The sequence below is a fragment of the Astyanax mexicanus genome, chromosome 1, assembly GCF_023375975.1.
Source record: "Astyanax mexicanus isolate ESR-SI-001 chromosome 1, AstMex3_surface, whole genome shotgun sequence".
NCBI lineage: Eukaryota > Metazoa > Chordata > Actinopteri > Characiformes > Acestrorhamphidae > Astyanax > Astyanax mexicanus.
In genome coordinates this window covers 119,957,819-120,019,657 of record NC_064408.1, presented here as the reverse complement: position 1 = coordinate 120,019,657, position 61,839 = coordinate 119,957,819, and the positions used below count along the sequence as shown (strand labels likewise).

At 35.5% G+C, this 61,839-nt stretch overlaps 3 protein-coding genes, 1 long non-coding RNA gene and 1 pseudogene across 4 annotated transcripts in view; 2 read left to right on the top strand and 3 right to left on the bottom strand.

The window, feature by feature from the left end:
• Positions 1-11,035: 11,035 nt before the first annotated feature.
• LOC125784141 (myelin-associated glycoprotein-like) lies at positions 11,036-27,886 on the top strand. Its single transcript, XM_049467580.1, has 10 exons — positions 11,036-11,114; positions 14,400-14,452; positions 17,232-17,573; positions 17,652-17,948; positions 19,820-20,074; positions 20,210-20,485; positions 21,376-21,457; positions 23,620-23,652; positions 25,046-25,163; positions 26,578-27,886. The coding sequence occupies exons 2-10, from the start codon at positions 14,416-14,418 to the stop codon at positions 26,608-26,610; spliced, it is 1,473 nt and encodes a 490-aa protein (XP_049323537.1). The 5' UTR covers positions 11,036-11,114; positions 14,400-14,415; the 3' UTR covers positions 26,611-27,886.
• A 4,236-nt stretch (positions 27,887-32,122) lies between these two features.
• LOC103042829 (C-C chemokine receptor type 4-like) lies at positions 32,123-38,281 on the bottom strand. Its single transcript, XM_049467641.1, has 4 exons — positions 38,189-38,281; positions 36,026-36,101; positions 35,711-35,781; positions 32,123-33,647 (listed from the first exon to the last, which is right to left on the bottom strand). The coding sequence occupies exons 3-4, from the start codon at positions 35,749-35,751 to the stop codon at positions 32,684-32,686; spliced, it is 1,005 nt and encodes a 334-aa protein (XP_049323598.1). The 5' UTR covers positions 35,752-35,781; positions 36,026-36,101; positions 38,189-38,281; the 3' UTR covers positions 32,123-32,683.
• A 2,377-nt stretch (positions 38,282-40,658) lies between these two features.
• LOC111194807 (NACHT, LRR and PYD domains-containing protein 12-like) lies at positions 40,659-45,644 on the top strand. The gene is made up of 5 exons (XM_049467623.1): positions 40,659-41,272; positions 41,990-42,163; positions 44,344-44,517; positions 44,786-44,832; positions 45,393-45,644. The coding sequence occupies exons 1-5, from the start codon at positions 40,803-40,805 to the stop codon at positions 45,560-45,562; spliced, it is 1,035 nt and encodes a 344-aa protein (XP_049323580.1). The 5' UTR covers positions 40,659-40,802; the 3' UTR covers positions 45,563-45,644.
• A 3,253-nt stretch (positions 45,645-48,897) lies between these two features.
• On the bottom strand, positions 48,898-51,102 carry LOC103042527 (C-C chemokine receptor type 8-like; annotated as a pseudogene).
• A 6,378-nt stretch (positions 51,103-57,480) lies between these two features.
• Positions 57,481-61,839, bottom strand: part of LOC125784411 (uncharacterized) — a 9,508-nt gene continuing 5,149 nt past the window's right edge. Inside the window, exon 2 of the long non-coding RNA XR_007427204.1 lies at positions 57,481-61,839. This exon is cut by the window's right edge and continues 2,190 nt beyond it. This is a non-coding gene — a long non-coding RNA (uncharacterized LOC125784411).

The following is a 61,839-nucleotide window of genomic DNA, read 5'->3' as shown; positions in this document are numbered from 1 at the left end:
AGATGACAACAGTCAGATGTTCATTGCTATTTCAGCAGTAAACATGGACATGCAGCAGTGCACAAACCCATAGCCCTAAGCAAACTTTTGCCAACGCATCTGTAACATTTGTATTGTCTCTATTCACTGTATAAATGTGTAAATATACAATGCTTTCAATAATCCTGCATGTCTTATTGAACATGTCTATTTAAAATAAAACATTTAAAAATGTCATTAACTTGGATTGCCACCTCTAGCTCTTCAAAATGCTCAAACCTGGTTCATCTCAGGGATATTTGGTGGATTTCTGGTATTTCTGTAAATAAGCAGGTCAGTTTTCTCTGCAGAAAAGTGTTGAACATGTCCAGGTTGCTGCACCGTTAAAATAGCAATCTGCCAAAGTCAGAGCACACCTGGCTCTTAAAGAGAATGTCCATACTGATTGTTACGCCCAAAGACGCATTATTAATTAAGAGAATTAGTACATGCCTTTTCTGAGTTTTAAGCCGTGCAAGGCATACTTTTCTCAACGTTAGGATAGCAAAGCCACACTGACACGCCCTATATCAAGTTCCACGGACTTACCAAAAGCTCACTAAAATATGGTCCAATGTTTAAAAACTTCAGCAGCACTTCTGTGTCTGAAGCACTTGTACAAGGTGCTCCTTTATGCTCAGTTCAGAAAAATATATATATAAATAATGTATAAAAAGTTATGTATAGCTTTCTGCAGATCTTTTGTGTAAATTAGAAGGACAGTAGAAAGACCTCTGTTATTCTCCTTCTGAACGGTGGTATTCAGTGTCATGTTTTAATGGATTTATATTAATATATGCTTTAAAATGTAATTTATTCACCTTTTTATTTGTATTGCTTTATTCTTTTTTATAGTTTTAAAATGTACATAAAATAAATTCTACATAAATAAAGATTTTATGAATAGTATTGTTTTATTTTTACGTGATTTTCAGCAGAGTACAATATCTGTTGTACTCTTACCATGTTTAAATTAGCATATGCTAATGGAAAGTTAGCATATGCCTATCAAGTGTAGACTATTAAAACACATTGTTAGGATATTATATGAGTAACATTAGTACATTTTAGTTAGTTCTAAATGATCATATCTGCCCAGTTCTTTCAGCACTACACTGGCTAATAATTATACAGTGGCTTGCTGAATACATTGAATACATTAATAGAGTCCAGCAGCTGTGTGTAATTTAGTCTCGTTATAAATATAAACAGCTGTTCTGTGAAGGCCTCAGTGGTTTGTTAGAGAACACTAGTGAACAAACAGCATCATGAAGACCAAGGAACTCACGAGACACGTCAGACATTGATAAAGTTGTGGAGAAGTTTAGAAGTTAAAAGCAGGGTTAGGTTATAAAAAAAAAACATATCCCCATCCTAAACACACCATCCCCACTGTGAAACATGGTGGTGGGAGCATCATGATGTGGGGATGATTTTATTCAGCAGGGATAGAGAAGCTGGTCAGAGATGATGAAAAGATGGATGGAGATAAATACAGGGCAATCCTGGAAAAAGAAAAGCTGTTGGAGGCTTGAAAAGACTTGAGACTGGGAAGGAGATTCACCTTCCAACAAGACAATGACTCTAAACATAAAGCCAGAGCTACAGTGGAACGGTTTAAAACAAAACATTTTCATGTGTTAAAATGAGAATGAGCCCAGTCAAAGTCCTAAAGACCTAAACTCAATCGAGAACTTGTGGTAAGATCTGAAAACTGCTGTTCATAGAAGCTCTCTATCTAATATAACTGAGCTTGAGCTGTTTTGCAAAGAAGAGTCAGCAAAAATCTCAGTCACTAGATGTGCAAAGCTGGTGGAGACCAACCGTAAAAGACTTGCAGCTGTAACTGCATTGAAAGGTGGTTCCACAAAGTATTGTTTTGTATCATGCATAATTTTCTTTCCACTTCACAACTGTATAGCACATTGTGTTGGTCTTTCACATTAAATTCCAACAAAATATATTCACGTTTGTGGTTGTAATGTGACAAAATATGGAAAAGTTCAAGGGGTATAAATACTTTTGCAAGCCACTGTGTATTCTGTATCGATTATGACATTATTCTATTATTCTATTGAAATACACTACCAGACAAAAGTTTGGATTTTTTTGCTTTTAACTGTTATATTAATGTAATACCTAAATATATTTATTTAATTTAATTTACTTTCTAATACGTAACATGATACATTGTACTTTAAGTACACTATACACTATATTGTACTTTTTAAAAAGTATGATCAAAGTTTACTTTTAAACATCTGAAGAAAGCGTAATATTAATGTACTTTTAATATATTTTAAGTACTAAAAAGTATATTGTTAGTATATTTACAGAATGCTTGGACATTTCTCCATATGTTTTAATACAATTAAGCATATATTTGTTTTACTAAGGTAGATGCAGTCAGAGAATCACACCATGCAGAAAAAAATTAATAACCCCAGTATTTTATAAAACATATATACATACATAAAAATATATATATTTTAAAAACATTTTAACAATGATTATACTTTTTAAAAGTACAATATAGTGTATAGTGTACTTAAAGTACAATGTATCATGTTACGTATTAGAAAGAAAATTAAATTTTGAAAGTTTTGAAAATATATTTAGGTATTACATTAATATAAGAGTTAAAAGCAAAAAAATTAAAACATTAAATGAGAAGGTGAATCCAAACTTTTGACTGGTAGTGTATGTCAATAGAATAATGTCATAATCGATACAGAATATACAGTGGCTTGCAAAAGTATTTATACCCCTTGACCTTTTCCATATTTTGTTGATTTAGTTAATGGGGTTGTATTATTATTAATAATATTAATATTAATTAATAAATATAGTCTCTGACTCTGACTGCATCTACCCTAGTAAAACAAATGCTTAATAGTATTAAAACATATGGAAAAATGTCCAATTATGCTGTAAATATACTAACAGTATACATTTTTGTACTTATTTAAAATATATTAAAATTACATTAATATTATGCTTTCAACAGATGTTTAAAAGTAAACATTGATCATACTTTTGATCATAAAAAGTACAATATAGTATACTTGGATATTTCTCCATATGTTTTAATACAAATAAGCATATATATTTTTTTACCAGGATAGATGCAGTCAAAAATAATAATAATAATACAACCCCATTAACTAAATCAACAAAATATAGAAAAGGTCAAGGTATAAATACTTTTGCAAGCCACTGTATATTCTATATTGATTATGACATTATTCTATTGACATACACTACCAGTCAAAAGTTTGGATGCACCTTCTCATTTCATTTTTAATTAAAAATGTTAAACAAACTAAAATACTCTTATCTGGGGAGCTGTTAACATGCATTTTTCTGAGGCTGGTAACTCTCTCTCTCTCTCTTTCTTTCTCTCTTTCTTTCTACTTATTACTTAGACAGAAAAACACCACAGCTTTAAATAAGAGAGATGACCAAGAACCACATAAAAATACAACCTACTAAATGGTTAAACCTGAAGCTATAAATGTGTTATATGTAGATATATGTTTACTCACAATTAGAAGCAGTGGTCAACTGGTGGTTGAATGCTTCGTATAAGAAGGTTTCAGTTCTCTGAAACGCAGAGCAGCAGCTTCTTTAAATATATAGATGAGCTCTAGGCTTTTTATGTTAAAGCATCGTCCGCAGTTTGTGCTCTAAGTGAAGATTCAAAACATGGTCTTCAACAGATAACCCTAGTGAAATAAAACTATATTAAAATATACTAAGCATTATTATGCTTTAGTGCACTAAAGTGTACATGTAGCCACTTTACTATTAATCAGTATATTAAAAAAATGCTCAAATTGAACAACTTTTTTTGTACTTATTACACTTTAACTTATATTTATATTTATTTATATTCATTTATATTTAATTTATAAAAATAGTACTAAAAAGTATTACTTAAATTTTGTTAAAGTGTACCTAATTGTACTAAAATGAAACTATTTTAAATATACTTACAGTAACATTTAAACATTTAAACTACTTCATGTATGTAACCCCATATTTTAAATATGCTTACAGTAAAATTATAAAATTATAATACATTTAATGAGTATTACAAATGTATCACTATTTATTATACACCAGGTATATTAGTTAAATATACAGTATGTGATCTATTTACATTACAGAGTACAAATATGCTTCTTATTCCTCTCTTTTATAAGTAGCACACTTCTAGTATACTTCTCTGGGTGTAAAAAGTTATATTTATAATTTTTGAATATACTGTACTACAATTTTTAGGGTGTTACAAATTTACTTTAAGTTTTTTATTTGACATTTAAATGTGTAATTTAATGCTGTATCCTATAATGTACTTACTTTTACTTTATATTTTCCTAATTATAATTACAGAGCATTGAAATACATATAACAGTAACTGTTATATTAATATAATACCTAAATATATATTTTAAACATTTTACCAGTGTAGTAATTTAATTAATTTAATACTTTCTAAAAAAAAGTTACAAGATACACTGCACTTTAAGTGAACTACAGTAACTGTTGTTTTAACAAACTTTCCTAAAAACGTACAAAAGTATATTTGAAAATAAGTATTTTAGAAATATACTGAATTACATCAAACTAAAAGTGTACTTCATAGTATTCTATTGTTTTTGTTAATACACTATATTGTACTTTTTAAGAAGTATGATCAAATTTCACTTTCAAACATTTAATGAAAGCATAATGTTAATGTACTTTTATATATTTTAGGTAAGTACAGCATACTTGGACATTTCTCAATATGTTTTAAGTACAATTAGGCATATATTTCTTTCACCAGGGAAATGCAGTCAGAGACACACAACCATGCAGAAAAATACAAAATAATACAACCTCATTTATAAAAAATATGTTGTGACAGCATGCCAGTTCTGTCAACACTTCACTGGCTAATAAATATACAGTGTCTTGCAAAAGTATTAATACCCCTTGAGCTTTTTCACATTTTGTCACCTTACAACCTCAAACTTAAATGTATTTTTTAAGGAGATTTTAAGTGATGAACCAAAACAAAGTAGCACATTATAGGTTCCATTTCTGAATAAGCCTCAGCTTGACGCTCTACCACACTCCCCTTGGTTAAGTCCACCAAGAAAAAAATACGACAAGAAATCCACAGAACCATTGGGTTTAAAGTTGAACAGTTTACTTCTTCCAAATTAGGTTTACATTCTTCCAAAGTCCTTCCAAAGTTAACCAAAAAGGGGAACTTAACAAAGAAAGAAAGAGAGAGGTCAAAAAACTGTTTGACTTTAAGGCTCCATCTTCTCCTTCTTGTTCACCAACTGCCCTCTCCCCCTTCCTCTCCTGATTCTCTCTGGAACTCTTAGCCCCTCCCACAGCCCCTTTCTCATGGTAGAGTCCAATTACCCACAGCTAGCAAGGCAACTACTCTGTTCTAAATCTAACTTTCCACAATACATAAATAATCTATATAAATACCTTAAATTCTATATATTAACATATGAACTGTAAATCCTTCAAATAAAAATGAATTGTACTGGTTAGTGTTTGTAGATCCTGTGGTTTTATAGGATATGTGGATTATGACTATAATTTACTTCAGTCAGTAGTTAATACCTTTAAAACACAGGAATTCAACTGTCGGCCCCATGCTACCTAGGCTAACAGACTGCTGGTGTTAATGGAGATGGCTAACGGCTAACTGGCCATGCTAACTCTATATCCAAGCTAAATTAGTCACCGTTTTCTTAATTAATTATGTTGAAAACAGCCTTGGTCGGATTCTGAGTAATGTTGAAATATAATTATATCACTATTGTGAAATAAGGTTGCACTCTAGAGCTCTGTATAAGTAAAGTACAGGTACAGAATGAGTTGTGTGGGAAGTACAGGGTGCAAAACACTGTAAATACGGTTAATATGAAAATTTCTAATAGGTGCAGCGTAAAGTGCAAGGTGTAGTGAGTTTAAATAGATGGCAGTGGGATGTATTCTGGCACTGTAACGCTACTGGCTGTTCCACAGCCTGGTCGCCCGGGGGAAGAAGCTGTTGTGGAACCAGCTGGTTCAGGTCTTCAAGCTTCTGAGCTTCCTTCCACTTGGCTGCTGTGAGAGAAATTAGCAAGTGCAGTTATCTCATATCAAGACAATAAATCTGTTTCTTTTCTCAAGAGTTGGGTAGGCTGTTGTGTTAGAAATGGTTGAATTATTCTGATGTTATAAAGCGCAAAGTGGCAGTACTGAGCAACTGAGGCCACATGGTGGGTGATGGAGAGCACCATGTTAACACCCAGGTTCCTATAGCAACCTTTGTCGGTGAGAGAGAGAGAGAGAGAGAGAGTCGATGTTTATGGCGAAGTTGTGTTGGATAGATGGTTTTTGCTGGTTTTCCCAGAAGTTCAGTTTTTGAGAGATTTAGCTGAAGGTGATGCTCCTTCATCAATGAGGATATGTCTGAGAGACACTGCGATATCCGTGCAGAGATTGAGTGATCTTCAGGTGAGAATGACAGCTATAGCTCGGTGTCATCAGAAAAGCAATGGTAGGAAAAGCCATGTGAGCAGATAACCCAACCTAGAGAGGTGGTGTATATTGGTGAGAAGAGAAGTGGTCCCAGTACCAAGCCCTGGGGAACCCCAGTGGATAAGGAGCTCTCCTTGCCATGACACCTTGAATGAGTGCCCAGTGAGGGATGATTATCATTTACATTTACATTTAAGTTATGTAGCAGACGCCCTTATCCGAGTTTCGTTGTTTACTTCAAAATATCCACGTCTAGTTTGTAGAGACACGGACCAAGAGATACACAAAGTTTGATAATATTTAGAACCATAGGAGATTTTGTTTTGTAAATATTATTTTACGAATTCTTTAAAAAGATGAGTTTTCAGTTAGAAGACCGTAAGTGAATCTGCTGTTCTGACACCCAGTGGAAGTTTCCACCACCTTGTTCCTCCAGCACAGAGAAGAGTCGAGATGTTTGTGGTTTTCTGTTGGTTTTAAGCAGTGGCGTGCAGTAAATATAGACGGTACCCCTTCTGCAATCCCCCACTCACTCAACTTTTACGCTCACCTTCACACCCAGCCCTCAATAACAACATATTATAGTTCATATTAGATGAACTTCATACACATAAACAGCCAACAAATACAACTACAATCTACAAAAATATACAATAGACACAACAATCAATGCTTAATTTTCCTACAAGTACAGCCGTTCAACAAATATCACTCATTTGTATGATGACAGTCCACCAGGGCAGCCAAAACATTAAGTACACACAAAAACTCACAAGTAAGGCATCTTTTTATTATGAAATAGTTTCACATTAAAGAACAGCCTTTAAAAAAGGTATTTAATATGATATGACACAATATCTCTCTTATTTGCAGTCACAATCCCGTGATAGTTAGTTAACTACTGAACTATTTCAGCATGTGCGCTGTTTTACAACTAATCAGCGCGTAACACCTTCAGCACAGAGCTGAGAAGGGGTTAGACAGCCATGGCCCCGCCCCCGGAGTGATAATCATGAATCTGATTGGTTAGATTGTTCTATGACTTTACTAACAGACTCATTACTACACCCTTCTCAAAATCAGGAGAAGGGGGAGCAGACACAAGGGGGCAGAAGCCATTTTAAAAAGCAGTTTTGATTGGTCAGTAGCGCTGTCAGTCAGATAAGAGTCCTGTAGCAACTGAAAAACACAGACTAATGCTTTGATTTAGTTGCTAGTTTTTATTTTAGTTAATTTATAAAATAATTCCATACACTTACAATAGTATAATAATATATATTTCCTGATTAAAAATCACTTAATCATTTACATGCACTTATTGTCACCACTTCTCTGAAGGGTTAGAAGGGCCTCACTGCACACCACTGGTAAAAGACAGTTTTTCTGAGTCACAAAATGCCCATGTGCTCTCGTGTGAACTCTACTAGGAGCTGTAGGAGTGTATGCTCAAATGTGCTAGCTCACAGCTGAATGTATGGGGGGGAGACTCGGTGTGAATACTGTCTACAACAGGGGTGTCCAAACTTTTTTTGTTGGGGGCCAGAAGGAGAAATATATTTGAAGTCACGGGCCACACTCTGTAATAAAACAAATAATGAAATATACCACTTTAAATAATACATTTTCCTGATTATTTCATTTATACACCATTTTACTTGACTTACTATCTTTATCTTTGACAGTGTTGTGTAAACTAAGGTATTTCAAATTGATGTTTAATTTCATGATGTCTCTTAATATTAAACTCCTTAATTACGGCAACTTTTAGACTCTTTGTCCCGTTTTTCTGCGCTAGAAATGCGCACTCTCTCCGCTTTTAGACTCTTTGGCCCGTTTTTCTACACTAGAAATGCACAAACTCTCCTCTTTTAGACTCTTTGGCCCGTTTTTCTGCGCTAGAAAAGCGCACTCTCTCCGCTTTTAGACTCTTTGGCCCGTTTTTCTGCGCTAGAAATGCACACTCTCTCCTCTTTTAGACTCTTTGGCCCATTTTTCTGCACTAGTTTTAGTGTTTTATATGTGTTCTCTGTGGGGTTTTTTGTATCATATATGAGTAATATACATACTATGCTGTTGGTACATATTTTACACTGCAAATTTATATTTTTCTAAATTAGACAAAAACTAGTGTGCATTTTATTTCAGAGAATTTCCCAATATTGTTTAAATGTATAATTTGTGGCCTATAAATTTAATACTATTTCTGAGTCTGCGGTTATACGAGCTGAGAGGAGGAGCTGTAGGAGTGTTTGCTCGAATGTGCTAGCTCACAGCTGAATGCATGGAGGGGAGACTCGGTGTGAATACTGTCTACAATATACTTTGTTTATTTTTCCATCCAGTAAACAACATCTGCCAACAACTGTGTTTCGTTCTCCTTCCTTCACTCATCGAACCCAAATAAAAGAACACAACGCAGAGTAATTGTTAACAGTAGTGTGTATGTCAGACAAACAGCACAGACTGACATGACACACCCGTTACATACACAGAATAAAACGTACAGGGTAATAGAGGCCAGTTTTTGAAAAGCCCATTCAAATCCCGTATTGACTTGAAACGCTTAGACATGGAACCCCAAAGGGACTCCAAATATGGGCATAAACAACATGGCGCCGACTACAAAATGACGACATGACTTCAGTGGTCTGCAGCCATCAAGTATGAAGGAGCTGGTCCTTTTTTGCTTTGTAGGCCAGAGTCAGGGTTTTGATTTTGATGCAGGCGGCAACAGGAAGCCAGTGGATGAAACGCAGCAAAGGAGTCACATGACCGAACTTCAGAAGATTAAAGACAAGTTGTGCTGCCGCTGCTGCTGATTCTGAACTAGTTTCAGGGGCTCGTTGCCTGTTAGTGGATGACCAGCCAGTAGAGAGTTGCAGACGTCAAGTCTTGAGATGACAAGAGAGAAACTGCACAAGCACCTGAGTGGATTTCAGCAACAGGTCCATAAACCAGGCTCTGTCATAGTATGGGAGTGTGTATTAGCATTAGCATTAATGCAGAAAAGCACGTTATTGAGATTTGAGCTTAGATTCTCTGCCCGAACCCGACCCGAGGCCGAGATTTCCCACCAGAAAATAGTCTGTGACATAGGCATCTGTTTTTAATGCTATTTTTATTTTACAAAAAGCTCTGGCATAATAATCAAAATATAGCTAAGTAACCAAGTATTATCGTTAAAAAAATGAATGAAATAACTAAAACTGAAAGTGAAAAAAACATTTTTGTTAACTGAAACTAATAAAAACGGTAAATAAAAGAAAAAAAGGTAACTAACTGTAACTGAATTGTGTGTTTATAAAATTAACTGAAACAAAATGAAATTACTAATAGAATACGCTTAGTTTTCGTCATTGTTAATTTATTTATAAACGCTGTTTCCTCCACTCCAGCAGTTTTACAGCGGGTGGCGTTGTGCCGATTCTGCTCGTGAAGCAGCTGTGAGAACCTTTACCTGTGAGTAGCTCATACACCTGAACACCCACAGCGGGAGGATGAACTCTCTCATAGTTGATAATTTTGGTGTAAAGATTATTAAGTGTTTGAGTGTTTGAAAACAAAATAAAATTAAACTATAAAGAAAAATTCAATACTATTATAAACTTGTAAGTAACAAATCAAACTGTCAAAAAAAAAGTTGCACCTGTTAGAATGTTATAATCATGCAGCTCTGGGGCTCACGCACACGTGAGCTACTTCACTTGTCCGCGTTTGACTTGCAGCGCCGTGTGCAGCTGTTCTTACACATGTTTATTAAATAATAGGTCTATGCTTCTTCAGTGTTGCAATGTTAATTAACATAATTCTGAACAGATTTCGCTCATTCAAACAGTTTATGGGTCAGATCGGGTCAGGCTTGGGCAGAACGTGCTCTAATTGAGATCTTAGAGTGACATATACGGAAGACTAAAAGTGCCAAAATAAAATAAAAATAAATAAATAAATAAATAAAAACGTAAGTAAATCACTCAATTAATGTAATATGGTGGTTAAAACGGTAAAGATTAATTATAATTTATACAAAAATAAATACATATCTATAAAAATAAATATCTTAATTATTTGTTATTTATGGGTTTCTTTACTAACATAGTTTAATTTTTTTATTTTTAATTTCTTTATTTCTTTATTTATTATAATTATTCTTTACCGTTTCAATCAACATATTACTTTTATTGAGTGATTTACTTACGTTTTTATATTTAGTTATCTTTTTTTAAAATTTGGCAATTTTGATCCTTCATAGACAGACATGGTCTTGAAGGCTCATCAAGACTATGCAAAAGCCCCACATAACCACATATTACAAAGGCATGGCTGTGGAAGAAGAGAGAACGGATACATATGCACCACTGCAACACACACACACACACACACACGCAGCAGTTGTAAACTGTTGATGAATTGAGATGATAGAAAAACAGAAGTGAGTGAAGGGCCAAATTTAACTTCAGTGAAAGAGGAAGCCGTGCCCCCTCAGCCCAACTAATCTCAGAGAAACGAACGTAAACTAACAGAGTTCAGCAGCGCCGGCTTTAACATCCAGCACAGCGAAGGTAAGAGCTACATCTATAACAAATATATATATATTTAAACAAATAAAAGATATATAGTAATAATATGTACGCATTATATGTACAAACAGTTATGCATTGATGTACTTGAATTGAACTAAACAAAAATTGTGTTTAAATGTGCAGAAATTTATTTATTTTGTTCACTTACATACATTTTTGGATAAAACCTTTCCAACCATTTTATAATGAATTGACCAACAGAAATGCTATACAATACCATGAAATAAAATCTGTTTACTTTAACATTTTTATTCCTTTTTTTCCGTTTATTAATTATATTATATTTATTAATAAATTAAATGAATTTAGGCAGATAAAAAATGAATTATTTTGGGATTATACTGTGTGAAATTAATTAAAATCCTATGTACAGTTGCAAGAAAAAGTATCTGAAGCCTTTAAGATTGGTTGGATTTCTGCGTAAATTGGTCATTAAATGTAAACGGTCATTATTTTTATTATTTTTCTATTCCAGTATATTATGAATTAAAAAAATAAATAGAATATTGGCAGATAATATTATTTTAATGCTATTAAAGCTTTTTTTTTAGAAGATTTGCTGATTTATTTTCTCTTTTTTAAACAAAGGCACCCAAACATTTTAATAAATCATTGTATTTCCATTTTTTTATTTGCTCTATTTACAGAATCATAATTTTATAATGAACGAACCAATAGAAATGCTATACTTTTTTTTTACATTTACAATAAAGTTTTTTTTTATCTATACATTTAATTTATGAATAAGTGATAACAAGGATAATATAAATTTACAAAAAATACGTATGTATGGGTTCGCGTTATAATTAAAAAATGATAATTATTATTCAATTCCAGCATATGTTGAATTCTGAAAATACAAATAAAAATGTGCAGAAAATATTATTTTAATGCTATTATTTTTTTTTGTAGAGGATTTGCTCATATATTTATGGTGCCCCAATATTTTAATAATGTATTCTCATTTTTATTGGCTCTTAATATTTAGAATATCAGAATTTTACAATGAATGGACCAATAGAAATAATATAAAATATATTTTTGTAATCTATACATTCAATTTATGAATAAATAATAATGATGACAATACAACTTAGCAAATGATATATATATATATATATATATATATATATATATATATATATATATATATATATATATATATATATATATATATATGCATATGGCATATACAAATGTAATGCATTATCAGCATTTTTTTTTTTTCGATTTCAATACATGTTGACTTCCAAGCAATAATATAATTAATCTAAAATGTGCAGAAAATATTTCCATTTTTTATTGGCTCTTTATATTCACAATATCAGAATTCCATAATGAATGGGCCAATAGAAATACTGTTAAATCCCTTGGAATTAAATTGTACTTTTTTTCATTTCCAATAAAGTAATTTATTATTATTTTTAATCTATATATTCAATTTATGAATAAATAATAATGATGACAATATAAATTAACAGATAATAATAAATATGTATGGGTTTGCGTATGCATACAGAGTATACAACAGTAATGCATTTATAGTATCATTTTTATTCATTTCAATACATGTTGCATTCAAAACAGAAGAAAAAAAAAGAAATGGTGTCTAAAATGTGCAAATGTGGTGTCCAAAAGTAATGCATTACCAGCATCTTTTTTTCTATTTCAATATATGTTGAATTTCAAACAATAGTAAAAAAAATGTGTCTACAATGTGCAGAAAATATTTTTTTATCTATACATTCAATCTATGAATAAATGGTAATAATGACAATATAATTTAACAGATAATAATATGTATGTACGAGTTTGCATGTGCGTACGGCATATATGAAAGTAATACATTATTATTATTATTATTATTATTATTATTATTATTATTATTATTATTATTATTATTATTATACTTTAAATTCAGAAATTCAGAATTGTGTTTAAAAAAAGTGCAGAAAATGTTTTTTATTCTATTTAAGTTAATATTTACTTTTGAAATTTTATGTTGTTTACGAATCTATCAGAATTTTATGATGAATAGACTAATAGAAAGGCTCCAAAATTACTTTTTATTATTATTATTTGTTTTTATTCTTTTTAGTTATTTTTCATTTATTCATCAATATAATTTACAAATAAATTATAATGATGATTATATAATTAAATGTATAGTAATATGTAGGTATTTCTTTATTTACTTGTGTTTTTATAATTAGCATGTTCCTAAATTTGGCATATGCAAAAGTAATGCATCATCAGCATAATTATGTGAATTATAGTATAGTTTTATAGTATAGTAATTTTTTCTTCCCTTTTTAACAGTTTTTGTTGTTTAGAAATGATATAATATTATCAGAGTTTCATAATGAATAGACCAATAGAAATGCTCTACGTGACTTAGGATAAACTCTTTTAACATTGTAGGTTGATGTATGTTTTGTGACATATTTGTTTGAAAAATCATTTTGGTCTCATTAAGATAAGATGTGTTTGAACGAAGAATGGGACAAAATATTATCTGAAACACTTCATCGCTTGGTATCATCGGTGCCTAAACACCTTTTTAGGGAATTGCAACATTATAAAGTGATAAATGCTTTATCATTGCAACATTTTTTGGAATATTAATAACTTAATAATAAATTAATTAATAATAAATGTATTAATATGTATTAATAAATTATTATGTTTATTAATACATTAAATGCATGTGGGCAGATAAAACATGAACTATCTTGGGTTTATACTGTCTGAAATCAAATAAAATCCTATGTACAGTTGCATTAAAAAGTATGTGAACCCTTTGGGATTATACTTGTATTTCTGCATAAATTGGTCATTAAATGTGTTCTGATCTTCATCTACGTCACAACAGTAGACAAACACAGTCTGCTTAAACTCATACCACACAAAATGTATATGTTTGCATGGTTTTATTGAACACAACATGTTAACATTCACAGTGAGGGACGGTAAAAGTATGTGAAGTATGGACGGTACAAGTATAATCCCAAAGGGTTCACATACTTTTCTTGCAACTGTATCTTTAAAAAACTGTTTCATTTCTACCATGTCCAGACCTTTCGGTGGGGGTATACAAATGACGTGACCAATTAAAGACTTACCTAATTTTAATGTCTTTCTTTAACGGTTGATTAAAAACATTATGGCTTTATGGTGAGCCAAGGTGTTGGCGTTGGTGTTTTTCATGCTCATCTACTATATAAAGGTCTAAAACCTACTTCCTCTTTTATTTCCTCTTTCTAGGCCTTGGACTCCAGAAATGAACAGAAACAAAGTTCTGGGGATCTTTCTAACTGGTAAAGTTGGCTGTTAATCATCACGTTACATCACTAAATTTTGAGAAGTGAGAGAGTACTTAATGTTCGCAACTTTAGCAATTGATAAAATGAAGTGCAGACTTTCTAAATATGGCTCTTGGTGACTCATAGTGTGCATGGTTCCATATTCGGTCTCATTTCATTTTAAAAGGGATGTAAAATCCCTTTAAATAACCTAGTAACTTTCAGTAAATGCTCTTGTGTTTATAGTATTTTTAGAGTAGCCATTATGTCCTGGACGGGGGTGCTCTTGCTTTGTGTGTTCTGTACGTTTGGTCAACTGCGAAAAATTGGTCATTAAATGTGTTCTGATCTAAATCTAAGTCACAACAATAGACAAACACAGTCTGCTTAAACTAATACCACACAAAAAACATACATGTTTGCATGGTTTTATTGAACACAACATGTTAACATTCACAGTGAGGGTGGAAAAAGTATGTGAACAATAGAAAAATAAAGAAGGAAGTAAAAATTATGATCAATGATATTGACATTGAAAGAGCATATGAAAATAAATTTCTGGGTGTGATAATTGATCATAAATTATGTTGGAAACAGCACATAAACCACATAAAAACAAAACTGGCCCAAACCATTGCAATATTATCTAAAACTAAACATATTTTAAATCAGAAGTCACTATATTTACATTACTGTTCTTTTATGTTGTCTTATATGACCTATTGTGTGGAAATATGGGGAAACTCGTATAAAACCAATACAAATCCAATTACCATACTACAGAAGAAAGCTATAAGACTTATTAACCAAGCAAAATACAACGAACCAACCAACAAATTATTCATTAAATTACATGCTTTACAAATTATTTTAGTTGACCTTAATATTGCACAGATAATGTACAAAGCACAAAATAAATTACTTCTAAATTGTATTCAGGGGAAATTTAAAACTAAAGAGAACAACTATGAACTAAGGGGAATAGATATATTTAAAAGGAATAGAGCAAGGACAAATATAAAAAACAGATGTGTATCGGTCAGTGGAGTAAGCTGTGGAATAACTATAACGAAGAATTAAGAATGTGTAGTTCACTTTATAAATTTAAAATAATGTTTAAACACAGGGCTATAAACAAATATACAACTGCTAAATGGGCAGTCTATATATTGTAAACTTTCAAATGATTTATGATTTTTTTTATCTTAATTTTCTCTTTTGTGTTTGGTGTTTTTTTTTTGTTTGTTTGTTTTTTTGTTTTATATTGTTTTGTGTCAATTAAATTTGTAATAAACACATTTAGACATATGTGTGTATGTATGTATGAATGGATGTATATACATATATGTATGTATATATATATGTATATATGGATATATATATATTAGTTACTTAAAAAAGGGTAGGCAAAATAAGCTAATAGCTTATTTAACAGCCTATACCTTTTCGGTTGTTTAAAGAGATTGTTTAAATGCAAGATAGAGGATGTGATTTTTTTCTTTCTTTTTCTCTTTTCTTTAAGTTCTGTTCTTTATGTGTGTTTATGTTTTGGCAGAAAACGAAAAAAAAAAAAAAAAAAAAAAAAACCTAGGCTAATGACTTTTCTAACAGCTAAATGGACCATGTGCCAGATATTTCTGTAAGTCTTCAGCTGACACTCTAGGATTCTTCCTCACCTCATTGATCATTCTGTGCTGTGCTCTTGCAGTCATCTTTACAGGACCATGCCTAGGGAGAGTAGCAACAGTGCTAAACTTTCTTAATTTGTGTGATGAGATTGGATGTGTTGGTTAAAGCTGCCCTGCCCTGTAAAAAAACACACACCAGTTTTGAGTTTGCTGTTCTTAAGAAGCATTGCTTGATGTGAATCATGCCTCGCACAAAAGAGCTCTCTGAAAACCTACGTTCAAGAATTGTTGACTTGCATTAAGCTGGAAAGGGTTACAAAAGGTCTACAAATGGAGAAAGTTCAGCACGTTGCTACTCTCCCTAGGCGTGGTAAAGTCCTGTAAAGATGACTGTAAGAGCACAGCGCAGAATGATGACGATCAATGAGGTGAGGAAGAATCCTAGAGTGTCAGATAAATACTTACAGAAATCTCTGGCACATGCTAACATTTTTGTTGACAAATCTACAATAAGAGAAACTATAAACAAAAATTGAGGTCATGGAAGGACACCACAGAGGAAGCCACTGCTGTCCAAATAAAATATTGCTGCATGTTTGAAGTTTGCAAAAAAAAAAGAGAACCTGGATGTTTCACAGCAGTCCTGGCTAAATATACTGTGGACAGATGAAACCAAACTTGAGTTGTTTGGAAGGAACACACAACGCTTTGTGTGGAGAAAAGAAAAAAGACACAGCACACCATCATCAAAACCTCATCCCAACTGTGAAACATGGTGGAGGGGGCATCATGTTTTCCATGAATCCCATTGAACACTTGTGGAGAGATCTTAAAATTGCTTCAAATATGGGAGACCAGGAGTATTTTGCAAAAGAAGAGAGGTCCAAAATTCCATTTGAGAGGTGTAAGAAGTTTGATGATGGGTTTGTTGATTTTTTTCATAGTTAGCAACCAGATATTAATTTGACGATGCCACTGATTGTGTCCAGTTTTGCGAGAAATTATATTAATTTTGGTCTTTTCCTCAGTTTTTTGTGTTGCTCCAATTCAGACAGCGGAAATAAACATGTTTATAACAAAATGCACAAACAAAATTGCCAAATTTTCCTAGAGGAAACACAACCATGTAAAACTTTAACCAACTCGCCATTCTTCTGTTTCTACAGTTTCAGCGCTGATCAGTCTGTGCCATGGTTGGGACGTTCAGGTGTCAGAATCAGTTACAGCTGTTGATGGAAGCTGTGTTACACTACCATGCAAAACCAGCTCACACTCTCATGTGGTTTGGTACCTGTACAGAAAAGCATCATCCCCAGTAGTGTATTCCAAAACTCCTGGAGATATAACAGACAGTTTCAGAAGAAGAACATCAGTCTCAGGAGATCCTGCACAAGGAGACTGCAGCCTGAAGATCGACAGAGTTCGCTCAGACGACAATGGTGAAATACTGTATCCATGGATCCATCCTAACACCGGTAACCAATATCATTACACCAAAGTAAACGTTGGTGAGTATTCATGCTGCAGTCAGGAAATAATAAATACTATGAAGAGCATTTATATTTAATTTAAGTACTTTCTTACAGAGAAACCCAGGACTCCTGAGATTTCCATAGAGAGCTCACAAGTGGAGGGAACACTGTTCTCCGCCCACTGTGCAGTCCAACATTCCTGTCCTTCATCTCCACCATCGGTCCAATGGTTTGGTCTATCTATCCTTTCTGACAGTGTGACCACCACAAAGAACCAGGACGGACTGTGGACTTCAGTGACTCAAGCTCAATTCAGACCAAACCATCAAGACCACGAGAAGAATCTGAGTTGCCAAAGCTCATACAGCGGCAAAACTTTACGTAGTAATGCTCTTAAAATCAACGTCCTATGTGAGTAAAGCCTACAACACAAAAACAGGGATCTTGTACTCGACTTACGATTACGAAGTAATCAATCAAAATATCCAAAGTATCCAAATTATCCAGATTATTTTGTGACTCAGACTCCAATGGTTTAAGACTCATTTTAGACTCACACCCAATAATATCAATTGTTGACTTAATTTCTCACCAGGGACAATTAATACTCAACTCTTTTGAGTACACTTCCATTATAGGGTTTTAAGACTTGACTCAAACTTCCATTCTAGAGTTTTAAGAAGTGACTCATACTTCAATGCTAGATGTTTAAGACTTGACTCAAACTTCTGTCCTAGAGATTTGAGACTTGATTAAGACTTTCATACTATAGATTTAAGACTTGACTCATACTTCTATCCTAGAGATTTAAGATTTGACTCAAACTTCCGTCCTAGAGATTTGAGACTTGACTAAGACTTTCATACTATAGATTTAAGACTTGACTCATACATCTATCCTAGACTTTTAGGACTTGACTCATACTTCCAATCTAGAGATTTAAGATTTGACTCAGACTTCCATCCTAGAGTTTTAGGACTTGACTTAAGCCTTGAATCCAAAAGAATCAAAAAGGGACTTGGCTTTAGATTTGAACCCAAGGGACCTAACTCGGACTTGCACATTAAAAAAAAAATGGCTCAGACTCCTCATAGATTTATAACTTGACTCAGATTCACACCCCAGAAATTAAAGGCTTGACTCAGACTCACACCCCAGAGATTCAAGACTTGACTCAGACTCACACCCCAGAGATTCAAGACATGACTCACACTCACAACCCAAATACTCATGACTTGACTCAGACTCACACCCCAGAGATTCAAGACTTGACTCAGACTCACTCCCCAGAGATTCAAGACTTGACTCAGACTCAAACCCAAGAAATTAAGGCTTGACTCAGACTCACACCCCATAGATTTAAGACTTGAATCCAAGAGACTCAAAATTCAACTCAGAGTTACATCCCAGAAACTTAGGACTCAACTTTGACACACACCCCAGAGATCTAAGACTCTTTCAGACTCACACCCTAGATATTCAAGACGTGATTCAGACTCCACTCTCAGAGATTCAAGACTTAACTCAGACTCACACCTCCGAGATTCAAGACTTGACTCTAACTTCCATCCTGGAGACTTGAACCCAGGAGAATCAAGACTCAACTCAGCCTTGCACATTAAAAGGGACTTGGCTCAGACTTTCTAGAGATTTGAAACTTGACTCAGAATTGCACCCTAAACATTTAAGATGTGATTCAGACTCACACCCCAGAGATTCAAGACTTGACTCACACTTGCATCTTAGAGTTTTAAGATTTGAACCCAAGGGACTCAAGACTCAACTCAGACTTGCACAACTTACATCCCAGAAATTAAAGGTTTGACTTAGACTCACACCTAAGAGACAAAAGACTCAACTCACATATCAGAGATCTAAGTCTTGATCTGAACTCACACTCCAAAGACTTAAATCTTGACTAAGACTCAGACCCCAGAGATTCAAGACTTGACTCAGACTTGCACACAAGATTCAACACTTGACTTAGACTCACACCCCAGAGATTCAGGACTTAATTCAGACTCACAACCTAGATGTTCAAGTCTTGACTCAGACTCACACACTAGAAATTAAAGGCTTGATTCTGACTCACACCCTAGAGCCTATAGATTCAACCCATATATCAGAGATTCAAGACTTGACCTTGACTCACACTCCAAAGCCTTAAATCTTGACTAAGACTCACACCACAGAGATTCATGACTTATGGACCTTCCTTTAGAAAAAAAAATCTCATGTAGTGAACTCTTTTTTAATATATATAATTTATTATATTTCCACAGATGCCCCAACGAATGTAAGAATAACAGGGACAGAGGGAGCTATAATTGAAGGCAAGAGTGTCTCACTCACATGTACCAGTAACAGCAACCCTCCACCAATCGACTACGAATGGTATCTCAACCAGGTCTTCAGCACAAACCAAAGTAAAGCAGAGTTTTTCCTTGAACAAGTCAAACGACACACATCAGTCTCCTGCACTGCACGTAATTCCTATGGACGGGGTCAGTCAGAAGAAACAGAGTTGAAGGTCCATTGTAAGTAAAGTCTTGTTTGTTTGTTCTAAACGTATCTATACTTTATCCTTATCTGCTTGAGAAAAAGAACAATGACTGTAGAAATAAAGAGATGGTCATCATCCAGAAGTCTTGTCTGGTTTTCCTGTGTCTCAGTTCCTCCCACCATCCTACTGGACTCTGCATGTTCGGACTGGACCGGAGGTATGCGGTGTGTGTGCCGGGCAGAGGCCGAGCCCAGAGCTAGCATCACCTGGATGGTTAATGGAAGCAGCTTTCTCCCCCCAAACTTTACAGCACTGGCTAACTACACCGGACGGGTGACGGTGTCAGAGTTAACAGGACCCCTGACCCTCAACGTATCCTGTGAGGCATCCAACTACCTGGACAGGAGCAGTTATGAGATACCTATGCACCAGCCACTGTCAGGAGGTACTGTAGTTTCCTGCACAACTTGAGGACATTAGCTAATGTAGATTCTCGGATTTAATGTTCTGTTTTATAGTTATAATTGATCTGTTTTGACCTCCTACCAAACTTGTAGTCAATCATTCAAATCTGGCTTTTGAAATGTACAGGGGTTGGACACTGAAATTGAAACACCTGTCATTTTAGTGTGGGAGGTTTCATCATGGCTAAATTGGAGCAGCCTGGTGGCCAATCTTCATTAATTGCACATTATTGCACCAGTAAGAGCAGAGTGTAAAGGTTCAATTAGCAGAGTAAGAGCACAGTTTAACTCAAAATATTGCAATGCACACAACATTATGGGTGACATACCAGAGTTCAAAAGAGTACAAATTGTTGGTGCACGTCTTGCTGGCGCATCTGTGACCAAGACAGCAAGTCTTTGTGATGCATCAAGAGCCACAGTATCCAGGGTAATTTCAGCATACCACCAAGAAGGACCAACCACATCCAACAGGATTAACTGTGAACGCTGTAATAGGAAGCTGTCTGAAAGGGATGTTCAGGTGCTAACCCGGATTGTATCCAAAAAACATAAAACCACGGCTGATCAAATCACGGCAGAATTCAATGTGCACCTCAACTCTCCTGTTTCCGCCAGAACTGTCCGTCACCACAATCAATTATTGTGCTCTAAAACCAGGTGTTTCAGTTTTATTGTCCACCCCCTGTATGTTTTTAGAGAAGCTAATGCACTCTAATAGCACTCAAATACCATTCATTCAAAGTCAAAACTGTCATAGCTGTCATTTGTCATAACTTACACACATATATAATATTTTATAATGTGGTTCCAGGGTGTCTGCTTCTTCTGTTTTTAACTAAATGACTGTTATTTCCCCCATTGTTTCCAGGAACAGTTGGGTTTATACTAGCAGCTGTGCTGTTTGTCGTACTGGGAATTGTTGTGGTGGCTGTGATCTGCTTAAAAAAGAGGTAACGTTTGAAGAAGAGTCTCTTAAGGCCCGTTTTAGTTCTCTATCAAAACCCTGACGCAATGCTTCACATGTGCTTCCACAATGATCTGACACCATCATTTAAAACATTTACAGAGGCCTGAAAAAAGTACATTGGAGGATTTTCCTGCAACCTTCATTTAGTTTGAACTTGTTTGTGTGCTTTGGGTCATTGTCCTGCTGCAGAACCCAAGTACTCAGTAACAGATGGTCGGATATTGTCCTTCAGGATTGTCTGGTAAACAGCAGAATTCCTGCTTCCATCTATTACAGCAAGTTGTTCAGCAGCCCTAGACCATCACACATACTAACACCACCATGTTTTATGTTCAGTATGATGCTCTTTTTCTGAAATCATGTGTTTATGCATTTTACACCAGATGTAACTGAACACACAGATCATCAGGATGTAAGTTGGCAAATGTGAGATGGGTGGTTGTGTTGTTTTTTCTGTTAGTTGGTAAATGTGAGACGGGTGGTTGTGTCTTTAAATGTTGTTCTGGGTTCTTTTGGGATCTCCTGGATGAGTTGTTCATGCCCTTTTGGAGTAATTTCTTTAGGTCGGCCGGTCACTCCTGGGAAGGTTCACCAGTGTTCCATTTGTGTTTTCTCCATTAGTGAATAATAGTGAATCACAGTGGTTCTCTGGAGTCCCAAAGCTTCAGAAATGACTTTATAACCTTTTCCAGACTGATAGATGATCAATTACTTTGTTTTCTCATCTGTTTTTGAATTTCGTCAGATCGGGGTATAATAATAATAATGTGCTGCTTTCTGAGATCTTTTATCTGCTTCATGTTGTCAGATGGGAAATATTTAAGTGCTCACTGAGGGTTCAATGCCTTTGCCTGATTCTCTGTCTTGCAATCACATATTTCATTTCTCAAAACTGCTTTGTGAAAACAACAGTTGTAAAAAGTGCTATGAAAATAAATCTGATTTGAAGTGATTTCTTGATTCTACAGGTCTGGCACTTATCAGGCCTGGTTGTGGTTAGCAGTGAAATTGAACTTAGCTTTACAAAAAGTGTGAATATTCACAGTAAATTTAGGGGGAGTAAACACTTTTACCCTTTTTTTACCCTTAATTATCCCTTAATAAATAAAATTATCATTTTAAAAGTGCTCAGGTTATCTTTGTTTGATATTAATGTTTGATTGATAATCTGGAAAACATAATATCTGTAAGATGGCAAATACTTTTTCAAGCCACTGTAACACCTAAAAAATGACATAACTGGTTATTTTGTCTTTATTATAACCAAAATAATTAATTCTAAAAAATGATCCTGTTCTGTTACAGACAAAAACCTCTCTCTGCTGACTCCAGCAAAGGGTACATACAAAATTACCACATGTTTCTACAGATAAATAAATTATCTGCTTCAGGAAATGATACAGTGTTTTATCAGAAACAGAAGAACAACATGCCATACAGTCAATTGCCCATTGACTATCAATGATCATTGCTATCTTACACCCCGTCAACAGTCTATTTTCATGCCTTGAGCCCGCATCATTAAAATAGTTTTGGAGTTTAGGAATCTATTAAGCCCAATGGGCGTGGTGGTCTGGAAGTGATATGTGTTCAGGTAAATATCTGGTGTTTCCATCTTGCCTGTCGGAAAACACAGGTGCGCCACTGACCGATTTAAATCATGACAACAATCACCAGTCAGCCGCACAACTATGACTAGATCACAGTGAGCAGTGCGCACCCCAAGGACAATAACACGTACCATCACTTCTTTACCACAGCAATCAACTATAAAATTAAATAAACTTAAAAATATGCAGTAACTATAAGCTATTATTAGTTATATTTCTTTCTAACATTTGTAAGGATTTAAATGTATGTTTTCAGTACACAGACTTAATAACTGTAGCTTAGTATAGCAGATATAGGCATTCTGCTGTTTGAGAATTTTAAGAGATGCTCGTTCTTACTCATTTTAAAAGTGCTCAGGTTATCTTTGTTTGATATTAATGTTTGTTTGATAATCTGGAAAACATAATATCTGTAAGATGGCAAATAATTTTTCAAGCCACTGTAACACCTAAAAAATGACATAACTGGTTATTTTGTCTTTATTATAACGGAAATAATAAAAGTAATTCTAAAAATTATCCTGTTTTGTTACAGACGAAAACCTCTCTCTGCTGACTCCAGCAAAAGGTACATACAAAATTAACACATGCTTCTACAGATAAATAAATTATCTGCTGCAGGAGATGATACAGTGTTTTATCAAAAACAGAAGAAAGTAAACTATAAAAGTATATTCCTTCATAGTGATTGCTTTTTAGCTGTTTTTATTTTTTAAAGCAGTGGCAAACCACCTTAATATTTTTAGGTTGTCAATGATTACATTTTTTTTCGTTTATACTGTATATAATATTAGTTTGCTGTATTTTTTGTACTTTTTACCCTGTAAATGTTTTTTTTCTGTCACCCTTTCTGGTCTCCCATCTGTCACAATTGATACCGACAGTTTACCTATGAATTAATACTACTTTTGTTTCTCTCACTCTTTGCAAAGTATTGCCAACTCTCCAGTCATTGTATACCGAGCATTCTATCCTGTGTTCAGCATGTCTATTACTGCTCTCTGTCTATTTACTGATTTGTCTTGTCATTTGCCCCTTTCGGATTGATTGGATTAGTATCCCTAGTGAAAAAAAAAATACTTTTTAAGTATTTAAAAGTACATTAGTATTATGCTTTCATCAAATGTTAGAAAGTAAACTTTTTTCATACTTTTTAAAAAGTACAGTGTAGTGTATTTTTAAAAAATAGATAAAGTACACTTAATAAAGTATGCTTAGTTTAATGTAATTCTATAATAATGATAAAATACTTTTTCCCAATATATCGTACTTTTGCACATGTTTAGCAAAGTGTGTTAAAAACAGCTGTTACAGTAGTTCACTTAAAGTGCAATGCATCATGTACCTTTTTAGAAATGAAAGAAAATTAATACTACTAATAAAAAAAATAAGTAAATTTATAACACGCTAAAAATTGTAGTACAGTATATTAAAATATATTTTTATACCCAGAACAAAGTATACTAGAAGAGTGCTACTTACAAAAGACAGGAACAAGAAGCATATTTGTACTCTAATATAAATAGATCACATATATTTAACTCGGTTCTTACTTCAGTACATTTCTAATATACCTGGTGTACAATAAATAGTGATACAGTTGTAATAATCATTAAATGTGTTATAATTTTAATGTAAGCATATTCAAAATATGAGGTTATATACATTAAGTAGTTTAAATGTTTGAATGTTACTTAAGTACAGTATATTTAAAATAGTTCCATTTTAGTACAGTTAAACACTTTATAATTTATACAATTAAAGTATAATAAGTACAATAAAAAGTTGTTCCATTTTAGCACTCTTTAAATAATAATAATGCTTAATATACTTTAATCTACTTTTTTCACTAGGGGATCTTTATGCTAATAATCATGGTTCACCACTGATTTAAATGAGTTTTATGTTATAGAAAAGGTTATCTAAGGTTTGTCTAGTGAATGTTGCATTTGTGAATTCAGATCCCATACAGATTTGAGTGGACTCCACACAGGGAAGTGTGAAACTGATGACACTATCTACATGAACGATACAGGGCATCTCTACACCGACACCATGAGACACCATCCTACACAAAAGGTAAAATGTGAACTTCTAAAGATGATCTGATGCCTCATTACGCATTTTCTCATAATTGTTTAGAATTAAGGTAAATAAAAGAAATCAAATCAAAGAGTTAAATGCCTCTAAATGTTCCCTCTCAGAAAGTTAGTTAGTATATCAAATCAAATAGTTATAACGTCAGGTTGATGTCTGAGACGTTGTTCTATGATAGTTTTCAGAGGATTATATAGGTTACATTCAACCACTAGTAAAATAATTAGCCCTGTAATCTTACAGTCAATTGCCCATTGACTACCGATGCTCATTGCTATCTTACACCCCGTCAACAGTCTATTTTCATGCCTTGAGCCCGCATCAGTAAAATAGTGTTGGAGTTTAGGAATCTATTAATGCCAGTGGGTGTGCTGGTCTGGAAGTGATGTGTATTCAGGTAAATATCTGGTGTGTTTCTATCTTGGCGGCGGAAACACAGGTGCGCCACTGACCGATTTAAATAAGGACAACAGTCACCAGTCAGCTGCACTATGACTGGATCACCGTGAGCCCTGCGCACCCCAAGGACAATACCACATACCATCAATTCTTTACCACAGCAACTATAAAATTAAATATACTTAAATATGTGCAAAGTAATTATAAGCTATTATTATTTATATTTATTTCTGACATTAATAAGGATTTATATTTTTGTTTTCAGTACGCAGCCTTAATAAATGTAGCTTAATATAGCAGATATAGGCATTCTGCTGTTTGAAATTTTTAACAGATGCTCTTTCTTACTCATCCTCTCTCAAATCCATCGGTTTTGGAAATAAAAAATAAAAAGAAAGAAGCATTTGACTGAACAAAAATGTATTTTATTTTACTTTGCTATTTTTTTTTTTTACTGAAATTAGCTTTTATATAAAAAAAAAACATCAAAGCACATTGCGCTCTTGCATCTCATGCTGCCTGTTAATTATATAAAACTTGTAAAATTATATAAAAATTATTTTAAAAATGTGAAATACACAGATCTATAAAACTATATGTTCTATACGTTCTTTTCTTTTTACCAGGTCACATTTATTAAAACATAAAATGTATTAATTCATTAATTACAATTAAAATAGTGCTCTAAAATGCGCACCTGCTTCTTAAAGGGAATGAAGGAAACTGGCACACTGATTGACTGGTTTATTTCATGTTACGCCCAAAATTAACCACACCTAGCTGCGCATATTTTTTGTCACAGGACACGCCCCTAAATCCAGCTGCACGAGTATGCAATTGACCGATGCGCTATAGATGGCTAAAATAGCGTGCTTTAATGTAGAGCTACAGAAGTAACTGAATTGATGCACTACAAACGAAAGAGGTCGAGTGCAAATGCTGCCCCCAGAGATTTTATTGATATGTCTGCTGACATGATGCTTTCTGTGTTTTTTAGAATGAAATAGATGTTATCTACGAGAATTACTGAGACCTTCTGTGATGACCTCCAAAGGGATGTTCGAGTAATTATAATCAACACTCCAAATACTGAAGGATGTAAATGATCTATTATCTGACTATTCAAGTCTATGTTCTGTGTGGTTCTCAGCACTGCAGTAAGACTGACATAGTAGATAACCTTTTACAGTTGCAAGAAAAAGTATGTGAACCCTTTGGGATTATACTTGGATTTCTGCATAAATTGGTCATTAAATGTGTTCTGATCTTCATCTATGTCACAACAATAGACAAACACAATCTGTTTAAATGAATACCACACAAAAATTATATGTTTGCATGGTTTTATTGAACACAACATGTTAAAATTCACAGTGAGGGGGTTAAAGTATGTGAATCTTTGGATTTAATAACTGGTTGATCCTCCTTTGGAAGCAAAAACTTCAACCAATCGTTTCCTGTAGTTACAGATCAGACCTGCAGAACAGTCAGGAGGAATTCTGGATCATTCCTCTTCACTAAACTGTTTCAGTTCAGCTATAATATTCTTGGGATATCTGGTGTGAATCTCTCTCTTGAGGTCATGATGCCACAGCATCTCAGTTGGGTTCAGGAGGTCAGGACTCTCCAGAAGGCTCAGTATTTTCTTCTGTTGAAGCCGTTCGGTTGTTGATTTACTTCTATGTTTTGAGTCGTTGTCCTGTTGCATCATCCATCCTCTGTTGAGCTTCAGTTGGCAGACAGATGGTCTTAAGTTTTAATGCAAACTGTTTCTCCACACATAGTGTTGTGTGTTCCTTCCATACAACTCAATTTTGTTTTCATCTGTCCACAGCATATGTAGCCAGTACTGCTGTGGAACATCCAGGTTCTCTTTTTTTGCAAACTTCAAACGTGCAGAAATGTTTTTTTTGGACAGAAGTGGCTTCCTCCGTGGTGTCCTTCCATGAACTCCATTCTTATTTAATGTTTCTCTTATTGTAGATTTATCAACAAAAATATTAGCATGTGCCAGAGATTTCTGTAAGTCTTCAGCTGACGCTCTAGGATTCTTCCTCACCTCATTTATCATTCTGCGCTGTGCTCTTACAGTCATCTTTACAGGACTTTACCACGCCTAGGGAGAGTAGCAACAGTACTGAACTTTCTCCATTTGTAGACCGTCTGTCTTACCGTGGACACATGAACATCAAGGCTTTTAAAGATATTTTTGTAACCCTTTCCAGCATCATCCAAGTCAACAATCCTTGAACGTAGGTCTTCTGAGAGCTCTTTTGTAAGAGGCATGATTCACATCAAGCAATGCTTCTTAAAGGTCACCTTCCGTCGTTTTTTCTTTCATTTTAAAATGTCTAGTTGTGGTCTCTAGTATGAATGAATGACATGTGAGCCGTTTTTGTAAAAAAAAAAGTGCTCAGGTGTCTCTGTATAGCTCTTTTTTAATGGACTGTTTTAGGGGTGTGTCCAAAATGACCGGATTCCAGCTTTGCTCATGAATATTCATACATGCAAACAGCATGCAAATATCTCTCCTCTGATTGGCTAGGAGCACTGCGACGCCCCTCCACCGCTCTGCCGCTCACTGCCTCCCACCTCCTAACTGATGAGCGGCGATGTTGCGTCGCTTCAGCTCCGCCTCTGGGAGTTTCTCGAGCCAAGGTGGGCTGGTCTGTGAGTTTCTGCCTACGTAGGCAGAAAGATAATTCAAAATTCACCCGTTTTTCGGAGGGGGGGAGGGGGGATTTCTTTGCTTAGCTCCTGCAGACAATGGGGGCTGCAAAACAGTTTAATGTGCAGGTGTACACATTCAACTCGGAGAGACCTACTGTATTCCACAAAAAACAAGAAAAATCGGATTTTCGCGGAAGGTGACCTTTAATAACAGCAAACTCAAAACTGGTGTGTGTTTTTATAGGACAGGACAGCTTTAACCAACATATCCAATCTTATAACATCCTGGCTCCAATTAGCTCTTAGAAAAGTCATTAGTCTAGGGGTTCACATACTTTTTCCTCCACTCACTGTGAAGGTTAACATGCTGTGTTCAACAAAACCATGCAAACATATTATTATATTTTTTGTGTGGTATTAGTTTAAGCAGACTGTGTTTGTCTATTGTTGTGACTTAGATGAAGATCAGAACACATTTAATGACCAATTTACGCAGAAATCCAAGTAATGTCATAGGGTTTACATACTTTTTTTTGCAACTGTATTGTGTATGCGTGTATATATTTGTATATATTTTTATATATTTCAAATAAAGTATTAAAGCTTAAAGTATTAGCTCAAAATATTTTGTGTCACAATTACTTTCAAAGAATTGCTTTTAATGAAATTAATATATACAATATGGTTTATAGCATCACCATAAACGTATTTTTTAGTTTAGTAGTTCAGTTTTACTTTCTATTTATTTAAAAATTTAATATTTTAATGTATTTTTATCCACCAGAAAATACAGGATAAATCTGAATAAACACTATGCAAACACAATGCAAACATTGGGACAAGATGAAAGGAAATTGTTTCAACGAAGTGGAAGCGAACAGTTTGTATTTTAAGTAATAAATACTAGTAATTTAGTCATTTTAGTAATAATACACTTTGACATATTGACAAAATATCTATTTTTTCAACTTATCCTTCTCTTAAAGAGGCACTAAACTCTAATCCATAGTTTTTATTTTTTGTATTAATAGCTGAAATGTGTTCCTTTGAAGTACTGATGCATACCAGTCCTACTTAATGTTTTTATAAACATTTCCTAACCTTTAGAAAATGATTTTTTTTCTTCATTTCTGCTTCTACAGTGCCGCTACAGGTTCAACTGTGCTATATGCTTCATTTACCTACGTCCCAGTCGTCTACCAAAACGAGGCTGTGGAAGACAGAAGTAGTGTTGGAACACTTCTTCAAAAAGAAAGATATCTTATAAAGCTCAAACCTTTCATAGTTTCCCCAAAGAACCCCAAAGAACCCATATCAAAAATCAGTGGAGATCGCCATTTCAGTTTAAGATGTATGCTACTGTGCTAGCTAGCTAAAGCTAAGGCTAGCCATATTAATATTACCCAGCCAGCTAATCTAACCTGATGAACGTTAGCAGAGAGAGCCAGCAAGCTAACTAACTAAACCTGGATCTCCGGCTATGACTTGATTAACCCTGAACTGTTTTTTTTTTTTTTTTTTTTTGGTTTAGGTCGAAACGAGTAGAGGGGGTAACATTAGTCAAGCAATAGCTCGTTAGAGTAGAGTAGCCTGCTTAGCTAGCTAACGCTAGTTAACAACCTACTGTGGGGGGTCTGGTCTCACAAGAGTGTACACTTAGCTGGACTGTATTTAGCATTAGTAGCATTAGACCACATGTGTCAAACACAAGGCCCGCGGGCCAAATGTGGCCCGCCACGTCTTTTTATGTGGCCCGCGAGAGCTTGTAAAATCTTAGTGTCTATAATAAATAGGTCAGAAGCGTTCTTTGACCAAAAAATACATTTCCCACAATGCTTGTCGATTGTATTACCCGCAAAGTGGCTTACTGCCACTACACGGCAGTGTAGTCATTGATGTGGAAACCCTGCCGGAGGGAAGGTGTAACTTCGCGGGTGGAATTGAGACATGTTTATCCCATAATATCCAGAAAAAGAAAAGTTGATGCAGACGGACGGCTGTGCTTCAAGGCGAAAGACCGGTATGCATTTTGTGTTACTGACCAAAATAAACGCTTTTTAGAAGAGATATAAATTATGTGTAAATATTTATAAGACAATAGCTGATAAAATCTGTTTTAATGAGGTTAATAAACATCACTGTGACAGCGCTAGTCGCAGTTTCACCTCAGCAAAGGACGAGGAGGTGAATCACTTATCTAACCAGCCTTTACTGATTTCTTCAACAGTCTAACCTTGCAGCCGTGGTGTGTTCACTAAACTCCGTAGTTATAAACATCCTGAGGTTAGCAGCGCGCTAACTGACCTGTTTATAATGTAATCCGAGCAGTGACTCCGGGATGGCTGCTCTAAACTGCTGCTGTTAGCTGCTTGGGCTGAAATATGAACTGTAGAGAGCTGTATTATCCGGTTAGTGGGGTTATTTTATTTCATACACAGAAGAACTTAAAATTTTAAAAACGCTCCAGACTGGCTCAGCTGAGTCCTGTAGCCCGTGGCTGGGCTGTAGCTCTGACTCAGTAAAGACTGTGGGCTTGTGCTGCTGCAGCTCCCACTAGTGGTTGGATGAGGAAATGCTAAATCTGTCACAGCTCACAATTTTTGATTTTATATTAATTAAGCCTCTTTTCAGTATCAAACGTTTTGATCAAAGTTAATATAACTTGTATTTTATGTCATTTCTATTCACTTGTATAGTTTGGTTCTTGATTGATGGAGTTTTTGGATTTCATAACAGGATTTATGTTAATAGAGCAACAAGCAAACATTTTTTCCATGCAACTGTAATATTTGATTGAATAAATAATATATTGAGAGTTATTTAACATTAAGGAGTAATTACATTCATTTACATATATTACATTTGGTTACATTTTCTTATATTTATAAGTTACATCTGGCCCTCGGAGGACAGCCAATATGCCAATGTGGCCCTCGGCCAAAATGAGTTTGACACCCCTGCATTAGACTGTATTTTAACACTAGCTCTAGTGTTAAAATTAATTTTATTTCTGATTTGATATTACAGATTAACGTGGACACAAAAGTAAGTTCAGAACACTTCATAAAAGAGTGTTTCTTTAAAACACTGGTTAGAATGAGAAAGTTGAAGATGAATGCTGTGCTCATGTTATTTACCTGAACAGATATTTCAGTTCAGTGAAGCATGTAATGAGGACTGTAGTTAGATGAACTACAGGGTATTTTTTTTACAGTCGCTAAGTAGTGAGTAACTAGCTAGCTAGCAGGCTAACACACAAGTTTTCAATACATCAAACACACGCATACACCTAGCCACCTTCCACATCCTGCACATAACCCTCAATTCAGTTGCTGTTGCCTTTTAGTAAAACAGCTCAGGGAATCTTACACTTATTTTCTGCCCATATTTCGACAGTTTTCACCGTTAAAGGTGTGTGAGATTAGTTCTCCACACAGACGCTTCCACTTAAACTAGTGGATATTCTGACAGCTACCCCCGAGCCTCGTTTTCATTTCATTATGGGCGCGGAGTAAATAGGGTGCATATATGCAAATCTTTCAATCAATTATAACCCCATCACATCACATACATCACCCAGGGCCCATCCAAAACTGCCCCTCCCCTTTTATGCTGAAGGTGGACTCCACTAAAATACTTTTTAGTTAGCCTTCAAACTGACTTTTTTTCTGACCGTTTCATCATTGCATCATAAGCATGGTATCAATCATTTTAAGAGTGTCGTGAATATTGTACTGTATTGCAAGTAAGTAAATAAATCAAACAATAAACATAACCATAAATAGAACAATAATAACCATGATGACTTTATTTATAGAGCATTTTTTTCTTGTGAAGTGTTTTTAACAGTCAAGAAATAAAAAATAGTAACAGTAATTAAAATAAAATAGTTGAATGAATGAAATGAATGAACATTAAAAGCATACACAAAAGTAAACTAGTAAAAATAGGGAATATCATTGATCAAATGAAAACAGAATACTTTACTATTTTACTATTAAGGTATTTTAACCTAATCATAAACCCCATAAACCTAATGTCAATAAATTCTTCAATAAATCAATTAAGAAGGAGATCAAATTGTTTGTTTTTTTTTTGTTTTTTTTTGAGTTATTGAGTGCCGTAAACTGCCTGTAGTTGGCTAAGGCTCTTTTTAAGTTAAAGGAGTTGCTGGAACAGTTCGAGTTACTTGACATTGAGTTCCAGTCTGACTTTATTATTCATCATTCTGACATTCCAGTCTGAATTATTTGTATGGGTGAACAAATTCTTTTAGCAATATAGTGTTTGACATATTGCCAAAATATGTGTTTTTTCCACTTATTCTTCTCTTAGAGAGGCACTTAATCCTAATCTATATATTTTTTCATTAATAGCTGGTGTGAAAATGCCCTAAGAATAGACCAATCCTGAAGTCTGGGTCAGGTGACTCTTTATTTACAACAGATATACCGACGTTCTCTGAAGAGCCTGAGAAGATGCCTCCTAAACTTCCCTCCAACAAACACGTAGAGGAAGGGATTCAGGCAGCTGTGAGAGACTGCCACTGCCTCAGTGATCTCTACAGTCAGCAAGATCTGTTTTAGAAACAAACAATTTTTAGGTATTACATCCATTATTAGCAGGCCTCTTATGAATACTGCAATGTTATGTGGCGTCCAGCAGCAGAAGAAGACCACCATGACCACGACAATAAGGCGCATGGAGTGTTTCTTGGACGAGTGACAGCCGTAGAGCTTCCGCAGTATCATCGAATAGCAGAACCCGACAATGATCAGTGGAACCAGCAGACCCACAATGTTCATTTTTATGCTCGCAATGGCTACCAACATCTCTCTTGGATATGCATTACATCTTGTTACCTTAGTAGACTGCATGGTTCTAATGTGCAACAGCTCTGGGAAAGATGCAGCAACAGCTAAGACCCAGATTACCAGGCTGGCCACAATCCCACGGGTCTTAGTTCGGACCCTTAAGGCAAGTATGGCATGGACCACAGCCAAGTACCTGTCGATGCTCATCAGCACAATAAAGAAGATCCCACCATAGAACCCAATAAAGTAGATGCCAAGAACCAGAGAGCACATGTCTTCACCAAATATCCAGCCATAGTTAAATTCATAGGCCAGAAAAGGAAGAGACAGGACCAGGAGAAGGTCAGCCAGAGCCAGGTTCAGAAGGCACACATCGGTCATGCTTTTCATCTGAGTGCCCACCGTGATGACCCACACCACCAGTGCATTTCCAATGAAGCCCACCACAAAAAACAGGCAATAGAGTGCAGAGAGGAGATTGTTCTCATGGTCTTCAGGAGCACAAAGAACAGTTTCAGTTTCACTGAAGTTATAACTGTAGTAGAAGTAGTCAGTGTAGTCAAAGAATTCATGTAGATCAAAGCTGCAATCATAGAAAGAATAAATCAATATACTTAATGTAGAATATTTTCACAGTGATACATTATATTGTCACAAGTATTCACTCACTAATGCAAATTAATGAACTCAGGAGTTCTAATCACTTCCATGGTATATAAAACCAAGCACCTAGACATGCAGACTGCTTCTTCAAACACTGCAGAGGTTGGACAAAGAAACTGAAACACCTGGTTTTAGACCACAATAATTTATTGTGGCGACGGACAGTTCTGGTGGAAACAGGAGAGTTAAGGTGCACATTAAATTTTGCCGTGATTTGATCAGCCATGGTTTTATGTATTTTGGATACAATCCGGGTTAGCACCCGAACATCCCTTTCAGACAGCTAACATTACCCTGGATACCGTGGCTCTTGATGCATCACAAAGACTTGCTGTCTTGGTCACAGATGCACCAGAAAGACGTGCACCAACAATTTGTCCTCTTTTGAACTCTGGTATGTCACCCATAATGTTGTGTGTATTGCAATATTTTCAGCAAAACTGTGCTCTTACCCTGCTAATTGAACCTTCACACTCTGCTCTGACTGGTGCAATGTACAATTAATGAAGATTGGACACCAGGCTGCTCCAATTTAGCCATGATGTAACCTCCCACACTAAAATGACAGGTGTTTCAGTTTCATTGTCCAAGCCCTGTATATGCTTCAGCATACCAAGAGATTTTGTACAATTAATAATGATAAAGTGAAAAACAAATGCATGTATCAAATGATAAAAGCCTTTTATTTAAACTGCAAATTTTAAGTATCTTGGAGAGCGTAAAGAGCGGATGGAAGTGGGAGTATTTAATGAAACTTAATGAAACAAAAACTAAGACAAAAAAACAGAGAACATTAAATAACACGGGACCTGACTGGCGGTAGACGTACAACCACGGACGGGGGAAAACAGGTACAAGGGGACTATTTATACAAACGGACAAGGGCGGGAAACAGGAAACCCTTGGAAACAGGGGGCGGAGCTACAAATGAACAGGTAAGCTACAGGTTAGGAGACACAGGATACATACAGGGCACGTGCAGAGGGTAAATAAACACAGAGACAGACCAGAGAGACGCAAAACCCGAGGAGAACGTGACAGATGCTACATCATTGATATGTTGTTGATATTTAAACAACAGTTAGTTCCGACCTCACAATCTGATTGGTTGAGAAGTGTTCTAGCCGTGATGATATCTGTGAAAACAGCATGGCCTTCTCACACTAAATCTGTATCACTGGGCGGATGCGTTTCCGAGTAACGGCGTATTTATACACACAGGACAGTTTTGAATCAACACCTCCACCAGCAGCAGCAGCATTAGCTTAGCACAGGCTAACGCCCAGCCACGACACACTCACCCGCAGCCTGCAGTGCTGGCTCGTCTTTTGTGGAAAAAAGGTAAAGAAAATCTATCAGTCACCTCGGCCGCAGTCTGACAGCCAGAACGGTAACCAGCCAGGCTAGGCTAAGCTAAGTTAATGCTAAGCTAAAGTAAGCTAGGCTAACCTAACCACAGTCCAGCCAGCTAGCTAAAACCAACACCACCCAGCAAAACAAACAGAAACGCTCAAAAAATGCGCAGCTTTCACCTGAAGAAGACTCCACAGAGCAGGAGAGGAGAGTATTAGCGTTATTTCACGCTCCTAACATTACCATCTTCACTTATTCCCAATTTAGATTTCAAGCTTACTTTCGTGGTGTTAGTCTGTATGAACCATACACCGTTTTGTAGTTAAGTTTCAGTTCTGTTACAGTTGTTGTGGAACTACTTTTTGGCGGAAGGCTCAGTCCATATTAAAGCATATTCAAACTGAATTTCTTAAAGTTCTTTAATTTATTTTCTTTATTCATTTTGTAAAAAGAACTGCTGTATGAAAGCAATAGAACACTCAAGGTCATGTGTTATCACGAATAACATCACAACTCGTGCCTACGACCAAATCACAGCTGTGATGTTATTTATGATGACACACTGCATCTTGTGTTCTATTGTTTAAGTAACTGAGAGTTTAATGAGTGTCAGTATATTAAACCTCTTACCTGTCAACTCCATCAATAGTGGCATTCGACATCACTGACATTTAAAATCTCAAAGAGCAGTCCTGAAAATACTGAAACAACATAAATGAACAAGTTGCTATTTGCTGTTTGCCAAAGGTGTGAAAAGTATCTCTGTTCATTACTTTGTAGGTAGAAGTACAGATACTAGGGATTAAAATACTTCTGTAGAAGCTGAAATAACAACTCAAGCTTTTTTACTCTTTAAGTAAAAGTGTAAAAGTTCTACTTTTAAAACTACTTAAAGTAAAAACGTGTTTAAAAATGAAACAAGTGATGTTGCTGGTATTTCGTTACCTTCTGCAGGACACTTTCTATGCTTCTCTATGAAGATTGCAGCAGTTATGAAGTTCTCTATTGGACCAGACTCAATCTAGCAGAGATAATACAAAGCAAGTTTGAAAAGCTCTTTAATAACCCCCTGAAAACATTTACACTACTAGTGGTATTAAAAAGTTTGGGCACCCCTGATAATTTTCATGATTTTCCTTTATAAATCATTAGTTGTTTGGCTCAGCAATTTCAGTTAAATATCATATAGCAAATGAACACAGTGATATTTGAGAAGTGAAATGAAGTTTATAAAATTTACACTTAAAGTGTTTGTGTTGGAATGCTGTGAGCTTTTTCCCATAAGTAATCGCCCTCCAAATAACTCGAATGTGCTTTAGCTTTAGCATACCTCAAGCGACTCTGTTTGTGGCATGTGCTCAAAAAAAAGGCTTCTTCTGCCTTATTTTATCTCCCATACTCCCATTTCTATTTATATGTTTACGTTTGAGTAAAATGAACATTGTTGTTTTATTCTATAAACTACAGACAACATTTCTCCCAAATTCTAAATAAAAATATTGTCATTTAGAGCATTTATTTCCAGAAAATGAGAAGCGGCTTAAATAAAAAAAAGGTGCAGAACTTTCAGACCTCAAATAATGCAAAGAAAACAAGTTCATATTCATAAAGAGATTAGGAGTCAATATTTGGTGGAATAACCCTGGTGGTTTTTAATCACAGTATTCATGCATCTTGGCATCATGTTCTCCTCCACCAGTCTTACACACTGCTTTTGGATAACTTTATGCTTTACACTCCTGGTGCAAAAATTCAAGCAGTTCAGTTTGGTTTGATGGCTTGTGATCATCCATCTTCCTCTTGATTATATTCCAGAGGTTTTTTGTCCCTTTTTTTTCAGAGCTTTATATCTAGGTAACACCTAGTTTTGCATACAGTGAGACTAGACCATTTGCTGGATCCAGGTTTGTCCTTTGAATGTTGAGAGGCTAAAATATTTTAGCTTTTTATTATTTAATCAATGTAATGGATACAGATATTAAATCAGCAGTTGTTTATTCAATTGCATTACTCAACTTTTTTGCTTATCACTGTTAAATTCTCATACATGGCCACAGATCTTCAGTCTGTGTGGTTTCCTGATATCTGAAAAGTTACTTCCTCTGCACTTCTATTAGCTATGGGTGTGTCTTGCTTATGCAACGAGTATAATCTTTCCCACACATTTCTGTTGAGAAATATCTCATTCCCACAAATTATGATTATACACTACCAGTCAGAAGCTTAGACATACATTTCATTCATTTTTTTTTTAAAACACTGAATGCAAATATTTTTTTAAATAAGCTTTTCTACTATATATATATATATATATATATATATATATATATATATATATATATATCTGTTAACCCAGACAACACACAGCTCTGGAAAAATAAGAGAGCACTTCAGTATCTGAATCAGTTTCTCTGGTTTTGTTATTTATAGGTTTATGTTTGAGTAAAATGAACATTGCTGTTTTATTCTATAAACTACAAACAGCATTTCTCCCAAATTTCAAATAAAAATATTATTGTCATTTAGAGCATTTTTTTGCAGAAAATGAGAAATGGCTAAAATAACACAAAAAAGATGCAGAGCTTTTAGACACAAAGTTTTAAGAGTTCAGAAATCAATATTTGGTGGAATAACCCTGGTTTTTAATCAGAGTTTTCGTGCATCTTGGCGCATTCTCCTCCAACAGTCTTACACACTGCTTTTGCCACTACTGGTGCAAGCAAGAAGTTCAGTTTGGTTTGATGACTTGTGATCATCCATCTTCCTCTTGATTATATTCCAGAGGTTTTCAATTTGATCAAATCAAAGAAACTCTTACAATTTTTAAGTAGTCTCTTATTTTTTCCAGAGCTGTATAAAGAAAAGAAGTTCAGCTTCTAATATAATATCAAGCTTATAATCATTCAGGTAGTATAGATAATTTTTAAAAAAGATTCTGAACTATAGAGCTGTACAAAACAATTTCCAACATATTTTTCAGTCAGTCTGAAGAACCATTTCAATAATAACCTTTTAAGTTAAGCTCGTACTGACTAACCAATTTGTAATGTTTATTATTATAGTTACAGTTTTTTAGTAATATAGTTTATATTGTTGGTACCATTTTACCTTCGGCAGGATACTTCTCAGTCGTCTTGCTGTACGACGCGTTACGTTGCTGAAGACAGTTCTAAAGATATATCCTGGGTCTCACAGAAACCAGTAGATGTACATTTTCCCCACCCTACAAACCAAAAAATGTTACTTCTCTTTTTCAGCCCCTGAGAAAAAAAACTAAGGAAGTGAGGTAACTACTTATGTCAATTTAAATATCCTTTTTGTTTTATTTATGACTCCAACTCAGAACATGTTTCTTTCTTACTCTACTTAGTTTACTTTGACATTTTATTTAACAGTATGAACTAAAGACCTTTGGTCTGAATCACATGACCTTATTTCTGCCAAAAACGATATGAAATATTGATTGGGCTGATCACTTTACATATTACAACAGTGTGAAGGTTCATTATCCTAGGTTCCTCAGAGTGCAGTAGGATTCTGGACATGGTGAACACAATAAGGCTTGTGTTGTGTACAGTAGTAAAGTTGTAAGTGGTATTAGTGAATATAGTAACTCTGTATTACAGTACAGAAGTGGGTGGAGCTTCTGGATGGACATGGTGAACATAAGGCTTGTGTTGTGTACAGTAGTAAAGTTGTAAGTGGTATTAGTGAATATAGTAACTCTGTATTATAGTAGAGAAGTGGGCGGAGCTTCTAGATGGACATGGTGAACATAAGGCTTGTGTTGTGTACAGTAGTAAAGTTAAGTAAGTGGTATTAGTGAATATAATAACTATGTATTGTAGTAGAGAAGTGGGCGGAGCTTCTAGATGGACACGGTGAACATAAGGAGACTTGTGTTGTGTACAGTAGTAAAGTTAAGTAAGTGGTATTAGTGAATATAATAACTATGTATTGTAGTAGAGAAGTGGGCGGAGCTTCTAGACAGGGTAAACATAAGGCTTGTGTTGTGTACAGTAAAGTTGAGTAAGTGGTATTAGTGAATATAGTAACTCTGTATTGTAGTAGCGAAGTGGGCGGAGCTTCTAGATGGACATGGTGAACATAAGGCTTGTGTTGGGTACAGTAGTAAAGTTGTGAGTGGTATTAGTGAACATAGTAACTCTGTATTGTAGTAGAGAAGTGGGCGGAGCTTCTGGTGGTCATGGTGAACATAAGCCTTGTGTTGTGTACAGTAAAGTTAAGTAAGTGGTATTAGTGAATATAGTAACTCTGTTACTAGACAGGGTAAATATAAGGCTTGTGTTGTGTACAGTAGTAAAGTTAAGTAAGTGGTATTAGTGAATATAATAACTATGTATTGTAGTAGAGAAGTGGGCGGAGCTTCTGGACATGGACACCTTTAATAATTGACAAATTTACAATGGAAAAAATATACTTTGGAAATGTATTAAGAATCTGTTTAAAATTAAAAATTGAGCAATTACAGACTTACAGAGGCAAGGATGTTAAAAATGTGTGAACAATTTAGCGCATGTATCTTTGCACAAATGAGAAATACTTATCTTTTAAAACGCAAAAATAGCAACACTTAGTAAAACCTACATTACTAAATAAACCCCTTTAATATGTCAACAAGTTTCATTAAACTTGGGAAAGTATTATTTGCATTCTAAAGGCATAATGCATAAAAAATAAAACAACACTTATCTCATGATAATATAAACAGCACTAGTTCATATAAATTGTTGCATTTAAATATTGTATAAACTTCAGTTATTTTCTTATGAATTTTTCTTCTAAATGTATTCACTGATTCATAAAAGACCAATTTTCTTTCCTTTATCACTCTCATACGCCATACTTTCAAAAGACCAATGAGGTTATTCCACTGTTTGATCCGTCTTACCATTGGGGCAGACAGTGGGAGACTTGATCTTCCATAATCTTAAATTTCTTGTTTTGCTATCTTTATACTGTATGTCAGTTGCATTTTAAAGTTAGCATGAGTTAAATGTAACACAACTTAAAGTTTGTTTTTAATAATTTCAAAATAATAATAATATACAGATCTAAAATAGTACAATCGTAAAAATATGTAATACATACCTTTATTCAACTAAAGTTTACTGAACTAAAATGTTTTATTTGATTCACTTAAACCTGAATCAAATCAAATTCCTGTTCACACCACTGCAACACCTTATAAATTACAAAACTGGTTCTGTTGCATTTACAATTAAAACCAGAAAATATTTAATTCTTAAAATTATACTGTTTTGTTACAGAAAAAAAGCTCTTTCTTTTGACTCCAGCACACAATACACATAAAACAATTATCACCATCTGTTTCTACAGATAAATAAATGATTTGCTGCAGGAAATGATACAGTGTTTTATTAGAAACAGAAAAAAAGGAAACTAAAAAAGTTCCTTTGTATTTTTTCATAGTGAATTTTTTCATCTGTTTTTATATAAAGTGGTGGCAAAACACCTTCATTTTTTTTAGATTGTCAACCATTACATTTTATTAACCAATATATTTAGTGTCAGAATTACTATAAAATAATTGCACCTGGGGAGAGTCTTCAGCTTTGTACATCTGAGCATTCAGGAGTTCCTTGCTGCTCTGTATGCATTTTTCAACAAAAAGGTTCCGAGTCAACAAGTCAGTGAACAGCCAACCAGAAAACTCTCCAAGATTTTCAGCAAAACAACGATGGCTGACTTCCTCAAAAGTGCTGTGGACAGAGCCTTACAGAGTAAGAGTGGACGCCTGGACCTTTTTCTTCGTTTCCTTCTGGGTCTCTCACTGGAGTGTAATCTGACTCTCTTACAAAGCATCCTGAAACCCACAGAAAAGATCTCCTACAACAATGAGGAAACAGTCAGGTACATCAAGGAGAAGATTAAGGAGAACACCTCTCCAGAGAAATCCATCAATCTGTTCCATTGCTTGAATGAACTGAATGATCACTCTTTAGTGCAGGAAGTGCAGAGATACATAAACAGAGGTGGCGACCATCGTCTCCGGCATGCCAGGCTCTCTCCTGCTCAGTGGTCAGCTCTGTTGTTTGTGTTGCAGAACTCAGAACAGGAGCTGGATGAGTTTGACCTCAGTAAATATGACCCATCTGAGGAGTGCTTTCTGATGCTGCTGTCAGTAGTCAAAGCATCCAGAAGAGCTGTGTGAGTATTTTCTTTCAAGAATTTACACAGCTTTTAATGAAGTGCTAATATTAAGAATCAGTTTCCAGTGAATTACTGTAAGATTCATGTATACATTGTTACATGTTAGTATTAGCCTAATGTGTATCCAACACAACTGCTTGCAAGCTAGGATGGGTAAGAAGAGACTGGTACAAGTAAGCCTTTAAACTCCATGTATTCCAATCCTTGTATTCCTTTTTTCATATTGTAAATGTATAGTTTAAAAGGGTTAGATTGAGTGGGTGACGATCAGCTATATGACTGGGATTCTTAGTTCCAGAAATACACTGGGGAAAAAGTCCCCAATGAGTTCTCATACCGTTAAAATCACATTTGCTCTTTGCTTGTTTTTTTTTTTTTTTGTTACTTTTTTTACTCACCTTCTACTAATTTTAATCTGCATTAGAGCTGTTGGTGAGATGCATGGCCATGTAAAATGGGTCAGCCTCGGAAACTAGAACTTTCTGTATGTTTTTTATAGGCACTGCAAATTGTAGGCACTATATATATATAGGCACTGTAAATTTCCCCATTGTGGGATTAATAAAGGATTATCTTATCTCTTACTTTAGACAGGTATGGTATTTCACAGTTTAACTTTGTTCTCTATTCTATGGACAGTAGGTCTATTCAAATATTTCAATTTAAGTTTATAATAAAATATATATTTTTTTGTGTATATTCTTCATTTTTTAGACTAGCATCATGTCATCTTGGAGTAAAGACATGTGAAGAACTGGCATCTATTTTCAACTTGGAAAACTCCTCACTGAAAGAGCTGGACATCAGTAACAATGACCTGCAGGATTTAGGAGTGGAACAGCTCTCTGCTGGACTGAAGAGTTCACACTGTAAACTGCAGATTCTCAGGTCAGTGTTTCTGTCAGTTTATTCTAGATGTATAAATACAAGGCACTTAGAACACTTGGCTTAAACCTTAAAATGTAAAGCTACATTTTCAGCCACTTGATATTTTTAATTTGTCAAAAAGGTTATGGATTCAATTTAGGTAAATGTATATTTTTTGTAAATTCTTCAGTTAAATCTGTTGTGCTTTTCTTTCTTTGCAGGTTATCTTTGTGTAATATTGGAGCAAAAACATGTGAAATTCTAGGTTCAATTTTAAATTTGAAAAATTCCTCCTTGAAGGAACTGGACCTCAGTAAAAACAACTTGCAGGATTCAGGAGTGGAGATGATCTGTGCTGGACTGAAGAGTTCACACTGTACACTCTAGACTCTCCGGTCAGTGTTTCTTTACAGTCTATATTTATAGATACTAACTATATTGCCAAAATTATTCGCTCATTCATCCAAATCAATAACCTCAGTTATTCCAGTCACTTCCATGGCGACGTGTGTAAAACCAAGCACCTAGTAATGCAGACTACTTCTACAAACACTAGTGAAAGAATGGGTCACTCTCACAAACTCAGTTAGCATGGTACTGTGATAGAATGCCATCTGTGCAACAAGTCCAGTTGTTAAATTTCCTCACTACTAAATATTCAACAGCAAGGTGTCAGTGTGGTTATCACACAGTGGAAGAGACTGGAAATGACAGCAACTTACTGTCATATGTATTTCAGCTTAGCTCAGGAAACAGTAGGGTGTAGAGAGCTCAATTGAATAGGTTTCCATGGCCAAGCTGCTCCATCCAAGCCTTACACCACCAAACGTAATGCAGGCCAGCAGATACTTTTAGCAGTATAGTGTATTTGCAATATTGAGCCATCACAGATATAAATGTTTAAGGTTGTATTATCATAAATTCACCACACAGTTCAGTTTAGTTTCACCACTTCTTAAGCAGAAATAAAGTGTCCTAAAAGACTTTTACATAACAGGATTATTATTTAAACAGGATTTTAATAGTTTAATACTTTACTTATGAACTTACTTTGAATTACCAACTGTTCAAACACGCCCTGGTAAAACAGACTAAGCAATACTAGAAGATCATTTGTGCCTCATATTACATTGTATTGCACTGTAGGGTATCTTATCTTATCTTATCTTATCTGGATGGACGGATGGATGGATGGATAGATAGATATGACTTTCAGTTCAGCTATTGCTAAGTATGTTAGCTTTGGTATAACTTTTTTGTGGCTAGAGAAAATATTTTTGCTGTCAATTAAATGTATTACTTTCCTGCTACATTTAAAATTTGCCATTGAGTGTAGTCACATAGTACATGTATTATATGTTTTTTTTTTTTCATTTTGCAGATTAGCTATGTGTAATATTGGGGAAAAGACATGTGAAAATCTAGGATCAGTTCTAAACCTGAAAAACACCTCAATAACAGAGCTGGACCTCAGCAATAATGACCTGCATGATTCAGGAGTGAAACTGATTGCTGCTGGACTGAAGAGTTCACACTGTAAACTGCAGATTCTCAGGTCAGTGTTTCTGTCAGTTTATTCTGCAAAAAAATACATGTTCTTCAGAGTATTACCAAGATGGTACTATAGTAAAAAAGAAATATATAGTTTCTAGTGATCATCAGAGATCTATAGTAATTTATATGATTAGGTGTCTAAAAGCTTTATTTGTATATGAGACTATAATCAAAGAAAGTGTTTTAGATCCATTGTATTTCACTGTCCATAGAGTTCTATAGTACTTGTTAATGCATGCCTAGAATTATCCTAACAATCATCCAGCTTATTATTAGTGTGTATAATATAAGTGTGTACAGTGTATAACTTACACAAATGCTACCTATAGGCCATCTGAGAAAATCCCTGAAAACTCCAGTGACAATATTTTAAAAATAAATATTTTTTATTTGCTTTTGACACAAATTGACTTAAGGTATAGCCCTGAAAACTACATTTACTGTAGTTTCTACGTACTTAAGCAGGGTTACAGCCCTCAATCTGTAAAAAAGGCCTTTACTAAAACTACTAATAAGTAGGGGGTACCTATTTTATCTCATATAGTAGTAAAAAGAAGTCAAATCTCATTTATAGTTGTGTGAAAATATATTTTTAAATGATATGAAATATATGATTTCTTTCTATCTGTGTTTCTCACTCTTTGCAGATTATCTGGTTGTATGGTTACAGAGGAAGGATGTTCCTCTCTGGATTCAGCTCTGAGTTCAAACCCATCCTACCTGAAAGAGCTGGACCTGAACTACAACCATCCAGGAACGTCAGGAGTAAAACTGCTCCTTGACAGACTTCACAATCCACAAAGCAAACTGGAGACACTTGGGTATGAATAAGTGCTCTGCATTAATTGTGTTATAGTTCATTTAGACAGAGTATGGTAATTCAATTCTCTGTTTCTACAATAGACTCTGATATTACAGTTAAAGGGACCGCATATTTAAAGTCATGTGTCCAGTAAATTATTAAAATGTTTTTTTTTAATAATTATATGAATAAAATAATATAAAAATAAAATAATATGAGTATTAAGTACAATCAACTTAAAAAATAATTAAGTGAAATCTCATACTGTCCTGATCTGTTTTTTTTAGAATTAAACATGGAGGCAAAAGCAGAATCAAACCTGGACTAAAGAAATGTAAGTATGCACACACAAACACACAATAGACCTAGACAGATGTCACTAGACAGATGTCAACAGTCAGAAGTTCATTGCTATCTTGGCACCAATACACATCTGTATAATTTTAAAACAAATAGTAAACAGAATAAAGGAGTGTGGACGAGCAGGTCAGTTGGACGAGCAGAAGCACTGGGCATGTTTAGGTAACTGTGCTGTTAAAATAGCAATTCACCAAAGTTAGAGCACACCTTGATATTTAAGGGAATGTGAGGAAAGGGACACGCTGATTGGTCTATTTCATATTAAGCGCAAAACAAACCCATGATTAATTAATTAAGAGAAGAAGTACCTCCCTTTTCCAAGTTTCGAGTTGACCACAAAAGACATACTTCTCCAGTCGTTGCGATGGCAAAGGCACACAGACACACTCTAAATCACGCTGCACAGTGCACAGTGGTTGTCGCCCTAGAGGTTGGTTGCCTAAAACATATATGGTTGTCTTATCTGGTCAAAATTGAACAAAAATGATATTATCAGCGCAGTGTTTCTCCTCTAATATCTCTGTTTGTGTTCAGATTGCTGTGATCTAACGCTGGACCAGAACACAGCACACACTCATCTTTCTCTGAGTCAGGGGAACAGGAGGGTGGAGTGTGGAGAGTATCAGCCCTATCCTGATCATCCAGAGAGGTTTGATGTGTACCAGCAGGTGATGAGTAGAGAGAATCTGTTACTGGGAGGCTGAGTGGAGCGGCAAGAGGGTGATCGTAGCTGTGAGTTATAAAACCATCAGCAGGAAAGGAGAGAAATCAGACTGTGGGTTTGACGGAAGTGTAAATTCCTGGGGTTTGATCTGCCGTGATAACGGATACTCAGTTCAGCACAATAAAACCAACACTGAGCTTCCTCACTCTTCCTCCTGCTGTAGGAGAGTAGGAGTGTATGTGGACTGTCTGGCTGGGATGATATCCTTTTACAGCGTCTCCTCTGACAGTGAAACTCTCACACACTTACACACATTCTACACTAAATTCACTCAGTCCCTTCACGCAGGGTTTTATGTAAATAATGGTGCCTCAGTGAGCCTGTGTAACAGAATAATGCTGTCACAGATGCTGTGATGTATTGTAGAGAAATGTCTTACGACACAGTGGGGCAAAAAAGTATTTAGTCAGCCACTGACTAACAACGACTGATTGTGCAAGTTCTACTACTAAAAAAGATGAGAGAAGAGTTGAAGAGGATGAGAAAATACAATATATTTGGTTATAAAAACTCCGCCAGCTAAAATAGTTCCATTGCTGCTGTGTTTTTAGCTGCACTGTTTGGTTTGTAAGCGCTGCATCATTGCTAGGTTACCTGTATGTGGCGGAGTAATAGACGGAGAGCTTCGGTTCCAGTGCATTACCGGCTGATAATATCACTCATGGAACGCATCTCAGCCAATCACCTTGCAGGGTCGGAACTACCTGTGGTATGATAACTCTGAGATTTCCCATATCTGATTACCCACAATCATGAAAAACATGTGAATCAGAATACCATCTTTGATAATCTGCAGTAATCAGATTACAAACTGCATGTAAAAGCACTCACTTTTAGAAAAGGGCAAGACAGTCTATGAAGAAATGCTCTGTCTGGTAATCAAAAAACCCCAATATATCAACAACATATATTGATGCATCCATCTCAGCAAGCTAATTCTTCTCCAAACGCTCGCCATGACAGACAATAATTTTCTATGGCGTTGAGGTCTGGAGACTGGCTAGGCCACTCCAGGACCTTAAAATGCTTATTACAGAGCCAATTCTTTATTCTCCGCGCGGTGTGTTTGGGATCATTGTCATGCTGAAAGACCCAGCCATGTTCCATCTCCAATGCTTTCACTGAGGAACGAAGGTTTTGGCTTAAAATCTCACAATACCTGGCCCCGTTCATTTTTCCAGTCATTCTCTGCCCTTTGCAGAAAAGCAGCCACAAAGCATGATGCTTCCAACCCCATGCTTCAGAGTAGGCCTTTTTATGGTGTTGTTGGGATGCAACTCAGCATTCTTCTTCCTCCAAACACGACGAGTTTTGTTCTTCTTCTAGCACTTCCAGGATGTTTTATTGTGTTAGTTTGGATTTTTTTAAGAAAGAAGTAAAGATATGTGGGCCGCCATCTTGCTGATCGCACTCTGTTTTGCGAGAGGAAAAGTTACAGCATCATCACTGGTCCTGCCACTTGAGCTTTTTACTCAAGTAAAAATGTAAAGGTACAGGTTTTAAAATACTTAATCTGTCATCACTCACAGAAACCAGGGAATCTTGTAGGGTCACTAGATTATTTTCCATCAGGAAAATCAGAAAAAAAGCAGAATCAAAAGCAGCATTTTGCAACAGCTACAGCAGTAGTTAATAAGTAAAACACTCACACCCTGCCCTGCAAAAATGTTGTGTTACTGCTTTCGTCACCGTCCATTTACCTAACCACATTTCCTTCTCAGTTAAGATCGCTTTATAATATGCTGTCTTTCAAGTCATATTTGTTTCTTCAGGGCATAATAACCTTTGTACCAATTGAAGAAGCACTAAAAGATTTCACAAGCATCTTTGCATCATATTTTCTTCTATATTAATTACGTTAATCAGATTACTTTTATTTGTACAGCGCTATGATATAGATATGTATGATATGAAGTATTTCTTAGCTTAGCAAATGTTATAGAACTATCAAAACAAGGACAACCCCTCTTAAAGGAGACATACAGTATTATGCCAAAAGTATTTCCACTTGAGTCTCGACTGCCCCTATAAATGTTCTTCTATGAGTCGTTTGGATGCTTCCTTATTGTGACGTTTGTGCCATCCCTCACCTGTTAACCCCCACTAGAGCCCCACCCATTAAATCAGTAGAAGATCTGCCATTTCTGTCATTTTGGTTGAGAACCTCAGTCAGTACACAGCAGGATTAGCCTACAGATTTCGTCAGAGGGAGGGATCTATACCTGATGTCCGTGGCAAGTCGGCAGATGAGGGAAATGTACGAACTTTCAAATAATGAATTTGCTGTTTATATCGCAGTTAAGCATGAACTAGCTTGTTTTGTTTTGCTGTTTAGCACAAGCTAATACTAACGTGTGGTAACACTCAGCATATAGATGGAGTATGGCCAGCAACAGCTTATTTGCATAAAAGTGACAGAGCCCTTAAATGGCTCCTTATGAAAGGGACTGAAACTGGTGAGATCTTTATCTTTATGTGAGTGTGATTCTGTGTAAAGAACTTCATGAAAATGTTTTGTGTAGCCTATAGACCTATTCTAAATTGTGTAATGACTTAACTAATTTTGTTTTACACAACTCTTGGGGATTTGTTTTTTTATCGTTTCAGTTGTTTCTGTATTTTTGTAGTGTAATTTTTATTTTTTTATATACATTTCTTCGTAAATTATGTTTTTTTTATTCCTCATGGCACTATGAAGCATAGCATATTGATTTTGTTATACCTGGTGTAATGACAAAAAAAGATTATTATTCTTATAGATACAGTATGTAAAGCTATCCTAATAATATGTTTCTGGTACTGTCTAGTCTTTCTTTTTTGTTCTGCTCCTAAATTTCACTCTATTTGCTCAAACCCTAACTAAACCACCAAACAAAATCTTTCTCCTGATATCAAATACCTCACTTACCTGCAGATTTTATCTCTAATCTTGATGTGATAGATAGATAGATAGATAGATAGATAGATAGATAGATAGATAGATAGATAGATAGATAGATAGATAGATAGATAGATAGATAGATAGATAGATAGATAGATTCTAGGAAATTCTTGAAAAGTAAAGTTGATGAACTGGGCAAGTATGTCTCCAGACCTAAACCCAATTGAGCACCTGTGGGGCACCCTCAAGAGGAAGTTGGAGGAGGACAAGGCGTCTAACATCCACCAGCTTTTTGATGTCATTATAGAGGAGTGAAAGAGGATTCCAGTGGCAACATGTGAAGCTCTGAGGAACTCTATACCCAAGAAGTTAAAGGAAGTACTGTATAATAATGGTGGTCAAACAAAATACTTCAATTAATCGTGCGTTTAATCATTTTCTAGCAAACCTTTTAATAGTTTAAGATTTAAATGAATCGTAAACACAGGGTTAATACACGTTTTAACCAATACATTTCTCCATGATTTTTTCATGACTTTTCCATGCCTTCAAGGTAAATTTCCATGATAATACGATTTTTAAAACATCAGTGCAAATATGTACAGTAAAACCAAAAATCAACTAAAACTATAATTAAAACTGATTATAGTATGTCTAAAATAAATCAGATAAAATGTAAACATGCAAAGTTTAATAATAAAATGTGTATCAGATTCTGAGAGCTCCATTGTATAGAGCTAAATTACTGAATTAACTCTGAGCTGATGTATTTGTAGCTCAAAATAGATTTTCTCCATTGATAAACTAAAACACAAAGATTTGTAGACCACATTTCCATGACCTTTCCAAAACTTTCTTGGGTATTTTTATTTTTCTAAAACTTATTCGGGCCTGGAAATTGCAATTTTCAAATTCCATGAGTCTTCCAGGTTTTTCATGATCGTACAAACCCTGCAAACAGAAATTATGCTATGCCTTTTTTTTGACTGCAGACAGTATAAACCCAACCCATGTTTTATCTGATCAAATTCATGTGGTTTATTAATATACATGCATTCCTGTGTTTTTGCCTACTACACATTCCCAAAAAATTAGGACTGAGAAACTGAGAAAACCAAGTGATAAAGTGTTTGAGAAGTTTTTTGTTCCATTGTTCTTGACCGATATTATAGCTGATAGATTTTTACTCCTATAGTCCTATAGTGCACTACCATACATTTTTCCACTCCACCTTATATTCTGCAGCTTCTGCTGTCTGTTGCACCACTTAAGGTGGAACAGGAAAGTTAGCTAGCTAGCTGGCTACTGAGACAAACTACTAGCAATCGTTTTTATAGTTGTTATGAAGAATTTGACCATAAAACATTGAAACTACACATAAAACTGTGGTAAAAAATATTGCTAAGCATCACTTTGTGTTGCTGTTATCTTACCAGTGATTCCCATACCCCTCGTTTAAATTGTGCATCTGGAAAATCTCAGTTTGTAGCGCTAACAAGCATTATTCTTTTCACTAACCTACCACTCCCACCTAACAAGAATTGGGGCCAATGGCCTAAACTTCCATTTAAATGGCAGTAGAGCGCTCCGCCATGCTGCTGGTCTCCGAACTCAATACTGGCAACTGTGGCAGACACCTCCCCACGAACGGCAGCTTAAAGCAAGGTGTCCAGCGCAGTAACTTGACGAGGTACCACTTAAACTTTTCCCCCACAAGTACATAGATGATTGGATTCAGGCAGCAGTGAGAGTACGACATTGCTCTGGTGATCAGTAGAGCCAGCTGAATCCAATTGTTGGTGTCGCAGTCTGTCGATATCACACCCTTCAATTGCAGGCCAGTGAGGAAGGTGACGATGTTGTACGGCGTCCAGCAGCAGAAGAAGACCACTGCAACCAGAGCGACAAGGCGTGTGTTGGGTTTCCTCGTGGATTGAACCCTCTTACGCATCACCATCAAAAAGCAGAATCCGACGATGCTCAGTGGAATCACCAGGCCCAGAATGTTCATTTTAAAGATCCCAACAGAGCTGAAGTCATAATTTTCGCTATTGTCCATATACGCAGTGCAGATAGCCTCGTTTTGGGATTGTAAAACCTCGATGCACAGAAGCTCTGGGAAAGATGAAGCAACAGCGACGATCCAGATAACCAGGCAGACCACAATCCCACAGGTCTTAGTTCGGACCCTTAAGGCATGTCGGTCGTGGACCACGACCAGGTATCTGTCGATGCTTATCCATACGACAAAGAAGGCGCTACAGTAGAACGTGACATAGTAGCTGCCCAGAACTAAGATGCACACGGTTTTCCCGAAAATCCAGCTGTGCTGAAAGTAGTAGATCAAAAACCGGAAGACAGAAGACTGTGATCAGGTCGACTAGAGCCAGGTTCAGCAGGCAGACCTTCATCACGCTTCTCAGTTGAGCGCCCAACATGATGACCCTCACCACGAACACATTGCCGACAAAGCCAATCATGAAGAACAGGGAGTAGAAGGCACGGAGGGGGTGGTTCTCGTGGCTTTCATAGGCACAAGGTGCGTGACCTAAATCATCAAAATATTCATCAAAATACGATGAGTAATTATAGGTATCTGTGTCGAGGCTGGAAAAAAAGAAGAATAAACACGGTAAATGTTTTTTTCATAGCTTCTTACACAGATAAAAAGATGGTAAAAAAGGATTCAAAAATGATTATCCTGCTTCTGTTAGAGTGAATGTGTCTATGGTCTTAATGTGTCTAGTGGCTTTCTACAAAATCTTTTACTGTGGGGATTTGATTGCACTGCAATTGGATCCAGATCCTAATTAAAGTGGTGCAGACTTGCGGATGTGCACTGCAAAAACTCCATTGGCAAAAACTAGACAAAATATATATGTTAAAAAAAGAAATGCAAGGTCTTAGTAAGATTTCTTAAAATAAATCAAGCAAAAATGTTCTGGCTTAAATTTGTACACAAGGATTAGAGAAATTTGACTGGTGAACTTATTTTGAATTTAAATTACTTAAAATTAAGGTGAAAATTTCAAGTAAGACTGATTATGATCATTATTATTATTTCTATAATTTAATTTTTAAAAAATCTTACACTTACACAATACTTAGTAAGACAAAACTTCTTATCAGAGAAAAAATATTTATTGGGTTTGACACATATGCTATAAAGAGCTTGAACGCTCTTAGTGTCTTAAAACAAATAGGTCAGAAATGTGCTTTGACCAAAAACTACATTTCCCACAATGCATGTAGATTGTGTTACCCGCAACTGCCACCAAGCAAATACAATGGCAGATCTGTTCTATCTGTGGTAAACTGTTGTTCAACAGGTCCTGCTCTTAATTCAGACTTTATCAGAAGGAAGATTTTTACTTTTGTTGGTTTTAAACCTCCATCTACTGACAGTCCCTTAAATTAAATATACAGTATATCGATGTTCTCACCTGTTTATTTCCCAAGAGGTTCCTGTAATATTCACCAAGGTTTCCATTTATTTACTGTAGAACAAAGCATTAACATCATAATCAGGAATGTTAGTCAGATATCTTTACAGTTTACATTTATGCACTGCACAATACAGCAGCAACTGAAATTATGTTCAGTAGTTTACTACTAGCAGAGGTGGGTTCTTCAAATTCACCAGAAAATGTACATTTTAATGATTTAATTCTCAAACCAGCACTGCTACAATTTTTTTTTTAATTTAAAAAGCAGAAAATAACTGTACTATAGTGAATATACAGGCACTGTACCTAAATCTAACTCAATTTAAAGAGCAAAAACTAACTCTACTATAGTGAATAAACAGGAAGTGAACTTCAATCTAACTCAATTTAAGTGGCAGAAACTCTACTATAGTGAATATACAGGCACTGTGCTTCGATCTAAGTCAATTTAAAGAGCAAAAACGGAACTAAAGTGAAAATACAGGCACTTTATCTTAATCTAACTCAATTAAAAGAGCAGAAACTGAACTACAGTGAATATACAGGCTCTGTAGCTCAATCTAACTCAATTAATAGTGCAGCAACTGCTATAGTGAATATACAAGCACTGTACTTCAATCTAACTCAATTTAAAGAGCAAAAACTGTACTATAGTTACTATACAGGCACTGTACCTCAGTCTTACTCAACTTAAAGAGCAGAAACTGTACTATAGTGAATATACAGGCACTGTACTTTAATCTAACTCAATTTAAAGAGCAGAAACTTTACTATAGTGAATATACGGGCACTGTACTTTAATCTAACTCAAATTAAAGAGCAGAAACTTTACTATAGTGAATATACAGGCACTGTACTTTAATCTAACTCAATTTAAAGAGCAGAAACTTTACTATAGTGAATCTACAGGCATTGTACTTCAATCTAACTCAAATTAAAGAGCAGAAACTTTACTATATACAGGCTCTGTAGCTCAAACTAACTCAATTAATAGAGCAGAAACTGTAATATAGTGCATAAACAGGCACTGTAACTCAATCTAACTCAATTTAAAGAGCAGAAACTTTACTATAGTGAATATACAGGCTCTGTAGCTCAAACTAACTCAATTAATATAGCAGAAACTGTACTATAGTGAATCTACAGGCATTGTACTTCAATCTAACTCAATTTAAAGAGCAAAATGTTACTATGGTGAATTAACAGGCACTGTACATTAATCAAACTCAATTTAAAGGGCAGAAACTAACTTTACCATAGTGAATACACAGGCACTGTACCTCAATCTAACTCAATTTAAAGAGCAGATACTGTACTATAGTGAATATACAGGCACTGTACCCCAATCTAATTCAATTAAAAGAGCATAAACTTTATTATAATGAATATACAGGAACTGTACCTCACTCTAGCTCAATTTAAAGAAAAGAAACTAACCTTACTATAGTGAAAATGCAGGCACTGTACCTTAATCTAACTCAATCCTAAGAGAAGAAATTGTACTATAGTGAAAGTACAGGCACTGTACCTTAATCTAACTCAATCCTAAGAGAAGAAATTGTACTATAGTGAAAATGCAGGCACTGTACCTTAATCTAACTCAATCCTAAGAGAAGAAATTGTACTATAGTGAATATGCAGGCACTGTACCTTAATCTAACTCAATCCTAAGAGAAGAAATTGTACTATAGTGAATATGCAGGCACTGTACCTCAATCTGACTCAATTTAAAGAGCAGGAACTGTACTATAGTGAATATACAGGAACTGCACCTCAATCTAACACAATTTAAAGAGCAGAAACTGTCCTATAGTGAATCTACAGGCATTATACTTCAATCTAACTCAATTAATACAGCAGAATCTGTACTATAGTGAATCTACAGGCATTGTACTTCAATCTAACCTAATTTAAAGAGTAGAAACTGTACTATAGTTAATATACAGACACTGTACCTCAATCTAACTCAATTTGAAGAGCAGAAACTGTACCATAGTAACAATATGGGTACTATATTACAATTAACTCAAATTTTATCCTTATTTCTTACTTGGCAAGCAAAGCTAAAGAAAGAAAGTATTAATTATTGAATGAATAAAATAATGGAAATGCTGGCTTACCGAGTGTAATTCAGCTTAAGTGAAGTTTCTTGTAATTTAATAAGAAACTTGGCTAAAGCGCTGAGTTGAAAGGTCAGTGTGAAAACACAGCTTGTGAGCAAGTTTGTCATTCTGTACACAAGGATGCGGAATTACTTTCACTGAACAGGTTTAACTTGTAAAGCCCCACCTAAATCTTTTTTTTTTTTTTGATCTGATATAAACTGTAGTGGAGTAACTCACTATCAGACAGTTTTTAACTATTTTAGTTAAGTTAGATTGTGATACAGTACCTGTACTTTCACTATAGTACAGATTCTACTCTTTTTATTGAGTTAGATTGTGATGCAGTACCTGTACTTTCACTATAGTACAGTTTCTGCTCTTTTAATTGAGTTAGCTTGTGATACAGTACCTGTACTTTCACTATAGTACAGTTTCTGCTCTTTTAATTGAGTTAGATGGTGATACAGTACCTGTATTTTCCCTATAGTGCAGTTTCTGCTCTTTTAATTGAGTTAGATTGTGATACAGTACCTGTACTTTCACTATAGTACAGCTTCTGCTCTTTTTATTGAGTTAGATTGTAATACAGTAACTGTACTTTCACTAAATTAAAGTTTCTGCTCTTTTTATTGAGTTAGATTGTGATACAGTACCTGTACTTTCACTATAGAGCACTTTCTGCTATTTTATTTGAGTTAGATTGTGATACAGTACCTGTACTTTCACTATAGTACAGATTCTACTCTTTTTATTGAGTTAGATTGTGATGCAGTACCTGTACTTTCACTATAGTACAGTTTCTGCTCTTTTAATTGAGTTAGCTTGTGATACAGTACCTGTACTTTCACTATAGTACAGTTTCTGCTCTTTTAATTGAGTTAGATGGTGATACAGTACCTGTATTTTCCCTATAGTGCAGTTTCTGCTCTTTTAATTGAGTTAGATTGTGATACAGTACCTGTACTTTCACTATAGTACAGCTTCTGCTCTTTTTATTGAGTTAGATTGTAATACAGTAACTGTACTTTCACTAAATTAAAGTTTCTGCTCTTTTTATTGAGTTAGATTGTGATACAGTACCTGTACTTTCACTATAGAGCACTTTCTGCTATTTTATTTGAGTTAGATTGTGACACAGTACCTGTACTTTCACTATAGTACAGTTTCTGCTATTTTAGTTGAGTTAGATGGTGATACAGTACCTGTACTTTCACTATAGTACAGTTACTGATCGTTTTATTGAGTTAGATTGTGATACAGTACCTGTATATTTACTATCGTAGTTTCTGCTATTTTTATTGAGTTAGATTGTAATGCAGTACTTGTATTTCAACTATAGCACAGTTTCTGCTCTTTTTATTGAGTTAGATTGATACAGTACCTGTACTTTCACTATAGTACAGTTTCTGCTCTTTTTATTGAGTTAGATTGTGATACAGTACCTGTACTTTCACTATAGAGCACTTTCTGCAATTTTTATTGAGTTAGATTGTAATACAGTACCTGTACTTTCACTACCTGTATTTTCATAGTACAGTTTCTGCTCGTTTAATTGAGTTAGCTTGTGATACAGTACCTGTACTTTCACTATAGTACAGTTTCTGCTATTTTAGTTGAGTTAGATGGTGATACAGTACCTGTACTTTCACTATAGTACAGTTTTTGCTCTTTTAATTGAGTTAGATTGTAATGCAGTACTTGTATTTCAACTATCGTACAGTTTTTGCTCTTTTAATTGAGTTAGATTGTAATGCAGTACTTGTATTTCAACTATAGCACAGTTTCTGCTCTTTTTATTGAGTTAGATTGTAATACAGTACCTGCACTTTCCCTATAGTACAGTTTCTGCTCTTTTAATTGAGTTAGATTGTGATACAGTACCTGCACTTTCACTATAGTACAGCTTCTGCTCGTTTAATTGAGTAAGATTGTGTTAATTTCAGCTTTTTTCAGCTTAGATCATCTGAATTTAGCTTGATGACAGAATCAACCAAACAAAACTGTAGTTCTGTTCCTTTCACTTCTGAAAATAATCAATAGAGCCTGTAGTTCTCAGATTTAGACACTAGAGGGAGAAAATCCTCTATAAATCCTACAGTCTGCAGGCTGAAGCCTGAACATTATGTTCTTTAACCCTTGTAGCATCCAGAGTAAAAAAACTACAGTAGCCAACAGTATGTGGACACCTGAAAAATAACACTCTTTAAATGCATTTTGTGGAAATCCAATTTAAAAACTCTGGACATTGATGTGGAGAACTACATTGTGCGGCCTAAAGTATGTGGACAGGTCTCCTTCTGCTAAAATCCATTTTATCCCATTCTTTGTGAATTACAGTCTACAGTAACTAGTAAAAGAAAATCCTTGGAAATAGGATAAAATGAAAGAAACTCAATTTTTAAGTGGTCTATTTTTTCCCCACTTGATATGGAGAACTTCACTTTTTGGCCAAAGAAATGTGGACAGCTAACCAACAAACATCTAATTGGACTTTTTGTACCACCCATTCCAACACCATGGATATTAATATGGAAGACTAAACTATATGACCAAAATCATGTGGACGTCTGACCATCAGCACCTCTATATGTAAAACCATTTAACTACACTATAAGTCCATCTGAACTATTTGGGAATCGCATGTAAAGAACAACAGTATATGGCCTTTATTAAAAAAAATATATATGGACAACTTCACAACATATACTTGGGCTGAATTGGACCTTCCATTTCAAAACCATGGGTTTCAACATGAAAAGCTCTACACTATATGGCCAACAGTATGTAGACAACTGGAAGGGTTTTTCTTTGCCCTGCCTTTACAAAAACATGGACATAAATATGAAAACATACATTATATGGCCAAAAGAATGACTACTATTTTGTGGACCTTCCACTTCCATTCTATAAACATATAAGCATTGCTATGAATAACTAACTAAAATACACTGCCTGGCCAAAAAAAAAGGTCACACTGTAATATTTGGTTGAAGCGTCTTTAACTTTGATTGCGTCACTCATTCAGTGTGACATTTATTCAATAAGCTTCTTTAAATATCACAATTTTTATTTCAATCCAGTGTTGCATTAATTAATTTTTCACCAAGATCTTGCAGCAGCATTGATGATGGTAGAGTCTGACCACTGCACAAAGCAGCTCTTCTCCATCCAGCACATCCCAAAGATTCTCAATGAGGTTAAGATCTGCACTCTGTGGTGAACTCTCTCAATCCATGTGTGAAAATGATGATCTCATGCTCCCTGAACCCTGAACTCTTTCACAATTCCAGTTCCATGAATCCTGAAATTCTTAAGTCTTATCTTGGAATATTCCCGTGATCATCAGGGAAGAAAAAATTGATCCATTGATGGAATACCATTTGGACCTACCATTCCAAACCACAGGGATTATTACACTTTTGCATCATAAAAAATACTAAAAAAATTAAAAAAGCACAAACGGGTCTCAAAAGCAAAGCTTTTTATTGCAAGTATTAGTGAAAGATACACTTCAAACTGAGGCAAAGCAACACTAAAAGGCCATTAAATCTACAGGGAGAGAGAGAGAGAGTTACAAAACATACATAAGAAATACATTTAAAGGTAAAATAAAAAGACCCCTTGGTACATCGGAGAATCTTTGCAACACAGAGAGAGGAAGAGAGAGGGGAAGACAGAGGCATGGAGCTCCGTAAAGGATAAAGGATCCTGAACATTTGTTTGAACATTCGCGAGGGACGTCCTCGTGACGCAAAGGCCTCCGGCGTCGTCCGTCGAGGCTTGAAGGACACTTCGCTGAAAGAGTGCCGGCGCGAGAGTGCTTTGGTTCTTCCTTTAAGGGACGAAACGCTTTGTTTTACGATGAGTGAACACAGTCGTGGAGTCGTTCGGAGTCTGGCGGATGCTGCTTTTTTTTTTTTTTTTTTTTTCCGGAAGCGTAAAGGACGTACGTTGGGACGTTTGGGAGGAGATCTTTTCGCACCGTCCTCGACGCAACAGCGTTTTCACAGTCCTGGTTTGGAATGCTGGAGACTGACGTTTAGTAGTTTTTCAGTAAACTTGACTTGTAAACAATCCTCGGATTTCGGAAAAAAGCTCGTCAAATCCTTTCTTGCTTGAACTCCACGGGAGCTGTATGCCTCCGTCCTCCCTCGCACGAAATTATACTATAGTGGCCGACAAATAGACCTGCGATACATGACATGACGATGTGTTTTGTTGTTGCTGCTGCTGTTGTTGCTGCTGTTGTTGCTTCTTCGTTTTACAGACGAAATGGTGTCTTGTAAATCAGACTGAATCAGTCCCTCTTCATCTTTGTCTTTATCGTAATCGTAATCTTGCTGGACACTACGAGCCATAACCAGGGACTAATATATCATATATATACTGTATATTCACACATCTGGATTTGCTCTTGCAGCACACTTAGTGGTTTTCTTTTATAAAAGAGACGAGACGCCCCCTGGGATGAACCGGCAGGGGCACGGGGACGATGGGCGGGGTTAGTATAATATACATAAGTCTCTATACAACTAAGGCATTAATAAGGAAAAAGGAAAAATCAAAACTCGACAACATACAAAGAATACAGTTAAGGCTGAGGCTCATGTAGTCAAGAGTGGAATGGGACTCATGGATTTGCTTCTTCTTCCTCCTCTCTCTTTTTTTTTTCTCTTTAAAAAGGCTCTGGCACAAAGACGACTGAACTCGAGCACGCGACCACGAACTTCCCGCCCAAAAAATAGCAGAGGGAACTTCTATGGCTGAGAGTTTAGCAGCTCTGGTTTGAAACACGTCAGCTTCTTTATTATATACGTTATTATATTGTAAATTAAAGTGAAGTCAGTGTGGTTCTCTGTCCCCTAAAACCAAGAGACGCAGCACGTGGGGGCGAGAGGAGCTTTCTTTTTTTTGACTCATTGAGAAGTTAAGGGGGGGGAAAGGTAAGACTGGGATTTATCGCCGACATGGCGAACGTCATTAGTGGTGGAGACCAAGCAAGCAAACAAGCGACAAACTCCTGGACAACCTGTTGAAGTTCAGTTCAGTTCCAACTAATGTACGTAGTGCATGGATGGATGGATATTGTAATACTGATATTAAGAACAGCATGGCCAACTGTGCTCTCTCAGACTCCGGCTGCTGATGGCGAAGCAGCAGGACTCGGGATTCAGGGTTGTGATTCTTGGGCCATAGCGTCAGCTGAGCCACTTAAAGACCCAAAATTGTTAAAAATATCATTATTTTGGCCTTTAAGGCTCTAAAACGAGATTTTTCACCAATCATAATGTTTACTGCGAGAATTCTGACCAATCACAGATGGGTCATATGATTGGATTAAAGATTGAGGTTTCACATAATCCAATAAAAGCCATACATTTGAGAGAAAATGGACATAAAAGTCCACTTAATTTTTAACTTAATTTTTTTTAACGGTTCGATACCAATGCATACACTCAAAGAACTAATTTTTAAAAATATCATTATTTTGGTCTTTAAGTCTCTTAAACAAGACTTCTAACCAATCGTAATGGTTACTGCAAGAATTTTGACCAATCAGAGTTAGAGGAGTGGTTGATTATACTACTCCAGATCAGATTGATTATACTGCTCTCAAACATCCCATCCAGAATTTTCCGCTTTTATCAACCCAAAATGAATAACGTTAGTTGGAACTGTAATGTATTTTGTGTACAGGCAGGAATCCAGGAGCTTGACTTGGTAACCACTGATACAAAAGGTGTCCACCTCCAAAAATGTACTATAGATTTCAGAACTTCTCATGAACGTCTATCAATGCCAACTGTACTCATGTGTCTGAGCATAACCAGAGACCAAAGCAGTCCAAAATCCAGTCCAGTTGTGGTGCAGAAGCCTCTTTAGCATAGCTTAGCTTAGCATTTCTCCTGTATCAACAGTTCTATAACAAAACCAGGTTAAAGTTGAGTTGAACCCAATTAGTTGAACCAGGAGGATGTTCACTTTGATTGGGTCAAATTTTGTGGCTTTGCCATATGGAGCCAAATGGTTATTGGAGTTATACCATAGTAACCACCATTGGGAACCATCTGAAGAACATTCCAGCAACTGACTCTTTTTACAAGTATACCACAGAATATCCATTGTTTCTTCCAAAATCAAGAGTATTTAAAAGAGTTTATCATGGTTTTGTGGGAGTAACTCTCTCTCAACTAACCTAGATGCGATTCATGCCTGGCATCAGGTAGGCATGGTGCCAACTGGTTCTAGTTAACCTGCTCCATAGAGTGCTGTTCTACTGAAAATATATACTTTATTGATTAATATTTAATTCATTAGAAGGATAAAAGTCCACAAACATTTGGTCAAAAATGGTTTTCTTCAATGGTGGTGCTCCAAAGAACCATCTAAACTAAGAACTAAGAAAACTCAGGACTGAATCTGGACATAAAGTTTTTAAGGTAGTTTTAGTTTGTATGTTCAGGACATTAATGGGTAATTATGTACCCTCCTTTAGCTCCCCTTCCCCCAAATAATGCTGCCTACACCGCGGACACTCCAGCCGCACTTTAGCACACTCTCAATAAATACACCATAAAATATTTCGCATATATATTTCTAATATATTAAAAAGAAAAAAAAAACATTTAAATAAGACAACAAAATAAAAAGTTGGCTCAACAAAGAAAAAAAAAACGTGTTAAGACACACTCACAAAAAAAAAGTCTTCTTACAATTATTATTCTTTTTAATCTAAAATATTTAAGGATTAAATGTTGTCAGGCATTAAATCTAGCATTATACTGTAATCAAAGCAATATTTGCAGTTTTATCTCATTTAGAATAACGTTTTGCAGCATAACAAGGTGAGTGAGGTGCAGTGTTTTTCGAGATCTCTTGAAGAGAGGTATTTTCCTCCTGGACCGACCAAGCAACCGACTCAACAACCGACCAACCAGCTGACTGACTGACTGACCAATGGGCACCCACGTGACGAAACACACACCACAACTGGAGGGTAGGGAGGAGTATGGGTTGTAAATCTGTAGAAAAAACTAAATCAACTCTGCGTTTCTAAAGCTATGTTCACACAGCAGGTAAAAGTGAACCAACTCTGTGTTTTTTTTAAGGTTGTTCACACTTTCTAATTTTTTAAATGTGAATTATATCCAAAAATCCAAGAGCTCCAGGGGCTGATAGCTAGGGTTTTTGGGTCAGATTGGATTTGGGTCACTTTTATCCGCTGTATAAAAGTATTGTAGGTATTGTAAGCTGTTCAGACTTTTAAATCTGTATCATCAATGTGGCTGATCTAAAATTTTGCTCAAATTTAAGCTGATTTGGGTCGGATTGGATTTGGGCCCTTTTTATCTGCTGTATGAAAGTGTTGTAAGTCACAAGTGAAAAGGATTTGGCTATTCAGACGGAGTCATGTACATTTGTATTGGATTTGCACTGGATTTGTATCAGATTTCCAATGTGGATCATCTGAAAGTAACTTTAGATTTTTACACTCTAGGCAAATTTTGTATTTTGTAACTTTGTATAAGATATGCATTGGATTTGTATTTGTCCAAGTGTAAGTGACTCTAACTGTATGAACGTATAAAAAGTCACAAGAACTCCGGGCGAATTCAGATTTGGCTGTTCAGACTGAATTATGTAACTCTGTATCAGATATGCACTGGATTTCTATCGAAGTTTCACTGTGGATGATCTAAAATGTTCCTCAAATCGAAACTGAAAATGTAATTTTATAGTTTCATTTGGGTCTGATTGGATTTGGGTCACTTTTGTCTGCTGTCTGAACGTAGTGTAGGTCAGAAGTGAACAGTAATAAAAATAT

What these genes read in the sequence shown, in the direction of transcription:
- LOC125784141 (XM_049467580.1), top strand. Translation starts at nt 14,416, where the DNA reads ATGAACAGAAACAAAGTTCTGGGGATCTTTCTAACTG. An exon ending in TCTGGGGATCTTTCTAACTG is followed by an intron (nt 14,453 to 17,231) that starts GTAAAGTTGGCT and finishes CTGTTTCTACAG; the next exon opens with TTTCAGCGCTGATCAGTCTG. An exon ending in GTGATCTGCTTAAAAAAGAG is followed by an intron (nt 21,458 to 23,619) that starts GTAACGTTTGAA and finishes GTTTTGTTACAG; the next exon opens with ACGAAAACCTCTCTCTGCTG.
- LOC103042829 (XM_049467641.1), bottom strand. Translation starts at nt 35,751, where the DNA reads ATGTCAGTGATGTCGAATGCCACTATTGATGGAGTTGACAG. An exon ending in ACTATTGATGGAGTTGACAG is followed by an intron (nt 33,648 to 35,710) that starts GTAAGAGGTTTA and finishes CTATGATTGCAG; the next exon opens with CTTTGATCTACATGAATTCT.
- LOC111194807 (XM_049467623.1), top strand. Translation starts at nt 40,803, where the DNA reads ATGGCTGACTTCCTCAAAAGTGCTGTGGACAGAGCCTTACAGAGTAAG. An exon ending in AAAGCATCCAGAAGAGCTGT is followed by an intron (nt 41,273 to 41,989) that starts GTGAGTATTTTC and finishes TTCATTTTTTAG; the next exon opens with ACTAGCATCATGTCATCTTG. An exon ending in AGCAAACTGGAGACACTTGG is followed by an intron (nt 44,518 to 44,785) that starts GTATGAATAAGT and finishes TGTTTTTTTTAG; the next exon opens with AATTAAACATGGAGGCAAAA.